Below are 60948 nucleotides of genomic sequence, written 5' to 3'. Positions count from 1 at the left end.
CTCTTACGTGTGGGATTTATTCTTTTTTTCCAACAACATATCAGACTAAGTGTTTATCATGTATCAATTCAAATGTATTATTAGTAAATGTAGATAAAAATGAGCTGTTTGTCTGTTTGTAGACTCCGCATAAGGCTTGTGATGGTTGACTGTTTTTCTTCGAAGAAGCAGAATAGATATCGAGCTTGCTGAGAGTGTTTCTTCTGACCATACGACAGAGAGACCTCGTGGATATCATATAAAAGACCCCTGAGTTGACTTTGTGCAGTTTTGGGCTTCTCAATGAAGTCGGTAAAGTGAGTTATGATTGGTGTGATTAGATCATTGCATGACCCGTGTATGACCGCGACTTACTCAGGAGTGTAAATTGAAGCCATGCCTCACTCTGCGTCTCCGTATCACCAAACAGTCATTTGCTTGGATAACCCCAGATGGTGTCAAGCAAACAGCTCCAGAGAAGGGGAAGAAGGAAGTTGTAACTCTAGAGGAACACAGAAATCGGGACCAGTTTTGATGAGATCATTGCTACACATAGAGACACGATGCATTAATAATAGACTGCTGTTCGCTAAACAATAAAATTATCAGTAGAAGATAGACAGTTTGGTTTGATACGATTATGATATAGGCTATCCTCTAATTTAGTTATGTTAAAAATTAAGTTAACAGGCCAGGCTGATATTGTTTTTTTGTTGTTTTTTTAAAGATGTGCATGCCCGCTCAGAGAATATTGTCTTCCCCTAAGAAGACAAGCATTTGAATATGCATGATGCATTTCTAATAAAACACAGCACGGGTCCCTTAAGAAATGAATAATTAATGCAGAAATGAATTATGCATTTCATTGACCAGGAGTTGTCTGGCAAAAACCAATTAGCTATTGTTGTTGCAATCTCTAGTTACCTCTGCTCAGTGGTAAATAATATAGATAGCTCTGCCACACAGTGGCCTGCCAAATAATCAGCGGTTAACATAATGGGTTCCTAATGGGAGACTGGATCTTCTGAAGTAGGAAATCAGAAAATTGGAGTGAATGGGAGAAATGTTGAAATGGTACTAAAAACCGCTGAAACAATCATTGATGGTCAACGCGTTAACGTCGAATATTGTTAAACCAAGAAAATAAACCCATCATTGACTGCGCGCCTATTGGTTTCCATGGAAATACATCAGATAATCAACATCAGACCGGGATTCTGAAGGTGAGCCTGCTAAGGCAACCTGCGCAAGGATGACGCGCAAATTCGTGAAGCGGTCCTCAATTAAACAAAGAAAGAAAGAAAGAAAAAAAGAGGCTACTCAGGCAACAGGAAGAAGGACACGACAAAGGACGAATCACATCAAATATAAGAAAATACGTAACCGGCTGACGATTCCCGCCCCGGAAAGGTGACTTTTGACATCCGGGCACCATGACAGGCGATAAATAGCGTTAGCTGATTTTACGATGCCGGGTGAAACAGTACTGCCTAACCTTCCGACAGAAGCCATTTTTACTTACATGAATGGCGACGATTCTTCAGCGGAAGAAAGACGGTGGTCGTTCAGCGACAGGTAGCATCTTACTTTCGACAGTTTTGTAACTTATTTACCAAGTTTGATACAATCTGATTCATACCTTTTTGCGGACGATACAAAAATATTAAGGACACTGATACAGCCCATCTTGAAGCAGACCTCCATAGCATGAGTAACTGGTGTGATAGGTGGCTACTGAAATTAAATCCAGAAAAATGCAAACATTTACACATTGGGAAAACAAGTGTCAACTGGGTTAATTACAAAGTTGGAGATTTGATGGTTCAGCCAGTGGACGAGGAAAAGGACAGAGGTGTCGTGGTCCGTAGTTAAATTGAATTTCACACACACATTTCTGAAAATTTTTTTTTGAAAAAGCAAACTATATTTTGGCTATAATTGGAAGAGCTTTTCTAAATTTGTGTAAAGAAACAGTTTTATAAATCCTTGGTGCGACCTCATCTTGAATTTGCAAGCTCGGTCTGGTTTCCTTAAAATATATAGAAAAAATTGAGAAGGTTCAGAGAGGAGTTACTAAACTAATCCCAGGTCTGAAAGAGATGTCATATGAAGACAGGTTAAGAAATTTACAACTGGGGCGTCCGGGTAGCATAGCGGTCTATTCCGTTGCCTACCAACATGGCGATCGATCACTCAATCAAGTTGTATTTTATATGGCGCTTTTCTAGCTGCAGCAGCCACTCAAAGAGATCGCCGGTTCGAATCCCCGTGTTACCCCCAGCTTGGTCGGGCGTCCCTACAGCACAATTGGCTGTGTCTGCGGGTGGGAAGCCGGGTGTGGGTATGTGTCCTGGTCGCCATACTAGCGCCTCCTCTGGTCGGTCGGGGCACCTGTTCGGGGGGGGGGACTGGGGGAATAGCGCGATCCTCCCACGCGCTATGTCCCCTTGGTGAAACTCCTTACTGTCAGGTGAAAAGAAGCGGCCGGCGACTCCACATGTATCAGAGGAGGCATGTGGGGGTGGAGCAGCGACCGAGACGGGTCGGAAGATTCGAGTGATTGGCCAGGTATAATTGGGGAGAAAAAGCCCCCCCCCCAAATGTACACCTACCAACTCTAGTATACAGGAGACATAGAGGAGACATGATTGAAGTCTATACAAATTTTCACAAAATATATGATTTCACAGTTGAGCCTGTTATCTACTTTTGGAATAAAAGGTATGATTTAAAACTATTCCCATTAAAGTGTCACTCTGACAAGAAAAAAAAACAAAACTTCACAATTCGTGCTGTAAGAGCATGGAACGAACTTCCAGAGGATGTGGTGCAGGCTCCTTCTGTCAACTCTTTTAAAAATAGATTAGATAAATTTTGGTCATCAAAGCACTTTTTATACAATTATAAAGCTGAGTTGTGATTATTGTGAGTATTGTATGACTGTGATTATTTGTGAGACTAATGTATTTGTGAGACTATTGTATTTATGTGATTTGTGATTATTTGTGAGATTATTGTGTTTTTAATAACTATATTGTGGTTATTTTTTGTATGGTTGTTTGTTTTGATTTGTCAAGTCTGGTGTAGAGGATTTGTATCCTGTGCCAGAAAAACATTTCATTAAATTAAGTTTAATTAAATTTAACCCGTGGGATTGTCCTGGACAGCTTGCAGCAGGGTCAGAAATATGTGGCCGCCACTTCAAAAAGCTTGAGCAAGTATCGACAACTGGAGAATGTAATTGTTGTTGCACAATCAAGACCTAACAGGTCATATAATCTAGGTGCCTGTTTCGCTGATAGAAACCCAGTGTTCTCGTCTTCCCAGCTATTGCCAAATAAGGTAAAATAAACCGGAGACAAAGAGGAAAGAACAGATATAACCAGAGGCAAAGAGGAAAGAACGGCCACTTAATGTTGAATCTGCAGTTCATTTAATTTATTCCAAAGTTTTTTGTTTTTTTTTAACACTTAAGACACCTACAATATGCGCGTCTATTTGCCGTTGAACTGACTTGTGTCTTCATTGGTGCGAACGGGACGATGAGACGATCGTGGTGTGTTCGGGTCTGGGTCTTGACCAAACATCCTCATTGGTTGAATAGCAGGTGCACTAGTGTGACGTAAAAGTCGCTTATGAGTCAGTATGATGTTGAAAAAAACAGCTCTGCAGTCTAATGGTAAAAAAAAAAATCACATCCTGTGTCCTTTCCTAACCACTTTTACTTGTTCTCAATGGAAAACATAATGAGTTCAAGGAAAGATGTGAAGGAGATGTGAAGGTTTCATGTAGGCTATATAAATCTGGACAACCTGGTGAAAAATATTATTTCATTACCAAGGTTGGAATTGAAATATAAGAAGGAATATAGGCTACCAGTCACAAAAGTGGAACGAAATGGTTGTCACATTTGCAATGGTTGCTCACACTCAACCTCCTGTCGACCCATATGATTGTATGAGTGTTAAATTTATGCAAGATAGGCATAGCATGTTAGGCCTACAAATCTACTACTGTACATATCGTCATTCTTGTATTTCAAACATGTTGAATTTAAAACATCATCTAGCTAAAAACGTATATCCCTTTTACTTGAAAGACAGACTTATGTCTTATGGTTATAGATGGATAGAAAGATTGTTTTATTAGCCACGTTTTCTTAGCCACACGACCAAGGCCGGTGGAATTTGTTTTTGGTACACTTTAAACTCTGCAGCACAATACATACATTGACAACAACAGACACTCCACATATTATCATGAACAATACAGTTACACAATAACAGAAATAAACATATCATGCATAACAATTAGGTGAATGGTTATTATGTTGATTATGATCTGATTGTGAACCTATGCATATAATAGCTGAAGAACCACCACACAACTCACTAAGCACCTTGAAATGTTGATTATAGTTTAAAGTTGTTATGGCTGACACAGGCTGTGGATGTGTAATGTGACAAGTTAGTTGATTTCCCAAAGATATTACTTGCTATCCGAAGCCAACATGCAACAAAGTATCAATAAGTTCTCAGAGGCTTGCAACAACTTGGGCCTCACCATCAACATAAAAAAGACTGAAGTACTTCATCAGCCTGCTCCAGGCAAGCCATACAATGTACCCAACATCACCATAAATGGGCATCGATTAAATGTGGCTGACAAATTCACTTACCTGGGCAGCTGTTTTTCCAGATATGTCACCACTGATGAAGAGATGACTGCACGACTTGCTAAAGCAAGTACTGCTTTTGGCAGACTCCACAAGAATGTGTGGAACAGGAGAGACATCACCCAGGAGAAAAATCAAAGTGTATCGGGCCATAGTTCTCACCGCACTGCTTTATGGCTGCGAAACATGAACAGTTTACAAACGCCATGCAAAAACACTAAACCGCTTTCACACCACATGCCTCAGAAAACTTCTTGGCATAAAGTGGTATGACAAGATCCCTGACACAGAGGTTCTCACTCGCTCAAGACTGCCGAGTATACACACCATCCTCATGCAATCACAGCTTCGTTGGGTGGGCCACGTAGTTCGCATGCCAGACCACCGGCTCCCAAAGAAACTGTTATATGGTGAACTCAAGCAAGGCAAACGCTCCCATGGTGTTCAAAACAGGCGTTTCAAAGATACCTTGAAGGTCTCGTTAAAGGCCTTCACCATCAACTACAATACATGGGAACAGAAAGCTTTGAACAGAGAGTGGCGTGCAGCTGTCCGATATGGTGCAAACACATATGAGGCTGCCAGGATTGCTGCAGCAGAGAGCTGCAGGCAGGCCAGGAAAGACCGTGCCAGCAACCCTCCAGCTACTCCCACTATCCCATGCCCACACTGCCAAAGAACATTCAAGGCGCAGATTGGACTAACCAGCCATCTTCGCACCCACAGAATTCGGCCCCTACAAGATGACTAGATGGTCCTCATTGCTGCGATGGGCGAACAACACAACACACTTGCTATCAGATAGTCAAGCCTGATTTCCGTCACCACCTAGCTTAATTCGCCATGTCCATTTATAATAACAATATTTTATCCCACAAATATGCTTACCCCAAGCCTGATTTGGCTGCATTTCTCTTCCCGCTGAAGACATGATCATGTTTAACCCTTGCCTTAATAAAGGCAAGGGTTAAACTTGAATGTTGAAACTTGACCTTTCCTTAGCATTTAGAGAATTCAACCAGCTCTTATCTTGGCTGCCACTTAAATACTTCCGGGTCATTTCACTCAGTTAGGAACCTTCCTAAGCAAAAGACGTTGATTGCTTTAGTACGTCGAAATGAAACGATGTGTGGAAGGGTTTGTGTCACGGAAGCCGTAAAAAACAATGAGGCTGTCTGTACTATATTTCATAGGGAGTTTACCATTTCTCCATATGTTGTAGCTTACTGGTCCCAGTTTAACCAGAATATTCCATGGGGAAAAAATTTGGACATTATCTCAAGATATTTTCTCAAAACAAAGTAAAAGAGGTTTCCTTTAAAATTATTCACAGGTCCAGTTAAGCAAGTTCTTTATAAATATGTGAGAGACCTACGTTATGCTCATTTTTGTTCTCTCCATCCAGAAACAATGTTGCATATCGTTTTGTACTGCCAGTATACAAAAAAATTGTGACAAGACCATAGGTGGCGCTAGGGCATCAGGTATCTCTTCTCATCATCAGCCACTTCTCTGGGGTCGGGCCGTGGTGGCAGCAAGCTAAGTAGGGCACTCCAGGTGTCCCTCTCCCCAGCAACGCCCTCCAGCTCCTCCTGGGGGATCTCAAGGTGTTCCCAGCCCAGATTGGACATGTAGTCCCTCCAGTGAGTTCTGGGTCTACCCTGGGGTTTCCTCCCAGTTGGACCTCCAAAGAACCTCCAAAGAAAGGCACCCAGGAGGCATCCTAATCAGATGCCTGAACCACCTGAATTGGCTCCTTTCGATGCGAAGGAGCAGCGGCTCTACTCCGAGCTCCCTCCAGATGTCCAAGCTCCTTACCCTATCTCTAAGGCTGAGCCCAGACACCCTACGGAGGAAACTCATTTCAGCTGGTTACATGTGGGATCTCACCCTTTCGGTCACTACCCAAAGGTCATGACCATAGGTGAGGGTTGGAACGAAGATTTACTGGTAAATTGAGAGCTTTGCCTTCTGGCTGAGCTTCCGCTTCACCACAACGGTCCAATACAACTTCTGCATTACTGCTGATGCTGCACCAATCCGCCTGTCAATCTCCCACTCCATCCTACCCTCACTCGTGAACAAGACCCCAAGATACTTGATCTCTTTCACTTGAGGCAACAACTCATCCCCGACCCAGAGGGAGTGATCCACCATTTTCCGGTAGAGAACCATGGCCTCACACTTGGAGGTGCTGACTCTCATCCCGGCCATTTCACACTCAGCTGCAAACCACCCCAGTGCGTGCTGAAGGTCGCGTTCTGATGAAGCTAACAAAACCACATCATCTGCGAAGAGCAGAGATGCAATTCTGAGGTTCTCAAAATGGACACACTTCTCACCTTGGCTGCGCCTTGAGATCCTGTCCATGAATATCACAAAAAGAAGGGACAAGGGACAACCTTGGCGGAAGCCAATACCCACTGAAAACGTGTTTAACTTTGTGCCGAGAATGTGGACACAGCTCTTACTTTGGTTATACAAGGACTGGATGGCTTGTAGCAACTGCCCCGGTACCCCATACTCCCGCAGTACCACCCACAGAGTGCCCCAGGGTACATGGTCGTAAGCCTTCTCCAAGTCCACAAAACTCATGTAGACTGGCTGGTCAAACTCCTATGCCTCCCTCAGCACTTCCACAAGGGTAAAGAGTTGGTCTGTTGGCATCAGGTATGGAGAAGCTAAATTTCCTATTAGCTTAACCCAAAAGCTAGACTGGCACTTAGAAATAAAAAAGTCCTCAACTTGCTAAAATATGACTCAATGAACCTTATTCAACTGTGAGCGTTTGACTCAAAATTACAATAAAATTTCCTATTAGGCCTATACGTTGCTATCGAGGGTGTCATCAAATTGAGATGGCACAGCAGAAAGTTCCATTCATTCTTAACACAGATTAACATTCATTTATCCTGAGATCAATTTGCCTTTACCAGTCAGAGATGTTTGTTTTGTTATTGTATATCTCAGAATGGATCTCGAACCCGTATCTTTTATAACCTTTTTTCCTATGGCGCCATGCAACTGCTGCCATGTGCTGTGTGTTGCAAATTGTGATCACTCGCTCGCTCACTCACTCACTCACTCATGTACGACCTGAGAGGGATGCTCTGTAGGGACATTAAGTAGGACGCGCTCACAACGTACATTAGGTGCGACGTGGGTCTGGATGGTTTCGTGCTTGTTATTTTGCCAACACATTATAGACATAAATCATAGCGAGTTCAAAATGAAAATAATCAAAAGCTTTTTCCACCTCAATGACTAGGGTATTACAAGTATCTAGCCATACACCAGCTATGAAATGAAATGAACAGCTATGCAATCATAAGCACATATTATTGTATGCTAGGATAGTCTACGTTTGTTGGTATTGAAATAGAAAGAACAGAAATAAAATTCATAACAAGAATGTTAAAAAAACAATATTCATGAATTTTGAAATAATAATAATAATGTCCCTGCTTCTGCACCTCCTTGTGTGTTTCTCTGATATAAGTTAGGCTAGTAGTAGTGAGTTTTAGAAGTTACAGCCCAAAAATATAATTATTTTGTTGAAGGTTAAATTTTTTTAGTGAAAATTTTGGGGAAGCAAAGTTTCCCCTACCCTCTTAATAGTTGGACCTATGGGCAAGACATATTAATGTTCATTAGAGAGAAGCTATTGGAAAACTTTGAGTTATTTTATAAATATAGTATTTTGTTTGGTTTTCATAGTAAGGATAAGAATCTGAAAAAAAAAGTGCTTTGTGATTAACGTCATTGTCTTTCTGGAAAAATTTCACATTCATCAATACACGTTCCTCTTTACAGTGTTTTCATGAAAGACTTGGAACATTACATGGACACTAAGTTTAGATTACAATAAGAAGGCTGTACAAAAAATGCCTTTATTTCATGACTTTTTTGTTATGGGAACAGAATTAATAGCCTTGCTGGGCATATAATGGTTATTTTTCTTTTCTTTACTTTATAGTATCTATTTTTCACCCCCTAGCATTTATCTTTTGATAAGCGATTGTTCTTACCATGCTTGTAAGTTCATATGTGGTTATGAAAAAAAGATGTTGAAAAAACTTTTCGTAGGGGCATCGGGGTGGCGGTCTATTCCGTTGCCTACCAATACGGGGATCGCCGGTTCGAATCCCCATGTTACCTCCGGCTTTGTCAGGCGTCCCTACAGACACAATTGGCCGTGTCTGTGGGTGGGAAGCCGGATGTGGGTATGTGTCCTGGTTGCTGCACTAGCGCCTCCTCTGGTCGGTCGGGGCATCTGTTCAGGGGGGAGGGGGAACTGGGGGGAATAGCATGATCCTCCCACGTGCTACATTCCCCTGGCGAAACTCCGCACTGTCAGGTGAAAAGAAGTGGCTGGTGACTCCACATGTATAGGAGGAGATGTGGTAGTCTGCAGCCCTCCACAGATCAGCAGAGGGGGTGGAGCAGCGACTGGGATGGCTCAGAAGAGTGGGGTAATTGGTGGATACAATTGGGGAGAAAAAGGGGGGAAAAAAAGAAAAAAAAAGAAAACACTTTGTATAGAAAAAAAGAAGATGATCCTATCAGGGATTGTAGGAGCTTATCACATTGGATTGCCAGACCAACACCAGATCGTCTGCACCATTTGCCATATTCATTCTCCATTGTAAATACAGATGTTGAAAGGGCCACTTTTAATGAAACATGACCAGCCTGTTTAACAGTGCATGGAAATAATGTTGCGGACCTGGGCCTCGTGTGAACATTATAGCTAATCCCATGATTTTTAGTGTCAAATTTCATATTCACAAGGTAAAATTCTCAAATTTCCTCCAGTTTCATGAAAGTTCTTAGATTGAATTTTATTCCTATATTGGGTCTCTTGAAATGGTAAATAACAAGAAGCGCAGGATCCACCTGAAGGACAATAAACACTAAATACTTGTAGCAGAAACACAAGTGCTAATATGCCGTCAATGTATTCCCGTTGTCAATTGCCTATTTATTAAATCCTTTTTCCATATGTTAAAACTGTTATACACTGTAAAAAATGTTCGAATTTTATGAACTGTAAAAACCACTGTTGTTGTATTTTTACATTTTCAGATCCAGCCTGTACATTCACAGCACAATAGTAGTGCCTGCCCGCTGGAAGAGAATTAATAATGAACCATGCACTATAAAGTAAGTATTGATTTTTGGCAGGACTCATAAGTCATCCTGGATATTAAAATGAAAGGGATAGGGATTTTTCCTATCCATTTCTTTCATTGCCTGGATATCTGTGTCAGTTCAACCGAGATTTATGTGTTGTTCTGTTTTATAGCGTTTTTACCAACAGAGAGGTCTTAGTTCCTCTGGCTCGAATACTGATCCCAAAGTACACTCTCCCCAGCTGGGAAAATGGCTTAGCCATGATGACAGAAAAAGTGCACCTCTGCACTGGTGCTGTGTACAGGACGGACATCAGTAGTAGCAGACACCTTTTAGTTTGAAATTTGCTGTTCCTTTGCTGTCAACCATTTTAAACATAGGGCATGATCTATTTTATGTTATGTTATAGAATATTAAAAACACGATAGTGTTATTTTAATAAAGGGGAATTTACTTTTTAATCGGTGGTTGATAAAGCCACAAGCTGTTGCCTCAGTTAGTATCACTTCTGATTTTAGTTTCCAGGTTGTACACATTAGATGGCTATTGTCTACATTGTCCAACTGAGATGGAGAATAGCCAGTACTATGTGGCTGTTGGAGCAGATAAGTTTAGAGCCTTACCATGTGAACAGCGGGTCCCATTGCAGGAGAATCATCCAGGGGACCAGGATCAGGGGTATGAGACAGAACATGTTTTTTGTCAGTTGATACAGCTTTTTACCCACGTTTACCATATTTGTTAGATGAAAGTTGGATTCAGGTTTTACTAAGAATAAGGTTTCTTATGGGCATCCGGGTAGCGTAGCAGTCTATTCCATTGCCTACCAACATGGGGCTCGCTGGTTCAAATCCCCGTGTTACCTCCGGCTTGGTCAGTCATCCTTACAGACACAATTGGTCATGTCTGTGGGTGGGAAGCCGGATGTGGGTATGTGTCCTGGTTGCTGCCCTAGCGCCTCCTCTGGTCGGTCGGGGCACCTGTTCAGGGGGGAGGGAGAACTGGGGGGAATAGCGTGATCCTCCCACGTGCTATGTCCCCTGACGAAACTCTTCACTGTCAGGTGAAAAGAAGCAGCTGGCGACTCCACATGTGTCGGAGGAGGCATGTGGTAGTCTGCAGCCCTCCCTGGATCGGCAGAGGGGATGGAGCAGAGATCAGGACGACTTGAAAGAGTGGGGTAGTTGGATGAGTACAATTGGGGAGGAAAAAAAAAAAGCCTTTGTTTTTTTATCATTCTCACTTCTTTTTTTTTAACTCCAAATCGTACAAGACATTCTTCTGTCGATTAGCAAGATGAAACAAGCACGGCAGCAGCAGATTTAGTATGGGTGACAGCTGCCTCCAGGGTGGCATCTTGCCGGGGGTAGCATGGGGCGCCTTCACAAAAAAATTTGGAATGGTGATATTTGTGTGATCGGTTTCGCAACCACTGCCAGTGCAGCCATATAGGTGAACTAGGCAATTGGCGACGGCAGCGAAATGTGGGCCAACTATTCTTGATTAATATGGTGGAGTAACCAAGAGCAGTAACTGCAGGGTCGCTAGGCTACGCGTTTTGTAAGCACAATGAAATCCTGAGGAATGTGTCAATCATGCTGCACCTGCCGTCACCTCCCTCCCCCAGATCTCACGAGCCAGGAGTAGCCTGGCCTACTGACACCAATTTCAATGCCCGCCGTGTACACTTCTGAAAGGTAAGCTTTATTTGCGCCCTAGTCGTTGTTTAGGTTGCTGATGATATGATGATATGTGCTTGTGCACATTTCATCTGTGTGTTCGACGCACATGAGGAAGTGGTGTACAGGTGAAATTGGATTATTTGGAAAATGGCTATATGTGCTGTAATGTAAAGAATTTGGAACCAGGTTATTGGAGTTATCATGCAGACCGGTTTGATGCATTATGGATCTGCAAAATGCCTGCATATTGCGTCATGCATATTATTGGCATTTTGAGCACACTAGCGTTGCAGTAGACTATTTGCATTATGTAAATGGCATATTGGCCTTTGTTTGTTGTTGCAGGTATGGTATGTTGCAATAGAGCGGCGGCATAATTGTTTTTCGCCTAGGCTCAGCAGAAGTGCATGTGCTGGTCCTGTTCGTGACCATGACCCTGCTTGAGCTGCTGATATTTATACACAAAAGGGAGCTCTAGGAAATTTATTCAAATTTGTGGACTGCTGTCAGAATGTGTCTTACACTCCCAGTGACTGTAGCTGAAGCAGAGAAGAGCTTTTCAAAGCTGAAGCTCATCAAATCCTACCGGAGGTCCACTGTGTCACAGGAACACCATAGTGGCCTTGCTATGCATCAGTATCAACTGTGCAGTTGCTGGGCAGATTTCTCGTGATGTAATTGATGACTTTGCATCAAGGAAGGCAAGAAAGGTCAGGGTTTAGATGGCAGTTGTGCAATTTAGTTTGTGTTTCTTGTTTCTTGTTTAGAGTGTAATAGTGTAATAATCAGGTTCTCTTTTTAAGTGTGTTATTCTATTTGTGTAACAGGATTTGTGCCATTAAGTTTTGTGTCTTTTTTTTTTGTGGATTTTGCCCCCCGCTCTTTGTCCCCAGTTGTACTTGGCCAATTACCCCACTCTTCCGAGCCGTCCCGGTCGCTGCTCCACCCACCACCTCTGCTGATCCAGGGAGGGCTGCAGACTACCACATGCCTCCTCCGATACATGTGGAGTCACTAGCTGCTTCTTTTCACCTGACAGTGAGGTGTTTCGCCAGGGGAACATAGCGCATGTGAGGATCACGCTATTCCCCCACAGTTCCCCCTCCCCCCTGAACAGGCACCCCGACCGACCAGAGGAGGCGCTAGTGCAGCAGCCAGGACACATACCCACATCCGGCTTCTCACCCGCAGAAATGGCCAATTGTGTCTGTAGGGACATCCGACCAAGCCAGAGGTAACACGGGGACTCGATCTGGCAATCCCCATGTAGGTAAGCAACAGAATAGTCCGCCACGTCAGCCGGATGCCCCAGTTTTCTGTTGTGGTTTTTTTGTTGTTTTGTTTGCAATAGGGTAACAGTGTATGTAAAATTCGATTCTCTGTTTTAATTGTATTTACTACAATTTGTTTGTTTGTCTTTTTTACTTCTTTTTGATATATATCAGTAAGTCCAGTGTTTCCCACAGGTCTGAAATATACTTGTGGTAGCAGGTGGAGAGGGCTGGCATTACCTGCAGGCACAAAAATGGTCTACTATATGTGACAAACAACAACACATTTAACACCTTAAAACCTTTAACACAATATTTTGATTTATTGAATATTTCTAATATTTTCACATAATGTATTTCACAGATCCAATCCCCCAACCCTCTCCTCCATCTACCCACAAGGGTAGGTTAAGACAAAGTAGAAAATTCAAAAAGAAAAAAAAGAATTAAAAATTTTTTTTATTTGTTGGATTTCCCCCCACTTTTCTCCCCAGTTTTATCCAGCCAATTACCCCACTCATCCGAGCCGTCCCGGTCGCTGCTCCACCCCCTCTGCCGATCCAGGGAAGGCTGCACACTACCACGTGCCTCCTCAGATAAATGTGGAGTCGCCAGCCGCTTCTTTTCACCTGGTAGTGAGGTGTTTCACCAGGGGGATGCAGCGCGTGGGAGGATCACGCTAATTGCCTCCTCCCGACCGACCAGAGGAGGCGCTAGTGCAGCGACCAGGACACATACCCACATCCGGCTTCCCACCCGCAGACATGGCCAATTGTGTCTGTAGGGGCGCCTGACCAAGCCGGAGGTAACACGGACACGGGGCTTTGAACCAGTGATCCCCGTGTTGGTGGGCAACGGAATAGACCGCTGCGCTACCCAGACACCCAGAATAAAATACTCTTTTAGTGTGTACAAAGATCACAGTGTTTGTCAGAGCACTTAATCTTTCTAGATTTTTCAAAGAGCTCCAAGTCTTGTGCATATGAGAACTCCTCTGGTGCTGGTCCATTTATTAATATTCACAGACATGCAGCCAGGTGCTCCCTTTCAGTTTGTCACTTTTGCCCTGTAAACCGGGCAAAAAACAGACACTTGACTTTAAAATTAACTATGTAGAAATTAAATGCAAAATATATTTAGTGCTGAAAGAAAGATAAGATTTTTCACTTACCCTGCTGAGTAAATGCATGCAAATTAGTAGTGTAAACTTAACTAAATTTAGTCTGTATCTTTCCAACTGCCATAGCCCGAAGAGAAAACAAACTATGTTCTTTTATGTTTAGCCAGGACAACTTTGTTGCACAATGGTCAAGTTACGTGTGGTCAATACACTACCAGTGCAGCATAATTACAGCTTTTCTTTCATGGAATTCAAAGCTACTACCAAAGTCACAGGACAATTACACAATAAAGAGAAAAGGAATTACTTTACCTGGTCCTTGCTGGTAAAGTATCCACCGTGTCGCGTCTTAGTAAAACAAGTGCATGATTTAATAAAACGAGCGCATGAACTAGAAAAGAATATATGATGTGACCCTCTTGTTCTGTTTTTCTGCAGAGCATGTGTAAGATTGTCAGTAGATCCTTCTCACGGTAGCAGAACGAACAGGTGCGGGAAGGGTAGAGTGAGGGGAGATTGTCCACTTCTTAATCAATCACGGATGGCATCCTTTTCTTGGACGGATAAAAAAAATGCTAAAATGGTCACCAAATATACTTCGGCATCCGTTAATATACCTGGCCAGCCTGCCCAAATGAAGTCGGTTTTTTTTGGGGTTTTTTTTGGATTCCCCCCAGCTTTTCCCCCCAATTGTATCCGGCCAATTACCCCACTCTTCCGAGCTGTCCCAGTCACTGAACCACCCCCTGTGCCGATCCGGGGAGGGCTGCAGACTACCTCATGCCTCCTCCAATACACGTGGCGTCACCAGCTGCTTCTTTTCACCTGACTGTGGAGTTTCACCAGGGGGACGTAGCACATGGGAGGATCACGCTATTCCCCCCAGTTCCCCCTCCCCCCTGAACAGGCATCCCGACCGACCAGAGGAGGTGCTAGTGCAGCGACCATGACAAATACCTGCATCCGGCCTGCAAACACGGCGAATTGTGTTGGTAGGGACGCCCGACCAGCCCAAGTAAAGTATGTGTGGGAAACATCCATCCATCCATTATCCGAACTGCGTATCCTGCTTTCAGGGTCGCAGGGATGCTGGAGCCTATCCCAGCAGTCATTTGGCAGCAGGCAGGGAGACACCCTGGACAGGCCGCTAGGCCGTCACACAGGGCGGACATACACACACATATTCATACTTAGGGGCAATTTAGTATGTCCGATTCACCTGACCTACATGTCTTTGGACTGTGGGAGGAAACTGGAGCACCCAGAGGAAACCCATGCAGACACGGGGAGAACATACAAACTCCACACAGAGGACGACCCGGGACGACCACCAAGGTTGGACTACCCCGGGGCTCGAACCTAGGGCCTTCTTGCTGTGAGGTGACCGTGCTAACCACTGTGCCACTGTGCTGCCCCATGTGTGGGAAACAGTTGAGGCTTGTGTTTTTTTATATTCATGTAGCCAAGTGGTAGATTCCATGTACCCTGTGTAAATATGTTCAGTATAAAAAAGAGAATAGATTTTATTTTTGTTTAACTATGTACAAGGGAAGGGGTATTTACAGTTATTGTTGTGTTAAAATATAATTCATATGTACAGACTATTTTAAAAAGCATGATTGTACCCGAGGGAACAACAAAGATCATAAAAAGGGTTAACTCTTAGCTGTTACAATCTGGTGCCACTAGAGGGCGAGATTGACGAATTTCTTCTTGTGCGCGGGATTCTGGTCCTTTTCCGGGTGAGTAAGCGGATAGTTGCAGGCAAAATACATTCTGAGTCAATCTAATGAAATCCATGGGTAAATATGCCTTAATGCCCTCTCTCGAACTAATATTATAGTGTGGAGGTTAATAGTTGTACCCTATAGAGTAGTTTGATGTTTTGTTTAAAGGTGCAAATAGTGCGATGAATGTCATGGAATGTACAGACTGAGGAAGTCCAAACGTGATTAGCAAGCTAACCGAGCCTACTGTATAGCCTCTTTAGCTAATTATGTATTTGGTTTAGTTGAACAAATGTTTCTATAAATTTATCTTTATTTCATGTATAGATATTAGATTAGGATTTTTGTACAAAGCCAGACGCTCAACCTTGAGGTCCCTCTGAAGGGAAATGGAATGTGTGTGCGCTTTAAGTATTCCTGTTGAGTTGAATTCTCACATTTTTCATGGTTCCTAGTGGGGTTAGAGAGCATGTATGTTTATTTTGTACATTTTCGTGTGTTTTCTTTTAGTGATTAGTGCCGTATTTTGATTTGTTTTTGAGTTTTGTTTTTTGGTATTTGTTTGAAATCTTTCTGCCTGTAGAGCCGAAGGAACGGAGAAGACCGTAGGTTCACACTTTAGCCGTGTAGGCAACTTTCTTTAATCCACGGTAAATCAGAGAGCAACCAAACCACAGCTCGACTGAGCGGAGGTGGCAAGAATAATCAGAAAACTGGCTGGACAACCATAACTTAACCCTGCGTTAACCTGCCAGGGCAACCATGACTTAACCCTTAGTTCCTGGGTTGAATTCTGTCCCCAATACGTGTCCACCACATGAGCCCCCCCAGAATTCGCCCTAGTAATCGAAGTCAGGCAGGCGCGGGGGGACAACAGGCCGTCCGCGGCGGCTCCGGATAACAGGGGCCGGAGTGTCTCTGGGAGGCATTGACGCGGGCCTGTGGAGGTCGGCCTGAGGAGCAGAAGAGGCAGCTCGGGCCTCCACGGGGGGAGGAGGCGGAGCCGGGGGACGACCGCGACGAGGAGGTTGGGCTAACTCCAACGGCTGCGTCAAGTCCAGGTGTGCGGGTTTAACTCGGTCCACTGAAACATGCTCGGCCGTGCCCCCAAAATCCACCACCAGGTGCTTAGTTCCCCGTTCCAGGACGCGGAAGGGGCCGTCATAAGGGGGTTGCAGAGGGGGGCGGTGTGCGTCGTGACGGATGAACACGTAGTCCGCTGACTGCAGACCTGGGGGCACCTGGGACACCGGCGCGCCGTGTTGGGCGGTAGGGACGGGTGTGAAAGCTCTGACCCCGTCCAGCAAGGAGGCTCGTTGGTCCACAGCTGACCAGGGACGCGTTGCATTGGGCATGAAATCGCCTGGGACTCGCAGCGGCGTGCCGTACACCAGCTCCGCAGAGGAGGCTTGTAGGTCTTCCTTCGGGGCGGTCCGCAGGCCCAGCATGACCCATGGGAGCTTGTCGACCCAGTTGCAGTCCTTGAGAGTAGCCCGAAGCGCAGCCTTCATGGACCGGTGGAAGCGCTCACATAGGCCGTTCGCCTGAGGGTGGTAGGCGGTAGTGCGATGAAGCTTGACGCCCAGAGCCTCACCCACAGCACTCCATAGCTCTGAGGTAAACTGTGGCCCACGGTCAGATGAAAGGTCGGAAGGCGTACCGAAACGTGAGACCCACGACCCAATAAAAGCCCGGGCCACATCAGCAGACGTCGTGGATGCCAGGGGAACAGCTTCAGGCCAGCGCGTAGTCCTGTCCACCACAGTGAAGAGGTAGGTGAACCCATGGGAGGGGGGTAGGGGACCAACCAGGTCGACGTGGACATGGTCAAATCGTCTCTCCGGCACTGCGAAGCGTTCCAGGGGCGCCTTAATGTGGCGGTGTATCTTAGCCCGCTGACAGGCAACACACGAGTCGGCCCACGCTTTCACGTCTCTCTTAAGTCCCTCCCACACAAACTTAGCAGAGGTCAGGCGCACGGATGGCTTACCGCCTGGATGAGAGAGGCCGTGCACAGCTTCAAATACGGGGCGTCTCCAGCTGTGCGGGACGATGGGCCTGGGCTGTCCTGTGGAGACGTCACACAGGAGGGTGGCACCTGTGTCGCTGAAAGGAACGTCCTGCAGGCGGAGCCCCGTGTCGGAGGCCCGGAGACGGAGGATGCTCGGGTCCGTGGCCTGGTCAACGGCCATCTGTGCATAGTCAAGGCCTAGGTGGACCGCTCCAATCACTGCCCTAGAGAGGCAGTCAGCTACCTGGTTAGACTTACCAGCGACGTGCTGGATGTCGGTAGTGAATTCCGAAATGTAGGAGAGTTGTCGCTGCTGGCGAGCGGACCATGGCTCGGCCGTCTTGGACATGGCAAACGTGAGGGGCTTGTGGTCCACGTACGCAGTAAACTCGCGGCCCTCTAGCAGGAAACGGAAATGCCGGACAGCGAGCCAGAGACCGAGGAGTTCCCTGTCAAAAGTACTATACTTGCGCTCTCGGGGTGTAAGCTGGCGACTGAAAAAGGCCAAAGGCTGCCAAGCCCCCCCCACCCACTGTTCGTGAACCGCACCAACAGCATAGTCCGATGCATCCGTGGTTATGGAAATAGGCGCTGTAGGTGAAGGATGCGCTAGCAGGATAGCCTGGGAGAGCGCAGCTTTAGTCTCGGTGAACGCACGGTCCCGCTCTGCTGTCCAGTCGACCGCCTGGTTGGGGGACATGCCTTTCAGCGCCTCGTACAGTGGCCGGATGATAAAGGCGGCTCGGGGAATGAAGCGGTGGTAGAATGTCACCATCCCGATGAACTCCCTGAGCGCACGAGCTGTTTGGGGGCGCGGAAAGGCCGCCACCGCTTCCACCTTTGAGGGCAGGGGGACTGCCCCGTCCCCAGTGATGCGATGCCCGAGGAAATCAATGGCTGTCAGCCCGAACCGGCACTTCGCCGGGTTGACGATCAGCCCATGCTGGCTGAGGCGTGTGAAGAGGGCATGAAGATGGGACAGGTGTTCTTCCTTGGAGGCGCTGGCGATGAGTATGTCGTCCAAATAGACGAAGAGGAAAGGAAGGCCACGGAGCACTGAATCCATCAGCCGCTGAAAGGACTGGGCCGCGTTTTTGAGTCCAAATGGCATTCGTAGGAATTCAAATAGGCCGAATGGGGTAGTCACCGCTGTCTTGGGGATGTCTGAGGGGTGCACGGGAACTTGATGATAACCACGGACCAGGTCGACTTTTGAGAAGACGCATTTGCCAGACAGGTTTGCAGAAAAGTCCTGGATATGCGGGACAGGATAGCGGTCGGGCGTGGTGGCGTCATTTAGTCGGCGGTAGTCCCCGCATGGTCGCCAACCTCCATCAGGCTTAGCGACGATGTGGAGTGGGGACGCCCACGGGCTGTCAGAGCGGCGGATGATCCCCATGCGTTCCAGGTGCTCGAACTCAGACTTGGCAATGGCGAGTTTGGCGGGGTCGAGACGCCTGGCTCTGGCGTAGACCGGGGGCCCCTTCGTAGCAATGTGATGCTCCACCCCATGCTTAGCGGTGGGTGCAGAGAAGGTAGGCTGGGTGAGGTCAGGGAACTCAGCGAGGAGGCGGGTGAACTTGTCTGCCTCTGAGAGAGAGTTGGCTAGACCTGCATAGGCCGCTTCCCTCCGCGTACATGCGAAGGAGGAGAAGGTTAAGGCATCGACCAGACGGCTGTTCTGAATGTCCACTAGCAAACCGTAAGCGCACAAAAAATCAGCTCCGAGGAGGGGAAGCGTTACATTGGCCATGACGAACTCCCACGTGAAACGTTGTCCACCAAAACACAGTTCTACAGACCGCACGCCGTAGGTGTGGATAGGGCTGCCGTCAGCCGTCGCCAACTGGGGGCCCCGCTCCCCGCCCATGATGTCGACGTCAGTAGCAGGGAGCACGCTTCTCTGTGCGCCCGTGTCACAAAGAAATCGCCGACCGGAGATGGTGTCGAGGATGAAGAGTAGCCTGCTCGTATCGCCAACACTCATGGCCACTACTGAGTGTTGGCCCTCTCGTTTCCCGTCGGCCTGTAGTTGCAGGGGGAACGGCACCGTTTAGCTTTCGCACCAAATCGAGCGTGGTACATACCGAGTCCAGAGGGCTTGTAGCGGTCTGATGCTGTGGCGCCACCGTCGGGCCACGCCCGCGATGTCGGCGGGGGGCCAGTGAAGGTAGGAGCCAGCACCCCGGCATGGGAGGAACGTTGTGTAGCGACGAAGAATCGGTCAGCCTCCTTTGCCAGCTCACGGGGATCAGTGATGGTGGAGTTAGCGAGCGCAGTCTGGACGTGGGGCGGCATGTTGCGCAGAAACAGCTCCATAAACAGGAAACATGGCTTTTCTTGACCCAGTAGGTTTAACATCCTGCTCATTAGCTCCGATGGTTTGCCATCTCCCAAGCCCTGAATTGCGAAGAGGCGACGTGCTCTCTCCGTTGTTGACAGTTCAAAAGTTTCAAGGAGGAGATGTTTAAGTGCGGCGTATTTACCATCGGCCGGTGGGTTGGTTATGAAACCGCTTATCCTGGAAGCCGTAGCGCACCCCAGCGCTGCCAATACGTAGTAGTACCTGGTCTCGTCTGCTGTTATGTCTCTGAGCGCGAACTGTGCCTCAGCCTGCGCGAACCATGTAGCCGCGGAAGACTCCCAAAACTCCGGCAGTTTAATTGCAACGGCGTTCGTAGCCATAATGTGTGTGGTTTCAGAAAACTTATCCGAAAACCGACGTCGGGGTCACCAGTGTAGAGCCGAAGGAACGGAGAAGACCGTAGGTTCACACTTTAGCCGTGTAGGCAACTTTCTTTAATCCACGGTAAATCAGAGAGACAAACAAAACCCACAGCTCGACTGAGCGGAGGTGGCAAGAATAACCAGAAAACTGGCTGGACAACCATAACTTAACCCTGCGTTAACCTGCCAGGGCAACCATGACTTAACCCTTAGTTCCTGGGTTGAATTCTGTCCCCAATACGTGTCCACCACATGCCTAAACCATTCAATTTAGAGCGATAACATAAAAAAAACAAGAAAACAAAGAACCCCAAAATTAGTGATTGTGTCCTGTGTGGTACCTATTTCCACGGGTTACATTCATATAGCTTTAAATGTTATGTCAGGAAGAGATGGAAACGGATGATCTGCTGTGGCGACCCCTAACGGGAGTAGCCAAAAGTAGTAGTAGTAGATATAGCTTTAAATTTTATGATTATTTATTTGTGTTGTTCCAAATGTCTGAATAAAAATTACAGTTAGTGCAGAATAGTGCTTTTTTTGTTGGCGGGGGGGCTAAGGGGGGATTTGCCCATGGAACCATACAAGCTAGAACTGCGACTGAGTTGTGTTGTGTTGTATTGAGTTGAGTGTTTTGTTTTTTTTCTCCCACCATCTTGTTGTTCACGCTCTTGTACTGTGCTAACTTTGGCCTCAATTCCCACTAGTTTGCGGTAGGGGTGCATTGCTGTAACACTTCAGTAGTCTTTCAGTCGAAAAGCGTATCTTTGCATGCACAGCATTTCAATTAACATTTCCCACGTGTGAGACTCTTGTTGCGGGGGTGGAACGCTTTATGAAACAGTGCTATCATCAATCACTGTCTGCAGGAGGCATTGAGTTACCATTGCTTTCTACTTTGATGGGCAATCCCCACAGACACAGGCTGGCCCACTTGATCAAGTGCAGTGAGCCTCATAGACTGAACATATGCACCGGGGGGACTTAAATGACTGGGAACCACAGCCCCCCCCCCCCCCAAAAAAACCCTCATTCAAGCCAGAATTGAAACAATTTGTATTGTGATTAAGTAGACAGAAAAATGCTTTGATTCCATTTGAGGATTGCTCCGCTGTGGACCTGAGATGAAATACAGGGAGGATGAGAACATGCCCACTCAGCATGTTAAGGTAGAGATAAGGTTCCCTGTGTGAGATGTCTGACGTCTGATTTTTCTAACCGTGAAAGATGACAGTGCTGTGCGGCAGACACTCTTTTTTTTTTCCTGATGGTGAACAAAGCCTTTAGCCTTTCACCCCAAGGTGCTTCCAAAGGAGATAAGTATTATGCAGAATTACACAAAAAATACTGCTTTATTAAGAATCCAGTTAAAATGTTGTGTGCTGTTGACTTTTTTTTGTAACCATTCCCCATTTTGTCATTACATATTCAAGCTCAAAAGCAAAGGGTTATGCATATATGTTGAATTCATCTGTTAGTTTTTTTTTGTTTCTAACATTAACATCAATATAGACGCTGCTTAAGTCCCTGCCTAGTCGTCTTCTTCCTTTCCTTAATTCACAGTTTTGTCATTCCATACAGCAGCACAGGGGGGCGACAGAGACAGAGCTATGCCTCCAATTTACATCGGCCAGCTGAATCTACAATTAATCATTCACCGGACATGATGTTGCCACACTTTACTCTCTGTCCCTCTTCGCCTGATCCCTCATGAATTTTGTACACATAATTTGGCCAGTTAATGGGAACCTTTCAGGGCAGAAGATACATATGAGGAAAATTGCTCGCTGTGGCTTGATCCGTTAGCTGTTTAGCTTACTGATTACACTTACATTTATAGGGTCATGTCCATCATTAATTTTAGTTTGACCTCACAAAGCAACATTGGTCTGGTTTGAAAATGCCTGTAAAAAGATCCAGTAACACGTCCGTGGAGGCTGTGTAAAATGTAACCTTGCACCGCAATCTCACTCAGTGTGAACGGCGTCTGTCCTGCCCGCGCTACTGGCAGCGTTTCAGCGCCACTGAATGGGACATCTGGTCTGGAGCAACCACTGAAGTCTCAAACTGACAGCTCTGCAGAGTGTGATATTGAAAGTCCCCAGCACACTGTGTTCCCATTAGAAGCAAGCGGAGATGCTGAGTTAGGTGTTCGCACTGATGAAGTAGAAACTTTTAAGGTAGACATGGCATAAAGAGATTATTAATGGGGGGCTTGGGTAGGCAGAGACAGACATTGAGAGAGAGAGTGAAAGAGAATAATGGTGCGTATCAAAGCAAAGCACTTCATGTTATTCATATTAAACAGTGTCATAGTTTTTGACTTTGTACTTCATACGCGGCATTCTACAAAAAACAGCCCCAAGAGACTGACTAAACGAGGGATAATAAATGTCCTCCCTGACGTCACCAGTGGCTTGCGTCTGCTCCTCAATCCTCTGCTGTTGTTCCTCGGTGATCTCACCGGGAAGGGGAAGTGGCATTACCCTGTGGAAAACAATACTGGCTAATACTGGCTCGCTGCTGCCAGCATGTCTGCTCTCTGAGAACCAGGCCTAGGGAGTGGCTGGCTCCGATACCGCTGCCAGTGTGGTTGGATGCTGGCTGGTTCCTACTGGATGCCCCCCCCCCCAACCCCACCCCAGCGTCAGCAATGGCTTGTCTCTGCTCCTCAATCCTATGCTGTTGTTCCTCAGTGATCTCACTAGGAAGGGAAGGGGAAGTGGCATTACCCTGTGGAAAACAATACTGGCGTGCTGCTGCCAGCATGTCTGTTCTCTGAGGACCAGGCCTAGGGAGTGGCTGGCTCTGATACCACTGCCAGTGTGGTTGGATGCTGGCTGGTTTCTACTGGATCCCCCCCCCCCCCCCAATTTCCTTTGGCTATCGTATCACAGTGTCCTCTTGTTGACTCCTATGCTCTGCCACTTGAGAGGGCCAGAGATTACTTGCTACCCGGGCCCCCTTGAGTCTACCCGCACTTTGAGTTCTCGCTTTTCCTTCCTACCCTGTTCCTTTCTTGCTCTCTTGTTTGCTCTCTCTGGGGCCTCCTGATAGATATAGTCTGCCCCCACAGGACACTGGCTGTGTAATGCGTAATGAGAAGCTGGATGACTTCAGCTTTTCCACCGTAGCTGACGGTTGCCAGTGTGCCGCTGTCTGCACCGTACTACTCTACCATCTCTGCAACACTCCCTGTCCTCTCTTTCCCCCTACTCCACACTCCTCACCATTCTCCCCGAGTGAGGCAGCCTTGATTTAACTTTGTTGATTTAAATAAGAACTATTTACATCTCGCCACCAGGCTGTAAACATGAAGGGGGTGGGGGTCATTTGCTAAATGGATTTTGAATCTAATTTTGAATTTCAAGGCAAAGATGTTTTGCGTCACTCAGGCCATTTCACGTTACAGAAAGTGAATTAACCGCACCCTGCCGCTGCAGTGCCACTCCATGTTTGTCTGTGATCTACTGGTTTTGGACACTACAGGACTTGTGCATGAACTCCGCTTCAACTCTTACTTGCTGAACATACCAAGCAAACTTCACTTTTTTTGTTGTTTTACTTTTCTCCTCCGGCCCACCAATGGCTGTGTAAATTCAAAAGAATATCAACAGACTCTGCCTCTGCATTAACGAAAGCAAACAAGTGGAGAAACAACACTGCTTTTCCCCAGAGTCCACGTTAGAGAGCTCGCAAACACCAGTGCCAGAAGTGTATTTTGGTGGAAGCCTGAGATCACTACACTATCCCCTGAGCCAGCCCAGGGATCCAGCCAGGCAAGCTGCAGTAAAGAGCTCTGCAAAGAAACATTCTCTCTCCCCGTCTTTCTCTTTCTCCCTCGCTCTGTCTTGCTCTCTCTCTCTCTCTCTCTCTCTCTCTCTCTCTCTCTCTCTCTCTCTCTCTCTCTCTCTCTCTCTCTCTCTCACTCTCTCTCTGAGGGGGACGTACCTCACCTCGCTACCTACAGAAGGGATGAGCAGCCTGCAAGGAGAAAATTGCCTTTTGTGGAAGCATTAATTCAGATGTGTACCCTGCTGTCTGAACATCGCTCTGAACTCATCTCCCCGCTGCTCTCTCTCTGTTTCGCTCCTTTTCTCACCCACCGTGCAACTAAGTCCAAAGCCCCCCCCCCAACCCCTCCCCACCATCAATAACCGTCTACAGTCTGCTGCTGAAGAATAACTTATTCCCTGCAAGTCCCTCTTTTCCCTTTAAGTTTGTTTGGATTTCCATTGTTTGATTTGGCTTGGTAAATAAGACAAATGCAGTTAGAAAATTCATGGCTGCCCCATTTCATCAATAAATGATTAGTTTGCCGCGCTCCCCAGTGATTGATAGGTTGTGCACGAGATGTATAGGAACCAGATGAATTCAATACAGTGGGAGTCACGGGGGAGCGACAAAGCGTATCAGCTTGTGAAAAATTGAGGTCAACAGAAAATGTAAAAAAGGGGTTGAGGAGGAAGTTTTATTCAATGGCTCGTATGCAAGTATACATAACCCCACCGTGGTTTGTCTTTTTTCCGCTTCTTTTTTTTCTTTTCTTTTTACAAAACAAGCCCACAGGTTGTTGATGAATCAGAGAGAAATTTGAGGAAATATTTCTTAATCCATGCCCCCCTCTTTTTTTCTCTCCCTTCTTCTTCTCTTTTGTCTCTCCATGTAGTTTGCTCACACAGGCTTTGGAGAGGGCTTTGAGCGCACAGCCAGGGGCCAAACGAAGAACCACACAGACTCTGCCAAGCCAGGAAGAGCCAAACAACAGAGGCAGGTGTCCAGAATCCCACTTCTTTTCCCGTCAGGGGGTAAACAGAGCAATTCTATAGAACCTCTCTCTGTCTCTCTCTCTCTCTCTCTCTCTCTCTCTCTCTCTCTCTCTCTCTCTCTCTCTCTCTCTCTCTCTCTCTCTCATGCATATATACACACTCGCTCACAATATTCAATGTGTGTATTTTGCTCTCCAACCCCTCTTTTTCTCACTCCTGCTGATAAGAGGCAGCTATTTTATTCCTGTAGACACCACATCACTGCTTGACTGTCTGTATCTACATGTGTGCATACACAGGGGTGAAGGCATGCGCTGGCTGGAGCTGTGTAATATGTTTGAAATATGGAAAATTGTATGGCGTGCACATGGTCAACAGATAGAAAAGCTACGATGGACACATGGAAGAGCTTTTGGATTCCTAACCTGTTCTTCCCCACAATTAACCCACATCAGGGGAGTGCATCTCCCTGCTCTTTGAATGAACGCAACTCTTATCTGTGAATATAAAACAGAACAAGACTTCAAACACCGTCAAGGGCTCGTAAATCATAGATGAATTCAATCGGGCCATTTTGTTGACTATGTATCCAGGAAGCCTTGTTAACTATGCTAGGAGAAAACAAAATGCTCCAATTTTCTCCTGATGGCGAAATCAAAATAATCATAAGTTATTCATCACTATTGCATGAAGGGAGGATCATAAAACTGACAAAATACTTTTTCATATTGATGAGTTTTGGCATTTCAGTACTTATATAGTTTGTAAGAGATTTATAAAGTCAATACATAGTAATTGCACCTTTATCTCTGCTACCCAGCAATGCAGTAGTTGTTATTTCATGGGAGTCCATTTTGCCTTACAGCACTGTGGCCCAACTTTAAAGGCTCATCCTGGGCCAGAGATAGCATGACATCATAGGATGAGTAATTGCCACAGTTTGAGACCTGTCATCATTTCACACATTAGGGCCGAGCCAACGGTCCTTGTGATGAAATTGAATTTCCTCTCCTCATGTTGGGTTTGTATTATCAAGGTGGCTGGCAGTCTGCAGCAACTGCTAGACGAGCCTGCCCTTCTCTCACATCTCTGACCACTTTTTGGACTCTTGATCACACCCTTCAGCAAGCCCCTGTCCCATAAATTTATTACGTACTAATGTTGTAAGAGTAAAAGGAAGATCTCCGTAGGCCTCCTTTGTAACTACATGACTGGACTGCTCAGAGCCTCATAGACAAGCAGTGGCTCTGAGTACTGTTGGTGAGCATAAACCAGCATAGGAGCACAGTTTTTGGCAGTGGATCATCATCATTATTTTGCTTCATTTTTGAAATTGTGTGAACCATGGAATTCATCCAATCACTTCTACATCTACAAAACACAACAGATTTGAGCCTACGTTTAATACGGATGCAAAATACACCATTTAAACTAACATTTTCAAATATTCTACACCTAGGTTCTTATTAGTAAAATCAAATTACATTCATTTATTCATTATCCAAGCCACTTATCTGAATTTGGGTCACGGGATGCTGGAGTCTATCCCAGCAGTCACTGGGCGGCAGTGACAATTTAGTATGACCGATTCACCTTACCGACATGTCTTTGGACTGTGGGAGGAAACCGGAGCATCCAGAGGAAACCCACGTAGACATGGGGAGAACTTGCAAACTCCACAAAGAGGACAACCTGGGACGACCCCCAAGGTTGGACTACCCCGGGGCTCGAACCCAGGACCTTCTTGCTGTGAGGTGATCGTGTTAACCACTGCGCCACTGTGCCGCCTTCAAATTGCATAAACTATTGAAGTAGATTCCAATTATGTGTCTTATCATTCAGAACCCCCCCCACACACACACACACACACACACACACACACACACACACACACACACACACACACACACACACACACACACACAGACAAATGTGATTTTTCTTACTAGGAAAAGGCAGTGTGATGTTGCTGTTTAGGTTGCCCCCCCCCCGGGCATCAAGCGCAACCTGTCATTGTCAGGAATAAGCCCTGCAGGTTCATGCAGGTGCATTTGGTTACGTATGCACTTGTAGCAGGAGAGTCGTGGCTTCCCATAACCTTAGGTTTCCGGGGCCAGTTTAAATAAATAGATAAATGGCTCGACAGCATCATCGATCTCTTCTGATTTTGAACAGGAGAGGATAAGGCATTGGATAGGTGGGCAAAAAGGAACAGAGAAAGAGAGATAGAGAGCAAGAGAAAGTGAGGGAGGAAGGAGAGAGAGTGAGGAAAAAGAGCAGAAGAACGTCGAGGTGACCAAGCTGCCAGATGAGGTAATTGTGATTAATCACTTTCCTTAGAGGGCAGCGTGTTCAATGCAAAACACAAAAGGAGGGAAATGGCAGGAGCAGCAGAGGTGCAGGAAGACTGCCAGTTGAAGGTGGACTTGCCAATTGATCAGGTAAAACACAGCCGCATACAGGACCCTAATGAGGTCTTTAGCATATGGTCTTGAAACGACTCGGGCCTGTTTCCCAGACACAGAACAAGGATTCACCCCGCCCTAAAATACCATCACCGTAGCTGCATGTTGGCCACCTGGGTACTTGCTGGGTACAAATGAATTGTCAGCAATACTACCTGCTACAAAAGTAATAAATTGTTAGCATTTTAAAGTCTGTTGACATTAGGAACAGCCAAATGTGTAAAAGTTGACAGGGCAGGTAATTTGTAAAGGTTAGAAATACAGATAAGCATCTCAGGTTTGATGTTGAAATAAGTGTCTGGAAATGCCAACCTGTCAGTGAGAAAAGTGTATACCATGCTAGTGAGTTTTCCCTCTTTCTTCCTTAGGCTTAACTCTCGTCTTCAAGCTAAAGTGAATGTTTACTCCTGACAGTATCACTTCTCACATAGATCAGGGCTCATGAAAGTTCAGTAGAGCAAGTTACGTAAATGTGCTTTCTCGGTAAATCAATACAGCAAAACAGCATACAGTAAGTTAAGTGAAGCTCTTTTCCTTGTCTGAAGGTTGAGGCCAAAGTAGTTGAGGAGGAGTGTGAACATGGGTGTTCTCGCTCTTGCAGACCATGCAAGGCCTCGCTCTTGGCCTCAGATGGCTCCAGCCTGCAGAGGTCTTTGTCTCCATGAGCCAGGAAGGATGTGGGTACCCCCATGATCATTTTCTAACAGTTCACATTGAGTTCATTTTCATTTTCTGCTCACGCCTAGTTTGGACATGAAAATATCCTATGTATGTGAGCAATGATGGTCGTCAATATTAAGCTTGAACACAAGGAGGTCATGAAGAGGGCTTCAAACTTGACCCGTTTTCAGCAGCCATACCATAACCTGACATTTCTTATGTCTGTTTCCTGCCTTCTAGCATTTCTCAGTCTTTTTTCTTATCCAATCTCCCTTTAGCGTGAGAAGAGTGAAAAAGGGGCACTGAGCTCACCAACAGCCCCATGGATGGAGAACTTAAGTCACCTGACCCTCAGGTATGACCTCCCTGTAGATAAAAGCTACTTATTGGTAAGTCTAGATATGGATGCTCTAGACTGCTGCATTAGAAATGGAACATTCTTATTGGGGTGTATTTTTTGATTTGGCTTCATAACCGCCTGTACTTGTGTTTGATATCTGCCTTTGGTTATAATGTGTTTATGCTATGATGAGTGAGGGCAGAGCTGTGCATGCAGATATTTCTGAGCAGACGTATGGATTCTAGAAATTATTCTCATTTAAACACACTTGATTTTCTCTAATAATACTCAAGGGACAATAATATGAAGCTCTATAACTGCGATGCACATACACAATAGTTGGTGATATTACTATTCTAAGCAATTTCATGCAGCTTTGAAATGAGAAGATATTGAGTATTATTTAAGCAATCAATAACCTTGAACATTTTGTTTTAATGAAAACTATAATTTCAAGCCGTAGCAATTGCACCATGGGGGAATGTTTTGGTGTGGTGATGATTTTGCTGCCGCATGCACTTTTGCAATAAAGATATTCTTATTGGGATAATTATTGACTTTAGGGGGGACGGTTATGGCCCTGGTTAGGGACCTCATCAATAGCTTACTTCATTACTCATTGCTTTTAGTCATACATGAATATTGCTGATTCAGAATGACTATGGATTGGAGAGAATGGCCATTAGATAATGGATAATAACGATATTGCCTTGTATGGACTCAGCAACTTGTGTACAACAGCAATTGCCTTGGCAAACAATGTTTGATTTGTTAGCTAAGAAAGACCGACATAAAATGAGGCTAGCTTTGGTAGCTAGCTGTCCATTCAGTATAGTACCAAGCAATATAGTGCCACATGTTAATTTGCTCACTCAAGATCATCTGTGTCAACTGCTTAATGGGCTATACTATCAGAAGTTGTCCTCAGTAGGGGCTGCAGTTGGTACAGTAGTGACTCTGAAATGTGTAATCATTAAATTTGATGACAAAGATAGTGAAAAGCTCAAGACTTAGCTATGGAAAAAGAAAAGTTACCCCATCTAGCAAGTCTGGGTAGTCCATCGTTTTTGAAAAATGTTGGCCACCTCTGTCGAATTAAGTCCGAGTGAAGGAGCCTCACAGTAATTTCATTTTGTGTGTGTCACTGTTTTAGTGGGCATTATATTAATGAAGGTCATCATTCAACCAGAAACGATGATAGTACAGGGTGAAAGTTATGGCAAATGTCCTGGCTAACTCAATACATTACTCACAGTCTTTCTCCCAGTTCTCCTATGAGGCTTAGCAGACTGTTACTGTCTTGTCAGCAACCCGATTATTCAGACGACTGTAAAAAATAATTAGATTAAGTTACGATATGTCCACGACTACTATGACTCATACTGTAGTTTGAATGATTGCTTTATTTATATGTATAAACATATATGTAAAGGGTGGCATGGTGGTGCAGTGGTTAGCGCAGTCGCCTTACAGCAAGAAGGTCCTGGGTTCGAGCCCCGGGGTCATCCAACCATTTGTCCCTTGTGTGGAGTTTGCATGTTCTCCCTGTCTGTGTGGGTTTCCTCCAGGTGCTCCGGTTTCCTCCCACAGTCCAAAGACATGTCGGTCAGGTGAATTGGCCGTACTAAATTGTCCTTAGGCGTGAATGTGTGTGTGTGTGTGTGTGTGTGTGTGTGTGTGTGTGGGCCTTGTGGCGGCCTGTTCAGGGTGTCTCTCTGCCTGCCGCCCAATGACTGCTGGGATAGGCTCCAGCTTCCCGTGACCCCGATTGGGATAAGCAGCTTGAATAATGGATGGATGGATGGACGGAATATGTATGTATATATGCCTCTTTATAGATGCTTCTGTTTAATTTATTGATAGAATTTAAATAGTGAACACTTACAGGCACCGATGATGTACTGTATGTTTATATTGACTTGTGTGGTCCAGACCAAACAAGAGAAATGCAAGATTCAGCATGTCAGCCAAGTGGAAATGTCCTTTAGGAGTAAATGCAGGCTATCTCCATGGAAGAGGGCAAAGGGTGGAGGACCAGAGACTTACACACATTCATCAAAAGCTGTCTGACAATCAGCTGATTGACATTTGTTGTCATTTGTGAAGCCTTCTTTTGGAGTCCCAGCTGTTTATTTTCAAAGTTATTTCCTTAAAAAGGGAAGGTCAATGGATTTGGATGGAGTAGATGTGGCTTCTTCTGACAAAATGTGGAGAAGGGTAGACTCACTTCAGCTGGTGTAATATTGTATTCACAACTATCATTTGTTTAGATTTAACAGTATTGGCTGATTTATCAACCAGTCAGCTAAGCATTTTTTCTTAATTAATATTGTTAGAAATGTCAATAGGACTAGAGATGTTTGATCAATTGTCTTCCTCTTCTTAAGAATTTTGTGATAAAAATCAAATAGTTATTGACCATCCCATTGATCCCACCCCCTTACTCTTTTCCAATGCAATTCTGTTTCATTTGTCTCTCGGCTGTTTTCCAGGCTCCTATTCCCCCAAGCTTAGGTTCACTGTTTCAAAGGCTTTCTTCTCCCCTTGCAAGGTCAACTATAATCAACTCTAGACAATGTCACCGTCTTGCTTTTCCAGTGGGCTAGGCTAAGGAAGACAATTCCTCTGGGCTTTTAAGGACCCCCTGCATTATACCATTCAATTACTGTTCATTAGACAGTGTACCGCCATTAATCAGACTTAGATGTTGTACTATAGTCTTCAATAGGGACAATGAACTGAGGCGATTTTTCCCAGCCTCCTGTCTAGTCCACTGTTTAGTGAAATGGAAAATGAAGACACTCTGTAGTGCACTTATGGTGTCAGTACAGAGACTGAACTGCACCGATTCTACTCTGTATATCTGTTTTCAAGAGAAGTTCTCTGCTTCACGCAGCCCTGTCTTTGAATTCTAAGAAACCTCGCCTTTGTCAGAGATTTACTGCATATGTACTATAGTATTAGGAATCTGATATATCACTGTGAGGGGAGAAACCTGACAGATTTACTGATTGGGCCTGCATATGCATTGCATGTGACTAGCTGATGATATGAGAAACTGATTTATACTTTCCAGGAGCCTAAAGAGGAGGAGGTGTCATCTAAGCTTGGGAGAATACGGTCACGGATATTCTGGTTTTTCAAGGGTAGGTTCATCAAAGCATAAAGCTTGGTAGTAGCTCCCTGGCAGCGGCGGCGTCACAAAGACCCTCATGTTCCCCTCCATAGCACTGCTGAACCTAATGCACCCATAAAGAGACCACTAATACACTCAGCATTACCAGTTCCTCCCTCACATCACATGTCACCGGATCCACAAACACCACTCAACATCTGGGAGAGCTTTACGCCATGGTTTATGGAGACCATCTGGATGAGTGTTTTTTTTCTTTTTTTTTTTGCCTCTTGAATCCCAGATGACTTATTCTAGTATTAAAGGCACCTGCGCATCAAGGTGTGCCACATTTAGAGCCTGGCACATTATTCACCACTCCTTATATGTTTCATATGTCATTTGCAATTTGGGCTCCCTCTTGTCAGGGGATAGGAAGCAGTATCTGACTTGTTAACATTAAAGTCAATTTTTTCACCGGCCTTCTCTTCCAACTGGGAGTCCATGTTTTGAGTTTCATTTGATTGATACCTAGAGGAGTACGTCTGATAATAAGAACCCAAACGTGTTAGTTCTGCATGTATGTATGTATGTATGTATGTATGTATGTATGTATGTATGTATGTATGTATGTATGTATGTATGTATGTATGTATGTATGTATGTATGTATGTATGTATGTATGCATGCATGTGGACAATTTATGTTGGGGAAAAAAAAGGAAAAACATAGTGTTCAAACACAACCAGTAGCCTTAACAGAAAACTGACATATTCCTTTGTCCGGGGGATGTGCTTTGCAGTTGTTTCCAGCAATTTCACTCTAATTGGCTACAAAACATAGGCTTTGAGAGCGAGACCCATTCAGCGGTTTCCAAATATTCTCCATTGTCCGCAGTTAGAATTCCAAAGGAGGCGAAATGGGGACGGACCTGGATCCCGGCAGGTGGTTATTGTTGTCTGCCCTCCAATCTGCTGTGCACTATGTCACCGTGTGACACCAGGAAAATCACTGCACCCCACACTAACAGCAGGCCTCCTATCTCACTCACATATAATAAAGTCCCACGTATATATGCACGTGTGCACACACACACACACACACACACACACACACACACACAAACAGCAGTTAACACAGGCCTCATTTCTTACATACACATAAACACACACAAATATACATGAAATGTCTCAATTATCCCTATATTGGCAGCACTAGAGGTCTTGTCATGTGAAATTTGTAAAAGGAAATATGACCATGTACACTGCAATCTTGGTTGTATTTAACCGACAGAAAAGCAATGGCCGCCGTAGGAGGGTGTTTGGAATCAATCAAGGCATCTTATTACTTGCACGGTCCAGACCCAAGTCCTTATACCTCTGTCTTATAATACATTCTATAAACGTTGCTGGGTATGAATGGTGTCTGCGTCATGCCCCATATTTCCTGGCGGTCAAAGCCGCCGTGGCTCAGCAGATGCAACACATCCAAGGAGGAACTTGAGATTCAGAGCTAAAGTGGCAGGAAATGAGTTGTGAAAATAAAGGAAATGCTTGGAAGTTTAAACTAAGGGAATCCAACCTGCCAGCTGATTTGCATCGACGTTTCCATCTCGTTCCATTATTGTCGTTCCAGTTTTCATCTTAAACAAAGACATTTTTACAGTTGAGAGGAAGTAGGAGCCATTTTTTTCTAAATTGGAAATCTATCTTCACAGTACCTGCATTCCCTCCCCATGTATGTATATTGTAAAGTTGTGATTAGGTATGGAAGGAATATGGTATCTGGATTTCCCCTGTAGAAAAACAAGAGACACTATAGGACTCTGTTTGGCTTGGATTCTCCTTCAAAAGTTATTGGCAGCATGAACAATGGCCTCGTAATTTATGAGGACTGTTAGGGCCACTGACAGAAGTTGTAAAGCATCTTGACTGATTGGGTAGATATGAGATGTGTGCAGTCAGAGCATGTTGTTGGCCGCATGTGCATGCTACATGCAGAGAGTAGTGTGGCTTGCTATGTCACAGATAAATTATTCCACACAGCCAAATTAATGTGTTGTAAATCACCTTGTGGACCCGAAACTAGTCCTGAGTGACGCCCTTTACGCCTATTTGACTCTAACTCTTATTTATGTTAATCACATCTGTATTATACCGACAGGGAAATAGTGTCATATTCTGAAAGGTCATTGTTGTGCAGTGTAGTCCACATGCACACGCATGCATGCACACAGACACACACACATACACACACAAAATAAACAACAAAATAAACCAGCCTTGTAGAGGAAGATTTTAAGATGATGGGTTGGCTTTTTTTTATATATATATAGTTAAATGTTAAACAAGATTTTATTTCTGCATTTTTTTCCAGTGTAAACATTGTCCGGTTTCTGTGCTGCAATCTGAATGCCATTGATTCCAGAGGTATGTGCTATGTATTTAGTTTTATCGAATTTCTCAGAGATGCGAATGATAATCTCACATCATTTAAATGAAATATTTGGATGACAGTGCTCTGTGTAGCACTGCATAACAAAGTTGTGTTATGCAGTGCTAATCCACAGTACCAGAGGAGGCCTTTCTGACTAGACCAAGCATCGACCTTGGTCTAGTCAGAAAGGCACGAACTGATGAAGCCTCTTGGATGAGAGGCGAAATGTCTTCACGGATATATACCAAGTCCAGTTGCACTTGATTCAATTTCTTTGGACTGGTAAATTACATGTTTCGTGGATGTTAGACAACTTCAGTGTATCTCTTTTTCTCAGATTCATGCAGCCAAACTTTTATAGTTGAGATTCAACATCAGAACAAATGGTCTCATTGTGGATGGGGTAGCTGAAGGAGAATGATAGCCTTGATTAACTATACAGAGAAGTTGGGAATGTACACTTTTCTAGTTGTTCGCCATATACCTACATGTCATAAAAGTGCCTTCTAAAGTCAGCTGCTTTTCAAAACGCAATGCATTTCCTGCTTCCCCGTTTACATGGGGAAAAATAATAAGTTAGAGTGCGTATTGAAAGTCAGCCATCGTGGTGTGAAGGGGGCGTCTGCGTGTGATCTCGGCTGCACTCGACGACAAGCCTTGTGAAGTGCACCACTGCCCAGTTGCACATTAGCTTTGATTGCCAGTTTGTTCTGTTTGCAGCCTGTAGCTTTGAACTGCATCTCGAGATGAAAGCCAACCTTGTCCAGTGGATCCACTGTGTAGACTGCTGCTGTTGCTTATCTGCTTCAGGCACCATCAAGGGGGGCTTCAGGACTATAGACAGTTTTTTTTTCTATAGTTCTTTATCATGCTGGGATGAGCATTATGTATAATTTATCATACAATAGATGTCGAGACAGAGCCCCGTCTCTTGCTCCATTTTAATTTAATGCTTTTGCTCTTCTGTACGTCTCATGTTGACTAACTCCGTGGTTAGTCTGCGATACCACTAAGGTAGGCCTTTGTTGTGTCCGGCAGATGCACTTTGATATTGCTGGCCCCAGTGGTGACTGCATCAGCTTATAGTTCTTATCCTTCCTTTCTTTTTTTCTTCCTCTTTTTCTTCTTCCTCCTCCTCTTCTTCCTCATCTTGTTCTTGTTCTTCTTCCACCTCCTCTTCCTCTCTCTCTATTCCCTCCTCTTTCTCTCTCTATCCTATAAAGCCAGTGCCATAGAGCCCTGTGTGAGGTTGCTGAGGACCAGATATCCTTGTTCCCTCTTCCTCCAGAAGCCAGGGGCTCATGTATAAGATGAAACAGTGTTATATACCAAATAAAAATGTCTTGCCTCTTGACAGCCCCACTGTGAATATATGGCCTCCTATTTCAGAGAATATATTGCATAATTATGTATGGTTATGAATATTACATGGAGCCTCACACTGAGCACATGGTAAGATGCCTAATTGCGGAGTTTAATTATTAAGAAGCAAAGGTTCTGAGCGGGTTTTGCGAGAAGCACTTTTGATAAATTATTTTTTGTAGTTTTCTGATGAATTATTTTGGAGTCTTGTGCCTAATCAGCAGGCATAGTGGACGGTATAACTACTCTTGAGAGAGACTTATCTTCCCATGGAGAGGAATTACTATGCTGATTAAATACACGGAAATCAACTAATAACTTAATGATATTGGAGTGGATTAAAAAAAAGAAAAAGAGAAAAGTGAGCCCTTCCCCTCACAGTGGTGTCTGTGAAGAACACGGGCGCAGTGAGGTGGAGAGAGAAGACTATTGCCATCGACCTCAGGGAACAGCTTTAATTTTTCTGGGTAACATATGAGAGGGAAACAGAGAGAGAGAGAGAGAGAGAGAGAGAGAGAGGGAGGGAGAGAAAGATTGTTTTCAGTGTAGCAAAAGTGCTCCATATTAAGAATGCAGCAGTAAAGAAGTTTTAAGAGGCTGACCCAACGGAGAACGATAAACCACATGTCCCTAGTGCAACCAAAGCCTCTGTTATCAGTGTGCTTGTTTAAGTACTATTGCCACAGCCACTTTGTTCTCTCCTACATGTACTACATTTAAGCCAGTCACACAGAAACCTTCCTCTCTACTTATGTATTCAGTTCAAGTACACTTACTGTGCAGAAAAGTTTGAGGCTTGACCTCGGTTTTGTGTCGAAGGAAATTTGAAAATGAATAAAACAGGCATCTCCGCATGTTACTTCAAATATGGGACTGGCAGAGATGATGTATGCATCCATGAAAGCTAATGGTTCTAATGCAGACAATAGGAATCATTGACCCACTTAATCGCAGTTCCATGTCATACTGTGACAGTGCTAAAGTTGGTTTTCTGCCTCTACCAGAATCAAACCTAGTGTTAAGAGCTGGGCTCTCCTCCATTCCACTCTTGCAAAATGCATGGCAGTCTTGCACTTACGAAATGCAGTCAAGCCGCTTTTCACAAGCCGGCACAAATATGTGAATTATTGATCAGTATTGATGCAAGGATCACCTCGGTGTGTCCAGCGGTTGTTTGGTCTAGAGCTCCCAGTCCTGGAGGGCGGATGCCTGTTTCATCTGTCAATAACACGTCAGCCTTCTGACATGTAGGGCACTATGACCGACTCTGCTGCTTCAGTGAACAGAGCTGCCTCACTGCTCTCTTTGTTCTTAAATCAACTATTGTGCTGTAGATACCGGCCAGGAGTGACCATGTGATCGGTGAAACAGCAGCGTCAGGCAGAGACCTGAAAGTAGCATGGCTTGATGAAATTCATTTACTACTACTGACCTGCTGCTGTGTGGTAATTGTTGTGATTAGAGAAGGTGAATAAGGATGTGGATGGGGTAGACTGAGGAATATACAATGACGTTGTTGATGATGGGTTTAACACACATTACCTAATACATTACTGGGCACGGTGGCCCAGTGGTTAGCACTGTTGCCTCCCAGCAAGAAGGTCCTAGGTTCGAACCCCAGGCCGTCCCAGGTCCTTTCTGTGTGGAGTTTGCGTGTTCTCCCCCTGGGTTTCCCCTGGGTGCTCCGGTTTCCTCCCACCATCAAAAAGACATGCATGTTAGGGTTAATACTCCTGTCTGTGTCCCTGAGCAAGGCAATGGAAAGAAGAACTGGAGTTGGTCCTCGAGCGCTGCAGCTGCCCACTGCTCCTATAAAATAAGGTGGGTTAAATGCAAAAAACAAAGTCGTTGTAAGAATACAATCCGTTGTAAGAATAAAATGACAAAATAAAGTGGCTTTCATTTCTTAGCGAGAAGACATTTTGATGTGCAGCAAAGTCCCGGGGCAAAAGTTTGAGGGGTAAGAGTGTAAATAATCAGGTTACACTTTATTTTAGGGGGTTGGAGAGTTCAGAGTAAGAAGGTGGTAATTATCACGTAATTTCTTAAATAAGGTTGAAATTACCTTGTAATTTTGGTTAGGGTTGGGGTTGGGGTTAGGGTCTCTGGGAGGCGTCCCATAGCTTAATCTTGTACCAATCCTGTAAGACTGGCTGCTGTGCAGCTTGAGTTAAGCAGTTTGCAGTTTGTTTCAGTGTCTTGGTCAAGGTTATGTCAGAAGTGGTTGTTGAGGCAGGTGGCATGGCAGTCTATTCCGTTGCCTACCAAGATGGGGATTGCCGGTTTGAATGCCTGCGTTACCTCTGGCTTAGTTGGGCATTTCTACAGACACAATTGGCCATGTATGCAGATGAGAAGCCGGATGTGGGTGTGTGTCCTGGTCGCTGCACTAGTGCCTCCTTTGGTCGGTTAGGGCACCTGTCCGGGGGAGGGGGAACTGGGGGAAATAGCGTGGTCCTCCCACGCGCTACTTCTCCTTGGCGAAACTCCTCACTGTCAGGTGAAAAAAAGCGGCTGGCGGCTCCACATGTATTGGAGGAGACATATGGTAGAAGATCAACAGAGGGGGTGGAGCAGCGACCGGGAGGGCTGGGAAGAGTGGGGTAATTGGCCAGATACAATTGGGGAGAAAAAGGGGGAAAAAATCCACAAAAAAAAGAAAAGAAGTGGTTGTTGAGGAAAGGATGAATACACCTCTTTCATTTCCATAGGTTACATTTGCCCTTGCTGATCAAGGGGGTTCATAAGTATGACCTTCTGACCTTAGTCACAAAACTACCATGTTGAATATCAACTCTGTGCGAGCCTGCATGGACATGTGTATTGTGTTTCTGTGTGTGTGAAATGAAGTTTGGAGAAGGTTCTAGTGACCAATGCACGAGTAGGGCTGTTAGAACTGCAATGGTAGTAGACAAGATGGACAGGCAGTGTTATAAAAAGGCCTTCTTGACACTGACATCATCCAGAGCCACCAGGAGGCCACTTTTCCCCCTCCATGTTCCGGCCAGTGAGCTCCCCACTGTCTGCTGCTAATGGGCTGGAAGCACAGCTAAAAGCCCCCAGTGTGATAAGGTAATGTGAAGTCAGAGAGAGGGAGAAAAAGGAAAAAAGAAAGAAGGAGAGCGAGAGAGAGAGACTGCTGTATCATTGGAGCCATATACACTGATTATGCAGTGATGAGGAAATGGTCTAAAAATAAGAAGAAATGGAGAACTCTAGATGATATCACCGTGTCCAGATTGCTGACTGTAGAGGCCCATGCTGTGTTCATTGCCAGGTGTGTGTGTGTGTGTGTGTGTGTGTGTGTGTGTGTGTGTGTGTGTGTGTGTGTGTGTGTGTGTGTGTGTCGCACGGAATGGGAAAGGAAGTTGAGTGTTGAGAAATGTATTTAGTAAATAGAATAATTAAATGAATTTATGTTTGTATTTATGCTAAAAGAATATGCAGGGAGGGAGCATTTTTTGAAATTGTAAGTCAGTGATTTTCATCAAGGTGATTTATAGCATGGTGTTCCAGGATGTTTATGGAGTATCATAATCTTTTGTAGCTGGCAGAAGTTCACTGAAAAGGTATATAAAAACTAAGGCCGGCCTAAAGGTGTAATTGTTATTGTTGACTTTCCTCTCCAACGTCACCACCTCCACCATCACTCTATGCATATGTTTATGTCAAATTCAGATTTTTATTGGGCCTTAATTGATTAGAATGGTCAAAGAGGGGGGAAAAAAAACCTGGCAAGTTTTCTCCACCTTCATTATCTGCAGATGGAGCCACTGGTCCAGTTTACTGCTACGTATGCCTCCCTCCTTTCTCTCCTCACACTGTCTCTCCCATTTTACGCCACAGCCCTCCCGTCTGTCTTCTTCTGCTCTCTCCCTTTCACTCACTCCTCCCCGTTTCTCTCTCTCCCCCCTCTCTCTCTGTTTCTCAGTCTTTATCTCAGTACAGAGTTGCTGTCCTTAGTAAGATGGATGTGTGTGTTCCCAGGGCAGATGGTCATGTTGTTCCTGCGTGTACCCAGCTCACACTTTAACACCCCACTTGCTTGTCTGGGCTGATGGGCCACTGCCTGGGGAAAGGACGCTACCACACCAAGCAAGCATGTGTGCTGTGCAGCTGACTGCATGGGTGCGCACACCTTTTTAGTGAGGATGTACAATCCAGCATATGGCAAAGGCACAGATGGGTCTCTCTGTAAAAGAACATGGTTTTTGTTGTACAAAAACTGCCATGTACAATATGAGTAATGTACTTTCCAACAGTTGGCGTCTACTTTTTTTTTTTTTCAAACTCCTTTTCTTTACAAACAGCCAATTCTAAAAAGGAAAAACTGTAAATATTTGTCATTGAGGAGGCTTTTCCTTCCCCCCACATCATTCTGGAATTGCATATTACGGTTATCGTATTGGGTTGTGGTCTGCAGTTATCATGATGTATGCCACAATACAAGTGACAGTTGTGACAATGAGGCAACACTGGTGTATTATTAGAAATCATTCACATTCGATTTTAGTAACAACAGCAGAAAAGGCGTACTTTTCTATGATTATGGTTTTGATGGTGATACAATTGAGCTGTGTGATGTCAGTATCACCAAAATACCCATAAGGACAGGAGGGGGAAAAAAAGTCCTAAGGGTGTTATGGCTTTTTCTAAGACATGAGCACTGAATGAAACATTTTCTCCCCACTGATATGTTAGAATAAGAATAAAATAAATGTTGAAAACCAGAAAGAGTTGTACATAGCACCTCAGGGGTTGTCATGGAAACCAATAAAGCAGAAAATGCTTCAGTTGCAACAAATCTCGAAAATCTCTTGACTAGTCAGATTGTTCAGGTGATGCTACTTGTAGTATGTCTAATGTCCCTCTATTCCGCCCTTGTTTATGAGCATCCCAATGGCCGCCATTTTTGCATGCATGCCCTACGTGTGCTCCATCCTTCTCCTTTTCCGCTGAGCTACTGCTTCGTTTAGACACCCATTTTGCATTATGGCATATGTTTTGGATAGATTTGTTTCATTTCATTGCCGTGATAAACTTTGTAACTGATATCATTTACCTGCAGCACATCTGGGCCTCAGCCGGGAAGCTGTACTTGATTCCTAGGTGATGATCTAAGCATGATAAATCACTGAGTGTACATACATTTTATGAGCAAAGTCACTGGAATTACAGCCTTTTGTCTGAGTGTATGTAAATTCAGCCAGGCATTGATGTTCATCTGTAGGAAATTGCAGCCTCTGTCTACCCCCTAACCATACTATTTCCTTTATTTCAATCTTCACACGCAATCTGAATATTGTCCCTTAGCTGCTCCTATCATATGTAATGAATGTGCTGCCCCAAAGGTGAGTGCCATAATTGATTAAAAACCATAATGTTTTTTCATGGTTTAACATAGCCTGTGATGGGGATATATCTGATGTGTGTGTGTGTGTGTGTGTGTGTGTGTGTGTGTGTGTGAACATGGGATCTTCGTGTGTGTGTGCGCGTGTGCGTAGACAAGACGGGACATCAAAGTCCTGTGTGCGCTGGCTCTATTTCATCCTGGTTAATGAGGAAGCAGCGAGAGTGCTTCTGGGTCACAGTGGGAACATGCACAGCGAGGTCACTTCAAAGGCGGGATAATGACGGATTAAGTCTAAATCACGGCCATGTAGTAGTCTCTGCCTCACATCTAGCTTTGCATTTTATTAACAAATCATCGCAATATGATCTGGTAAAATGTGGCTGCCTTAATTTCCCTTGTCCATCTTGCTCTGCATAAATCCTCTACATCCCGATTAGTAGATTGCGGTGGGCAGTGTGGCGGGCCTTTTATAAACCCTTTATGGTGATGAAATATTCTTTCATTAGTGTCCATATATTTTCCCCATGTATTCATGTTTTAATGTACTGCTTTCCGCACTTCTTATTGTGTCTTCTCATGCCAGTGACAGCGAAACAGTTTTCCTTGAATATTTTCACTCCGCCTTCCAAACAAGTCTACACATCCAGACACATAACCTAGAAACATTGGAAATTAACAGATGCCATGGAGAGATGGCGTCTGTTAATTTTGTCATTCTGCAGCGAAAAAAGACAATGAAACACAACCACGACTGTCTTAGCCGCTGTGAAATCTAAAATCAGGTTTGGATGTCGAAGATACTCCAGGAAGCTCATTGAGCTCTTGACACTCGTAGCGCATGCCTGAAAGAACAGAGTCTGAGCATAGCATTTCACGGCCACTCATCTTGTTCACTGTGTAATACTCACCATCTCTCATGTCTGCCCTGTTGTGCTGCTCGCTTTGCTAAAGGTAAGGATACATAGGAAGCACTCAGGGAAATATAATTGCTACCGGAGTGATTTATCCACCTGTAGACCCTCCAAGGGCACTTCAACACACACGCACCCTCATCAACCCCACACCACAGCAATTATAATCAAGGGGGTCCAGTTGCAGGCTTTGCCACCAAAATGCTTGTTGGTGACATACAGAGATAAGGTGTTGGGAACTGTGTAATAAATTTAAAGCAATTATTCAGGTCACTTCAGATCAAATCTGGTTCAAGGTCGAAGGGACATGCGGTGCAACTCTCCTCGTGAACATTGTAAGCACTAATCCAGATTAACACACATCTTGGTGCTTAAATCCATTTAGCAGATCCAGACACTTCATAAAAAAGATGTACATTAATAGGGTACACAGTAGCCTCCTTAGTAGGGTTTTATTGTAGACTAGATCAGCCAAAATCGGGCCGCCCAGCCCTTGCCCATAGAGGAAAATCGTCCTCATTTGTCGGGAGACTGAAGCTGCTCTCGTTTCACCTGGGCTCCTCCATGTTTAATTGGCCTCATTATGTGATTAACTAAGCAAATTTACCCCTTACCCTCAAGGCACAGTGTCGAACACTGGCAGACCATGAACCTTTCCAAAGTCACTCCATCACAGAAACCACAATGTCAGCATTTAGCAGCTGGCCTTTGCAGTGCATTGGGATGCTTTCATTTTCCAGCCGAGTCTCCTGTTTCGTTATATTAGTCTCGAAACCTTTGACTCAAGACATGCCTATGCTGAAAATGCTCTAGTTTATTCCAGGGGGCTTTACAGGGAATCTTTGTTTTACTTGGACTACCTTTTTGTATTGTTGGATTTTTCTCCCCTATTTCTCCCCGGTTGTATCCAGGCAATTACCCCACTCTTCTGTGCTGTCCCGGCCGCTGCTCCACCCCCCCTCTGCCGATCCGGGGAGGGCTGCAGACTACCACATGCCTCCTCCGATACATGTGGAGTCACCAGCTGCTTCTTTTCACCTGACAGTGAGGAGTTTCGCCAGGGGGATGTAGCGCGTGGAAGGATCACCGCCCAGAGGAGGTGCTAGTGCAGCGACCAGGACACATACCCACATCCGACTTCCAACCCGCAGACACAGCCAATTGTGTCCACAGGGATGCCCGAAGAAGCCGGCGGTAACACAGGGATTCGAACCGGTGATCCCCATGCTGGCAGGTGACGGAATAGACCGCCGCCACAGCACCTGGAACCCCCTACTTGGACTGCTTAACATGTACGCTGTGGGATATCTTTTTTTTTTTTGTTAGCTGTGAAGGCTCAGTTTAGCTGATTGGTACTTGTGCTGTGGACAAGGCTAATACAGCAGGGTCTGTATTGTATGCTATAGCTTATTGGTTGAACTCCTATGTTATGAGTAGACACAAACTGGTTTCCTTTGGGTGACAAGTCCATCTTATTTCAGTGTAAAAAGTGCATGACGAAGTACAGCTAACATTTTGGTGAAGCTGCTATCTTTAGTGCATGAAATAAACATACATTAAAGATACTCCTATGTGCAGATACTAAACCCCTATGGTGGAGTCTGTGGAGAGATACAGTAAAATTTTCCAAACATACACAAAATCTAATATTTGGAAAGCTCCAGTTGTTTTGTTTGCGAGCTCATAGATATTGGTTTCATTTTGTTGATGTCCTTGGGGAACAGTATGGCAAATGAAAGTTAGATGAAAAACAAAGGCCATGATGTTAATCTATCCTGTCATTTCTGAGATCTTGAAATCCTTTGTGGGTTCCTTGACAGTCAGAAGAAATGGCCAGCAAAGTGCCAATTTTACCAGTCCACTTGTTATTTGCCGGCAAAGGTATTGGTCCGTTTCCCCATTTAATAACCAATGGCAAGTCTCAGAGAGGGTGGTGGCGGGGGGGGGGCTATATGTATATGTATGTATGTATAGGGGGGTAAAGGAGGTGGGAAGGGCAGTAGGGTAGAAAAGGAGTTTACAAATGGGATCCATCATTTTTCATGCGCAGGGGTGACATCTCTCCGTCAGCCAATTTCGCTCTGATAGCCCGCTCCCTTGGATCATTGATATCTGCATTAGGGACCTTTGTTAAAGGTCTCATCTAAATGCATTGAAAAATGCCTTGCTCCCTCTGTGTACTTCCTGCTGTTTCCAGAATGCACCTCTGCGCCGGTTGCTTGTGCTGAGATTTGCCGACTTGGCTTTGTCTACATTAAGGTTAGTCTTTGTGGCAAAGCAAAGCAATATGGTGTTGTTGAACTGAAACTAGCTTGGATGGAAAAAAGAGAAAAAAGAATTGGGCCAAAATCAACAACAAACAAACAACAAAAATAAGCCAGTGTGCGCAATGCTCTCAAAGCGGTAGTTATAAGCATTTGACCACTCCATTGGAAATATTTATGGTATGTTCTTGTTAGTAATGTAATTACTGTAATAAATCTGCAAGAAATCTTTGCAAATTGCTGGCCCAGAATGAAACATGGCCACTGAGCGTGTTTCAAGAATAGGGCAGAAGGCGAAGTAGAGGGGCTCATATCGAAGTGATATAAATATGATGCTGTCTTCTATAAGTTTGAGGAGGCCCATTAACCAAAACACTACAGAGGGCACTTCATTTTATCCCACTAAAAATGCATACCAAACCTCTCCTCATGTACGGCACTTGTGCAGCTGAGTACTTTAAACTGACCTAGCTGCCCCCCCCTTCCTACAATGAAGTTAGTTTAATTTGCTGTTCCTGTCCATCTGTTTTACGGAGCCATAGGAAACTACAACAGAGGAGCTGCAGGGCTAATGTCGCTGTCAATCCACTGTCATCAGCAACAATCTCCTGGTTTAATTTCCTCACAGATCAAAGTACCCTTGAGCTTCAAGAGACCTCATTGAAATGCTTGATTCAAAATTGCCCGAGCCTCATTTGTCCACTAATTTTACAACACTTACAGAAACATTGCACTGTGGTGGGGGTGGGGCATTTAACACTTTTTAGCATGCATACCTTCATACAGGATCATGAACTTTAAAGTAAAAGGCAGGCTGTGCACCCAGACAATCTAATATTTCATTAGCAGATTGGATACAAATGTATGTCGAGGGTTTCATTAGGAAGCTAGTAGGTAGTCGGGCTATATCTTCTGGCAAACTCCTAAGATATATTAAGAATTGTAATTAATAAACTTGATAATCTGAGTATCCTGAAATTGACTAATAATTCACTGCTTGAGGACATCCCTGCAATATGGTCCCACAGGGATCCTGCTAAAAGTCTTGCTGGCTTTAAGTTATAGTCGTGCTATATGATTAAACCATATTGTCCTTTCTTGGAACAATATTGAAATCCACTTTCAAATGACTTTGGAATTAATGTTTTGCCTTGAGTTCGTATGCCTTCTGGTATAGTATCTTCAGTAACGGTGTCTACTTGAATGGTTGTGTGTCCTACAATGTTTACAAAGAGAATTGAGAATTGCACTGGGAACATCTGTCATTAACTGTCACATTAACTGTCACTATGTTGAAGCAACATGTGCTATTTTTTTTTAAACCCCCCCCCTTTTTTTTCTCCCCAATTGTATTCAGCCAATTACTCAACTCTTCTGAGCCATCCTGGTTGCTGCTCCACCTCCTCTGCTGATCTGGGGAGGGCTGAAGACTACCACATGCCTCCTCCGATACATGTGGAGCTGCCAGCCGCTTCTTTTCACCTGACAGTGAGGAGTTTCACCAGGGGGACATAGTGCATGGGAGGATCATACTATCCCCCCCCCCCCGAACAGGCGCCCTGACTGGCCAGAAGAGGCGCTAGTGTAGCAACCAAGACACATACCCACATCTGGCTTCACACCCGCAGACACGGCCTATTGTGTCTGTAGGGATGCCCGACTAAACCGCAGGTAACACAGGGATTTGAACCGGTGATCCCCATGCTGGCAGGTGACGGAATGGACTGCCACGGCACCTAGGCACCCCTACTTGGACTGCTTAACATATTTGCTGTGGGATATCTTTTTTTTTTAGCTGTGAAGGCTAAAAAGCTGTGAATCCGCAAGTAACAAAGGGATTTGAACAGGTGATCCCCATGTTGGTAGGCAACGGAATAGACCGCTACGCTACCCGGACGCCCACGACACGTGCTATTAACGATTCGCTGTTGTCTTGATTTGAGATATTGTTTGTCAGAGGAAATGTCCATGCTAATGTGTATAGCCGGGAGGCCTTTTTTTCTGCAGCGAGTATGAATTTATATGCGATTGACATCGTAAAGAGCAAGGCGCGGTACGATTCAAAGGCAGCGGCATTTCTACTTGGTGTTGTTTGTCATATACTCTCAGTAATTTTGAACATACTTATTGGCACTGCACCACTTTATCATGTGAGGCAGAAATGTCATGGCCAGCTCTAACAGGGGGCAGCCAAAGCCCCAAAACACAGCGAGATTGGATGTGAAATCAGTGCAGGGGTCACTGACAAAAGAAATTGGGTTTTATGCAAAGCATGCCTCTATACACAACACTCCCAAACCAAAGGTAAAATCGCGGCCCTTACTGGCTGTTTTCGACCCATCATTATTTCCCATAAATCCCAAGCTAGCCTGGACCAGTGCCTTTGACAGCATGACTGATGGGTTTCCCGTTGTGAATGTCAAGAGAAATGGTCTCCAGCACCTTATCTCCCCTATTTCTCATTGTGTGCGAGACTTGGGATTTTATGGAGGAAAAAGCCACAGCCGTTGTGATGAGCATTACCTGGTGATAATGAAGGGCACGCCTCTGTACTGTCAGCCTTTATACACAGACAGGCAGGCAGGGGCCCGGCTTGCTCGGAGACTTCGTCCATTCATGCATTTCCCCCGTCCTTATGTCTTTATCTGGAGACTAGGAGAAATAAGCATATTCATATATTTACAGTACATTCTGTTGGTGCAATGATTATCTTATCTTTCGCCACCTTCATCCGTGGAGGGAAATGTCAAGAGGTAATCAAGTCAGATGTGTCTTTTTTTTGTCAATGCTGTTCCTGGATATGAAATTGCATATTGAAGATATTTGGGTGCCAGGCCTCTGTTGCTTTAAAACACTTCTTCCTGGAATATTTGATTTAACCGCGCATGTTTCGTGCTATTTGATTATTAATATAATCCAAATTTACACCACACATAGTCGCATACATAATGGAAAAAAGAAACCATACATACTTAATATTTGGTTTTCCACTCAGGATAACTCAACATTCATTCAACAAATAGGTTTTTTTTGGGGGGGGGGGGGGGGTTGAGAGCATTCAAAATGTCGCCGAAGTCCATAAATACACGCACAGCATCCATGTTTCTAGTGTAACATGGTGTGTTTTGGAGGAAAAACGAATACCCAGCTCTGATTTAACGAGCCTTTGTCTCTCCGAGGAGAGGCCCCTGTTCCACTGAGGCTAATGTTAAGGGGTTTTAAGTGATCCTCCCTGTACCTTGGCATGCAAGCGTCCTGGTACAGATAGAGGATAATGAGGTCTGAGCCCGGGCCCTAGCAGTGGCTATTAGGCAGGGAGCTGCATATTTATGATGGTTTTATGAAGCATTTACTGCCTCGTTCCCATCAGAGCGTTGTCTGCACAGACCTGACAGCTTTCCTTAGAGGTTACTCTCAAATACCCCCTGTAAGGTGGCAGTCTGGCCAGATCGCCCTCCCTGCTGTTTTCTCTTTCCACTTCTCTCTCTCTCTCTCTCTCTCTCTCTCTCTCTCTCTCTCTCTCTCTCTCTCTCTCTCTCTCCCATTCCCTGTCTCCATCCGTCTTTTTTCCAAGCCTCCCTTCTCTCTCTCTCTCACACATTCTTTCTTTGCTTTAATATATTTCATCTATTTTTTATTCTGTTATTTTCTCCCACCCTTGTTCTCTCTCTCTCTTTCACCTCTTTTGCTCTCCTTTCCCCCCCCTCTCTCTCCCTCTTTCTTACTCTGCTATCACCTTACCCTCTTCCCTCCCCTCTTCCCACCCCTCTTCCATTCCACCCTCTTTATCTCCCTCTCCTTCTGTCTCTCTCCACCTTCTATCACTCTCTCTCTCGCCTGTTTTCACTCTCCTTTCCCCCCCCACTCTCCCTCTGTCTTACTCTGCTATCACCTTTCCCTCTTTCATTCCATCCTCTTCATCTCCCTCTCTTTCTATCTCTTTACACCCTCTCTCTCTCTTTTTCTCTCCTCCTCTCTCTCTTTCAGATCTCCCCTTCACCTCTCTCCCCAGACTGCCTCTGTCCCTCCCGTTCTCCTTGTTTCTCTCCATCTCAAAAGTTTTCTTAAGTTTATGATCCTATTGTTGCACATCAGATTCGAATCATGGTGGCAAGGTCTGCTTACAGTAGAGGGGGGGGGGAGAGAGAGAGAGAGAGAGAGAGAGAGAGAGAGAGAGAGAGAGAGAGAGAGAGAATAAGTAAATAGAGAGAACAAGCACTGTGGTAAATGTCAAGGATGATGAGGTCAGTCAGGCTGGCAATGCTCCTGCTATTGTGGCTGTCTTCGCATGGCATCGTCACAAACACTGACAACCGCATGACGACCCCACAATTTATGCTTGGGAGAGTTGGCTCTCCCTTGTTTCACCGTTTCGACGAAAAATTAAATTCACATGCTATCCCTGAGAACATCCCGCCTCATCCTCCTTCAGTACCAGCATTTCAAGAGGGCGAAGGCATGGTGTCACATGGTGCCGCTCAAACCAAAGAATAATAGATTCAAGCATAAAGGAATAATTCCTGTCTCTTTGGGTAAGCACTGTCCACAAAATAAATTTATCCGTCAAAAGTTAACCAGTTACATGGTAGTAATAGGCTTTCAAATTTCTTAAGAAAAGTTTGATATTGTTTTTTTAATGATTTTCAACCACAGAGAAGAAGAAGAAAAAAAAGACCCTGAGCAAGCAGCCCGCTATTCGGTCTGTGATGTGTCAAACCAGAACGTGCTCATGGCTGCTGTCCATGTGTGTGTGTGTGTGTCAGTGTGTGTGTGTTTGCTGAGTGCTTGTCTGTGGCCTGCAGGATTCTTTCAGGAGCTGTGTGGTAGCTGGCCTTTCATAGGCGCGCTCTCATTGAGCACTTAATCAATACCTGTCATCTTGAACTCATCCTCCAAAGTAGCTCCCCGTTCTCTGCCCGCCCCATAATCCATCTCGATATACGGCTATGTGAATTTGTATTACATGCTAAGAGGACCTTCTTTACTATCAGAAGACTTAAAGGATTGTTTAAGGACCCTCAGTATGTCTTCTCATAAGCATGAGACTTGGTTTATAAAAATCCATACAAGGGCCTGGAGACCTGGGGTATTGTGGCAAATGGGGTAAGGCAGGGACGTGTGGAGAATTCAAGATTGAGAAGGAGGCAATTGCAGTGTCTCTGTTTTTCTGATTGTTTTGTTAAAGCCGGTTTTATTGCTGTTGCTCAGCTGCTCTGTATGTCTATTTGCTTTGGGTTTAAGGAGTCACCGGAGGTAATTTATGGTATTTTCCCTCCTAGGAGAGCATTTGATAAGGCACTTCTAAAGCTGCCCGACTGCAGCCTGGAAAAAGCGAGACTTTCTCGGGCTGGATTCTACACAGGTGTGGTTTCTGAATCACTGACAGATACTTGTGATTGTACTTTGTGAGTCTATCTGTAGTTAAGACTGATAGTGCTCTGAGTGCAAGGGCTGGTAAATGCATTCCTCAGAGCAATTGTAGTTTGTGAGTTTATCTGAAGTAAACACTGATAGTATTGGAAGCTTGGAGACACTATGCATTTAAGTGTTTTTTTTTCTGTTTGTGTTTCCCCTCGCCGTCCGTGTTGTATTCCTCCTAAAGCTCGGCCCTCTCCGAAACGTGCAGTGATCCGTGCTCTTAACACAGTTAAGAAAATAGTTTTTGAAAATTGGACCTTGAAGAATTCAGAGTGGGTGAGTAATTGGAGGTCAATAGAAACCAAAGCTCCTCAACAGAGAGACAGAGAGAGAGAGTAAGAGAGAGAGAGAGATGCAGGGAGAGAAAGGAGTCGACAAAGTGTCAATCAGCCAGCGTTTTGCCCGCATCGCCCCTTAATTTAATCACTGTTTAATTACTGCTGTCCCCTGAGGGGTGCTCTGCTGGATTCGGTTACTGAGCTTTTTCCCTTTCCCTTTCTCTCTCTCTCTCTCTCTCTCTCTCTCTCTCTCTCTCTCTCTCTCTCTCTCTCTCTCTCTCTCTCTCTCTCTCCCTCTCTCTCTTCTGTCTGTCTGTCTGTCTCTCTCCCTGTCTCTGGGTACATATTTTGCCCTCAGACACTCTCTGAAGCAGACCACTCTCTCAGAAGCCTCAGCAGTATTTCAACCTTACCTCGGGGCCCCAACACAAATCTGCTGATGATAATGTCAAGGGCAAGCACATATGCATATGTGTGATGAAAGCCGCCTGCAGGAGCACCGCAGACATACAACTTTACCCAAGATGGCAAGGGCAGGAAAAGCTAGAAACCTCTTGTAGTTGACTGCAACATCTCTGGAACCAGCTAGCCACCTACCACTGACTCCTCCACCTCCACCCCCTCTCTCCATCCTGTAACTCTCCTCATGTATGTAACACGCAATCCAAGAGTTCTGTAAACCATCCACTTAAAAATCCCTACTGGAAGGGGTGACGAGGTTCACATACACGTGTTACTGGCATAGTATAATATGCAACTCCATATCTATGTCCAGATGCAGTCAACGTGCAATAGCTTCTCTGGATTAGCAGCTAACCGCCCTGAAGCGTAAACGGGGAATGCATTCGGGGAAATAACTCGTATTCAGCTCTTAAACTACAGCAATCAATATAAATCTAGAATGGTAATGATCGTGTGCTGGGGAGGTATCTCCCATGTGCCCCTCTCTGTCTCTGTCTGTGTCTCTGTCTCTCTCTGTCTCGCTCTTGCTCTCTCTCATATATTACCCTTGGTGCATGTTGTGGTGCTCAGGATCCCAGAGGCCTCTGGGTAACATAGTCAGGGCTCAGCTCTGCGTGTTGAACCTCAGATGAGAATTACAACTGGGAAACAAACAAACAAGGTTGTCTCAGAGTCTTAGCGACAGGTAGCAGCGACGGTGTTGATGAAGCTGCTGATGGCACGCACATATGCACATACAAACGCTTACGCTGATGCACACCAATGCACGTGCACACACATACACACTGACGCCCACATATACAGATATGCACTTAAACACCCTTTCTCCATTCATTTTCTGAAGCAGCAGGGGTATATTAGAGTGTGTTAAGGATATAATGGGACAAATGGAGTTGATGTGACGAGGGGGCCCGCATGTCTGTGAGTGTGTGATTGACCGATAGATGAAAGGCTGCCTCTCAGGAGAGTGTCTGTGATGATGGCTATCACCCAGGGAGGTGAGCTGAGACAGTTCTCACTCCCGGGTATTCAGATTGGAGTGTTGACAGGTTTATTATTGAAGCTTTTTTTCTTTTCATGTTGTTTGTTTGTTTTGTTTTTTTTTCCAGTGGATGGATAACGTTATTGCATGATAGTAGTGGTGTTGTGCCATAGTTTCTTACATGATAGACACAAACATACTTCGACGTTGTCAACAACAGCTGGTGTCTTGCCACTCTGGGAGCCATTTGGAGTCTTCTGGAGGAAGTCTCACTGAGATAACGACAGCATGTTATTTGGGTTGTGTTGGCGGATGGTTATAGCGCTTGCTTTATTGTCATCTACTTTATATACATTAAGACATTTAGCATTTTACACGGTTAGGCGCATAAATACAGTGCTGTTCTGATGTTGCAACCAAATCCAAATTGGCTGGAGGATTGTGCCAAAATGTAATCCCTTTAGCCTGGCTTGCTAGCCTTGTTTGTGTCAAGCATAATGCCTAGCCAGAGAACCACGGTCCATAATGCAATTGACAACCTGCTGCCTCCGACATTAATAAAGATGGAACATGTACAGGAAATTAAACTCTCACTTTCCTATTGTAATGGGAGCTTATCCATCATGATACTGTTTACTTCACAATCAGATAAAATGATCAGCTGGAAGCTCAATCAGGGGCTCACACATTTCCATCAACACAACCCGGTGATATCACTCTTCTAAATAGATGGCAAAGTGAATGGGATTTTAATATTGGCTCTACTCTGATGAGCCAAAACATTATGACCACCTGCCTAATAGGCAGCTGGTTCTCTGTGTGCCACCAAAATAGTGCCGACCTGCTGAGGTATGGACTCTACAAGATCCCTGAAGGTGTCCTGTGGTATCTGGTACTGTAAGTTGCAAGGTGGAACATCCATGGATCGTTTTTTTCGGTTCAGCACATCCCACAGATGCTCAATCAGGTTGAGATCTGGATAATTTGGAGGCCAGGGCAACACCTTGAAGTATTCATCATGTTCCTCAAACCATTCCTGAACAATGTGTGCCATCAGGGAATACCTTTGCCATGAAGGGGTGTACCTGGTCTGCAATGATGTTTAGGTAGGTGGCACGTGTCAAATTGACGTCCACATGAATTGCCAGACTCAGGGTTTCCCAGCAGAACATTGCCCAGGGCATCACACTGCCTCCATCAGCTTGTCGTCTTTCCACAGTGCTTCCTGTTGCCATCACTTTCTCAGATAAGCAACGCACATGTACTCAGCCATCCACGTGAGCTGAAAGAAAACAGGACTCATTGGACCAGGTGGCCTTCTTCCACTGCTCCAAGGTTCAGTTCCAATGCTCATCGGCCCATTGTAGGTGCTAGGGCTGTCATGATATTAGAGTTTCACTACACGATCATCATGGCCAAAAGAATTTACAATAACGATATTATCACGATAGCTATAGAAAATTGGGGAAAAAAATGCTATCAGTCAAATTCTTTAACTTTGTTTAAAGTGTGTTTTGTCTCTTTTTTGGCAAATTAATTACACTCAAATTACGAGTGTAGGGATGGACTGAGAGTCTGTAACCATAACTGTACAAAAGTATACAAAATGAACAGTTACACTTAATGGATAGTGAAAAGGCAGCCAGATGAACTGATAAACAAAAGATCCACAAGGCCTAGCATCTGCCATCAATACAATGTCTACTGAAACAAAACCACTTGCAGGAAGCAACTAACCACTCTGATATACTGTGATGTAATGTCCACTGACCATGTCCTTACATAATTATTTTCCTCTTTCCATTTTTCCAGCTGTAGTAGCCACCCACTGTGTTCTTAGCTAGCTAGTGTAGTGGTTTGGCCAAGTTTAAACCAGCCTGAGTCGATGACAGAGCCCACACAGGATACATGCATTCAGAATACACATGACCCTTGGTTATTTCTTTACAATACAAATGAATTTATAGTTAATCGCAAGGCAGGGAAATAAAACACTCAATTTAAATAAACTCAACCACACCATCAGTCAATTTTCAAAGGTTATATCAGAGCAAAAGGAAAAGAAAAAAAGTTCAGTCTGATTCAGTTCAGTATATAAAATAATATATACTCCATTTCGGGATTTTCCGATTATCACTATCAATTCAGTTCAGTTCAGTTCAGTTCACTCAACAAAAATAATCCACTTCGGGATTTCCTGGTCATCCAACAAACAAAACTCAAAATATGGAAGTATTCCCAGCTGCAGTTCCGTTAACTCCCATCCCCATCCACAAATCCCCAAAGCTTTAGCCCAGAGGAAAAGGTGCAAAGAAAAAAAAAAGCAAATGTTCACCAGGCTTTCGCTGACTCACAGTTGTCGAGCTGTTGTCGAGTCTCCGGAGATGTTCAGCTGTCAGATCCTCAATGGATTTCTTGAGATGATGAGAGGACATAAATTTTCAAGGGGACACACATGCAAATATATAACAGATGTGGACTTAACACAGTGCAAAGGCCTGGGTTGGTTGATGAAGTGGAGGTCTAACTTCTCCCTGCTCTCTTTACTCACCGGTGTCAGTCGCCATACTGATTTGTGCGACTCATCATTAAGGAAAGTATGGGGCCGGTCTTTTCAAAGGCAGGTAAATCAGAGCCATATCACTGGTTGGCAGGACTGGTGGGTGTGTGGAGGTGAGTGAAAACAGACTGATAGCCAGAAACATATTTCTTATTATTTATAACAACATAATTTGGGCGATTGCTACATTAGCTAGTTACTGCGTCACAGAGGAGGGAGATGAAGCGAGAACAGAAAGAGATGGAAGTGATTTAAGAGGTGCTGGATTATTTACACGATATTATCATATGTGTATTTTTAACATATCAATATTTCAATTTTTAGGTATCATGGTTACATTACATTACAGTCATTTAGCCGACACTTTTATCCAAAGCGACTTACAATAAGTGCAACAAGTGGTTATCATCAATACCGACATATCATGACACCCTTAGTGGACAAGGGTCATCATGGGCACTCTGACCAGTCTGTGGCTACACAGCCCCATATGCAGCAGGGTGTGATACACTGTGTTGTTACACATTCCCCCCGATTACATCATTAAAATTTTCTGTGACTTGTGCCACAGTAGACCTTCAGTCAGTTTGGACGAGATGGGATGGCCTTCATTGTCCTCACTTATCGACGAGCCTTGGGCAGTTTGTGGCGGTTTGTGGTTTGTCCCACCTCAGAACACTGTCGGTAGGTACTCAGTACTACTGACCGGGAGCATCCCACCAGCCTTGCTGTTTCAGAAATGCTCTGACCCAGTTGTCTGAACATAACAATTTGGCCCCTGTCAAAGTCGCTCAGGTCTTTACTCCTGCCCATTTCTCCTGCACCTGCCATGTTGACTATGAGAACTGATTGTTCACTTACCATCTAATCTACCCAGACCTTGACATGTGTCCTTGTCTGGAGATTATCAACATTATTCGGTTTGCCTGTGAGTGGTCATGATGTTTTGGCCCATCACTGTATGTGTTAATGGCCAGGGTTTAGCTCTGCTGGTGATGCACTTTACAGAGAGCAAGAGAGAGGGGAAGGGGAGGGAGGAGAGGAGCTGAGTCTATCACTTCCTGGTGTTGTTGTGTTCTGATGTACGCAATACTAATATCTGTCTTGCTCACCTTTGGCCCAGACTCAAGGCACCAGTGTGTCCTTATTGGCCACAAGAGGGGAGTAGCTAGCTGTATGGGCAGAGGGCAGGCCACACTGAGTGTATAGAAAAGCTCAGGATAGATGAGAGAAATATGTTAGCAGCTAAAAAGCATTACCATTCATTTTACTTTTCAAGATGACTGGGTTTTCATTTTTCCTCATGAGAAAAACGGATCTCTGATATGAGTGTAAGACACCGTGGACAAGGGGAGAGGTAATACAAAATCTGATGGTATCGGCTTTTGTAGGTAATAAGGGCGCACTGATCAAAGGTTCACAATACTCAGACGCAGCTAGGTTGCACTCAGGAGGGGTAACAAGTGCTCTCCAGCATGGCCCAGTAAATTGCCAGATCAGCTAATCAGAATTCAGCTGGAAGATGGAAGTTAGTGGAGAGTAATTGAAGACAGATTTAAGGGGCATCCATCTGGATGTGGCAACCCACTCTCGTTCTCTTCAGTAATTTATGGCGAATGTTAATAATGTTTTTTATATAATCGTAGTGGTGGTGGGGAGGGGGGTCGCTCAAAATGAAGCCCTTAAAAAGCCTCTGATGTACTGGGAGAAATTACTCTGAGGATATCTTAAGCAGACTACCTATTTATTTGTCCTCTCCCCTTACTCCTGGGCATGTGAGGTTGATGGTGGAGGGGCTAGGCACTTATGAAAAATTGTGCATATGGGATGTTATCTGCATCTGCTCAACATGAGTGTATGAGCCAATTAAACAAGTACGGGTGTATGTTGTCCTCCTTGACATGATAAGATTCACAGTCCCTGACTATACGGTCCTGCTCGACCTGGCTCACATATGATTGAATATTCCCTTTGGAAAAAAATGAAAAATAGAAGGTTTGGCTAATGAAGAGTTTTGAGTTAAATCTTTATTAAGAGGTAGACCAGGATGGGTCCAATCACAGCTTAACGGAGTAGGTGAGATAAGAATGGGCCGAATTTGCATAAGACACTCAACATGAATTAATAGGATTACATATTTGATAGGGTCTATGTAGATGCTGTAGACTGAGATCTTACATATAATGTGTATGCATTAATATACAGCAGCATGCGTGCTCAGCTCTTGCTTATGCTCACACACAAACACACACACACACACACACACACACACACACACACAACCACTTGTTAAGTTTCAAGACAAGCATGGCCGAGTAGAGGGTTTGATTTAAGACTTTAAGCCATTATGCCACATCATTTCTTCATAATGTGCTGTCGTCTGACAGGGCGCGGAAGCGGGGTGGGCTAAGCTAACTGCTAGCCCATGCAGACCGGCAGTCCGACAGTAAACCTGGCATTCGCCTCTTTGACAGTGAGTTTTTTTTTTTTGATACGTTGAATATATGTGTTTTTGTAGTTTGGATATATGTATTTTTGTAGTTTGGATGTGTTTGTCTTTGTGTTGCACTGCTGTGGGCTGGGGGAAACGATATTTGGTTTCATTTCATGTGTGCAGGTGCATGGAATGAAACGACAAATAAATGTCCCTGATTCCTGATAAGGTAAACTGCACAGTTATTGTGTACCTGTAGTATAAATGCCATAATGCTGTCTTTCATTGCAGTCTTTACATGATCTCTGTTTCTAATGGGATTATTTGGTTCTGTGGCCCTCTGCTCACTCTTTACAGCTTACAAAGATTACAGATCTGTGAACACACCAAGCTGAAAGAACAATGTCGATACGGCATCAACAATGCAGTTGCTGTTATTTCCCTCAGGACTTCGTATCACACATTTTAAATGATCCCCCAGGGAGGTGTTTAGACAACGGGCCAATCCAAAATGCTGGTAACCATAACTTCTCTGTCATGCTGACGCCTTTTCAACAGACTCGACAAGGAAAGAACAGAGAGCGACATCATCTTTTCCCAGACAAAGCAATACACGTGTGTTTAAAGAAAATTATAGATCCACAAAAAGAATACAATGAGAAACAAAGAAACAATAAGGCCACAAAAAGGAAAGAGCAACCTGGAGAAGCATGGAAACCAGACATGGTCAGAGTTATATTCACATCAGGTCAAGTCCAATTTTGTGGATTCTGTTACATGTTGAAAGTGACATGTTTGCTAAATGTCCATACAGGCATCAGTCATCACACACAAATGTAAATGCTGAATCTCTATGGCAAGATGTATCAGTCACATTATTGAAATTCAGTTAGTTGTGTTTGAGGTGTTACATGTGAATAACAAAAGAATGAACCAATTAACTTGTTAATTGTGAGGGGCAGTAAATGGTGAGTTCTTTTAATTCTTGTGTAGATGATACTATAATGCGCATGGTGGCGCAGCGGTTAGTGCAGTCGCCTCACAGCAAGAAGGTCCTGGGTTTGAGCCCCGGGGTTGTGTCCAACCTTGGGGGTCGTCCCGGGTCGTCCTCTGTGGCGTTTGCATGTTCTCCTCGTGTCTGCGTTGGTTTCCTCCGGGTGCTCTGGTTTCCTCCCACAGTCCAAAGACATGTAGGTCAGGTGAATCAGCCATACTAAATTGTCCCTAGGTGTGTGTGTTGGGGGGGTGTGGGGTGTGGGGAGGCCCTGCGATGGCCTGGCGGCCTGTCCAGGGTGTCTCCCCGCTTGCGGCCCAGTGACTGCTGGGATAGGCTCCAGCATCCCCGCGACCCTGAGAGCAGGATAAGCAGTTTGGATAATGGATGGATAAATCCACAAAAGCTTTCATCTTGGTAGCGACTTTCATTTAAAGTGTGATTACTGTCCCAGATGTCAGTGATGATGTCAGCGACACAGAGGAGATTATTAGCCCCCAAAGCTGGGGGAGCATACTGCCTCCCTTATTTTACAACCTAACTTCCTCTCATTTCATAACAAGTCATTTTCACTCGCTGCTGCTTTGATAGAGCTGGCTGCTTGGTAGTTGTAGTAAAGTAAGAAAAAAAAACAAAAAACTTGCATCACCTGCAGGTGTCTGATTTCTATTCCCACTGCAAACAAACGCGGCTGCTAGATGCCGATTGCCTGTGGAGATCGCGGTTGGAGCAAAATAATAGTGGTTTTGGAAATACTGGCCTTGGCACATGTTACAGGCCTTTAGAGAGATGTGTTTTTTTGAGGAGAAATGATACAACAGTGAAAGAATGATTGCTATAGCCAAATGATAGAGTCCAAACCAGACATTTTTCATAAATGGAGTCTTGGATTTGGGCCTAAAATGAACCGAGAATGTGTTTGGCATGGGAGGCGATTCAGAGAAAATGTATTTTGGACCAAATTGCTGCGTCATGGGTGCTTTGGATGCTTTAGGGTAATAGAGCTCACTTCTGTGTAGGGTTCAATGAATCAAAACATCAGTCATAGTTGGAAAGAGCCTTGTTGAATGACTGGAGAAAGTTTGGTGAAGTGTCGGGATGATTGGTCTTGAATTTGGGCTTTGGGGTTGATGGGTTTGCTTTCTACCTAATCATAAAATGGAATACTTTTTACATAGATTGAACATTAAGCACATCAAGGCTCTATTTCAAGGCTATTTTCTTTTGGTATGCAAAATGGGTAAGTTTAACCTCGGGGTACGACAATATGATTAGAGCGGGAAGCCATTCCACCTTCATCATCACCACCACCAGTGTGATAGAAATATAAGACAGTGATTAAGGGGGTAGAAAAAGCTTTCCTTCATTTATATTTCATACCATATGAAATAGAGGTCTGACCTATAGTCACTGTGGTTTATGCCGTGGATGTGGAAGGACGTCTACATCACTGTAATACTTCCAGACTGCTTAATTTCAATGGTTCAATCACTGCATCGGCTAAATCATTAAAAACTCCGGGATTACCGGATAGCCTGATTGAAGGGGCCCAATGCACTAGTGCAAAGTCTTGAGATGAAAATAAGGTGACGGCGTGGACGCTTTTTCGACGCGATACCTTAAATCAGCCAATCTGGAATAATGTGATGTGTATTAGGAATAAGCTCTCCACTGTATATTTGTCAGAGAATATGGCATGATGTGGGATCATGTCAAGTACAGCACGAGCATGTGACAGTAGAACTGCGTGTATTAGTAATGTCTGCACCACAAGGCTTTAATGCATATGTTAGTGGGATGTTGTGGAAACCATTTCCTATATGCATAACAATTATTACATTAAACATGATTCCAAAGTGGTGGCACAGTGGTTAGCATGGTCGCCTCACAGCAAGACGGTCCTGGGTTTGAACCCTGGGGTAGTCCAACCTTGCGGGTTGTCCCGGGGCGTCATCTGTGTGGAGTTTGCATGTTCTCCTCGTGTCTGCATGGATTTCCTCCGGGTGCTCCGGTTTCCTTCCACAGTCCAAAGACATGTAGGTCAGGTGAGTCGGCCGTACTAAATTGTCCCTAGGTATGAATGTGTGGGCCTTGTGTTGGACTGGTGGCCTGTCCAGGGTGTCTCCCCGCCTGCCGCCCAATGGCTGCTGGGATGGGCTCCAGCACCCTGCGACCCTAATTAGGATAAGCAGCTTGGATAACGGATGGATGGGTGATTTCAAAGTGATATTTCCCATATGAAAATATGTTTATATTCTGTTTTATTTATATTATAAGTACTCATATGTAAATGTTTAATTGTCTTGCATAGTGGGATGCATACTATGCGTGCAGCCATTTGTCAAGTCAAATTTATTTATATAGCTCTCAATCACTTATTCTCACAGGGCTTTACATGCTCACAGGAAAAACGAGCAGATGCTCTCCAGTATAAGACAGCCACTATGATAAGACCCTTGACTCCACAAGAAAAAACAGGAAATAAAGAAGAAAAAAAAAGGGGAGAACCCTCAGGAGGAGAATTGAAAAATAAGCACGCAATAGGTGTCAAGTTGGCAAGGGAGAAAATTAATAGTGTCATTTTGAATGTATTTTAAATCGGTGTCTGGGCATACAGTAGAATTGGTTTTAAGGTACTTGCTCTTACAATATTGGTGCAATATACAGTTTTTAGCCGCTCTCAATACCATCAACACTCTGAATAGGTTTAGAATTTCTGCACTGTATTACTGAACCCAGGTAAACTGTGATATTGACATGCATTAGCTTTGACCCTACCTAAACATTTACATACACAAAACACAAACGGTGTCTGTTGATGGCCCCATAAACATGACACATGTGTGACGTGCCTGTCATGCACGCTGCTGTGTGACCGTGTGACATTGTGACAGCGCTTGCATGAGCTTACTTGTGTGTGCTTGTGTGTTCGAGCGTTGATGGGTTTGATGGGTCGCCTTTGTGTGTGTGTGTGTGTGTGTGTGTGTGTGTGTGTGTATGTGTGTGTGTGTGTGCGTGCGTGCGTGCGTGCGCGTGCGCACCACGTGTACATGTGTGCAGTGCCCCACTACGACAGCACAGCTATTGGTCCTGCTCCATCCTGCGGGTCAGCCGAGGTTTAATTGTCAGCCTTAAATATTCATGGGCACATTGGGTGGATAAATGAAGACATAAGCCCACTGTAAAATTTTCAATAGGTCAGGTGTCACTGACTCCACTGGATACAATTTACTGTATGATCCGACATTCCCTGTAATGCCAATTAATATGTTAAGAGCATGAAAAGAAACCCTAATGGCATTTTCCAGTTATGCATTATGAAGTAATCCACGATGAGATGGATACTGTTAAGACTAAAGGTACAAAGCAATAAAAGGATTGCTTTATGAGGGTGTTTGATATAGGTATGAATCTATATAGTTCCAAGTCTTCTCACCTTTAGTGCTGCTCGTAATTACTTTTCACCTGATCACTTCAAACCTGACCACAGCAGTCATGTACTTCTGTTGATAGCAAACATACAGTTTAGTGTATCTTTACAATATTTTACATTAAGTGGTGTGTGTATTCATCACTGCAGGCGGACCAGGTGCTTCCATTTATTTCCATTATCACTTACCAGCTGTCATTTTCGACGCTGTTTTGAATATATTCCAATAGTTTTGAGAATGTAAAGGTGTTAATGTTCAAAGTTACATAAGCTCCTTCGACTCTGGAAAATGTAGGCTTGGCACTGTTACAAAACATACAATCATAACAACATACAGGTAGTGTAGCGGTCTATTCCGTTGCGTACCAACACGGGGATCGCCGGTTTCAATCC

The 60948-nt window shown here is 44.6% G+C and overlaps 1 protein-coding gene across 1 annotated transcript; it reads left to right on the top strand.

The window, feature by feature from the left end:
- Positions 1 to 9600: 9600 nt before the first annotated feature.
- On the top strand, positions 9601 to 31725 carry LOC130126016 (doublecortin domain-containing protein 2). The gene is made up of 11 exons (XM_056295390.1): positions 9601 to 9611; positions 9740 to 9817; positions 9960 to 10102; positions 10306 to 10465; positions 22301 to 22505; positions 24995 to 25133; positions 27435 to 27535; positions 28105 to 28208; positions 28306 to 28327; positions 28498 to 28608; positions 31636 to 31725. The coding sequence occupies exons 1-11, from the start codon at positions 9601 to 9603 to the stop codon at positions 31723 to 31725; spliced, it is 1164 nt and encodes a 387-aa protein (XP_056151365.1).
- Positions 31726 to 60948: the final 29223 nt, after the last annotated feature.

Source organism: Lampris incognitus, chromosome 16 (genome assembly GCF_029633865.1).
Source record: "Lampris incognitus isolate fLamInc1 chromosome 16, fLamInc1.hap2, whole genome shotgun sequence".
NCBI classification, from domain to species: Eukaryota; Metazoa; Chordata; class Actinopteri; order Lampriformes; family Lampridae; genus Lampris; species Lampris incognitus.
Note: the sequence above shows the minus strand (reverse complement) of the source record. Positions and strands in the feature narration are given on the sequence as shown.

Excerpts from the sequence above, each read along its gene's own strand:
- LOC130126016 (XM_056295390.1), top strand. Across the intron at positions 22,506-24,994 it reads ATGAAGTAGAAACTTTTAAG|TTTGCTCACACAGGCTTTGG; the intron begins GTAGACATGGCA and ends CTCTCCATGTAG. Across the intron at positions 28,609-31,635 it reads TAGATAAAAGCTACTTATTG|GAGCCTAAAGAGGAGGAGGT; the intron begins GTAAGTCTAGAT and ends TATACTTTCCAG.